This window comes from Tasmannia lanceolata, unplaced genomic scaffold (assembly GCF_043159265.1).
Source record: "Tasmannia lanceolata isolate RefF3 unplaced genomic scaffold, GAP_Taslan_0.1 ptg000037l, whole genome shotgun sequence".
NCBI lineage: Eukaryota > Viridiplantae > Streptophyta > Magnoliopsida > Canellales > Winteraceae > Tasmannia > Tasmannia lanceolata.
The window spans coordinates 53,165,346-53,226,293 of NW_027518714.1; the positions used below are offsets into that span (position 1 = coordinate 53,165,346).

At 41.3% G+C, this 60,948-nt stretch overlaps 2 protein-coding genes and 1 non-coding gene across 3 annotated transcripts; all 3 read left to right on the forward strand.

Moving 5' to 3' along the window:
* Positions 1-8,918: 8,918 nt before the first annotated feature.
* LOC143862794 (small nucleolar RNA U3) lies at positions 8,919-9,130 on the forward strand. The gene has a single exon (XR_013240502.1). It is a non-coding gene; the product is annotated as a small nucleolar RNA U3 (small nucleolar RNA).
* Positions 9,131-13,542: 4,412 nt separating this feature from the next.
* LOC143861574 (protein FAR1-RELATED SEQUENCE 5-like) lies at positions 13,543-15,287 on the forward strand. Its single transcript, XM_077372477.1, has 3 exons — positions 13,543-14,406; positions 14,507-14,992; positions 15,273-15,287. The coding sequence occupies exons 1-3, from the start codon at positions 13,543-13,545 to the stop codon at positions 15,285-15,287; spliced, it is 1,365 nt and encodes a 454-aa protein (XP_077228592.1).
* A 19,809-nt stretch (positions 15,288-35,096) lies between these two features.
* Positions 35,097-58,891, forward strand: LOC143862480 (Thioredoxin superfamily protein). Its single transcript, XM_077373530.1, has 4 exons — positions 35,097-35,475; positions 35,903-36,046; positions 46,857-47,065; positions 58,546-58,891. Exons 1-4 carry the CDS (start codon positions 35,228-35,230, stop codon positions 58,704-58,706), a joined length of 762 nt encoding a protein of 253 aa, XP_077229645.1. The 5' UTR covers positions 35,097-35,227; the 3' UTR covers positions 58,707-58,891.
* Positions 58,892-60,948: the final 2,057 nt, after the last annotated feature.

Genomic DNA, 60,948 nt, shown 5'->3' on the forward strand with positions numbered 1-60,948 from the left:
GTGAACTCTCCTTCTCCCTGTGTAGATACATTTTCAGTATCTCTAAGGGGCGGGCCCCACGAAGTGGGTTGAGCACAGTTAGTACTGCCGCAAAACAAAACTGGGAGGGTGGGAAAACCCAGAATTGGACAATATTTACACAGTGGGGTCGGGCCGTGACAACCTACACTAGACTTCACACTCGGGCACCATATAAATCTTATATATATAAATCTTATATATATATATATATATATATATATATATATATATATATATATATATATAGAGAGAGAGAGAGAGAGAGAGAGAGAGAGAGAGGGAGACCATATATCCGTCACCTTAGGGTTTGTTTAGTTGCCATACTTACTGTGGAAAGGTAACATCAAGGGGTGATTTTTTCCGTCAAAATGCATTGACTGTGTGTTTTGTTGTCATCTGCAATTTTTTTTTTAAGTTTATTACATGGATTCTTTGTTGGTTTCATATTGGCTTATGTGGCTAGAATTTTCCGCTGAATAAAATCCTTTATTGGTTTCATATTGGCTTATGTGGCTACAATTTTTATGTGGCTACAATTTTCCGCTGAATAAAATCCTTTATTGAGCAAGGGATTAATGCTCTCTCTCTCTCTCCCCCAATATGGATGAAGGAAGAAGGATGTGTTAGTCATTTTCATTTTGTTTTTTTTTTTTTTTTACGATGGAGGTGTTAGTCATCAACAATTTTTTTGTTTTTTCAGAAGGTTGCGTTACTCATTAAGAAGTCCATTCTCTCTTCTTTTCTTTTTTTTGCTTCATTTTCTGTTCTTTTCCATTTCCTTTTCCTTTTGCCATGTCATTTCCTCAAGTTTTTCTAGCAGAGGAACACAACTGAGAAAACTCGAGGAACGTAACTAAACACTTGCCTTGGGATGTGCTACAAGATCAACAGTTTCAATTGTTGGATATTTTCAAATTACCTTTCTTTTAAGATTTTCAGATTTTTTTAATTCAAAAGACACTTCTTTTTTTGTGAAAGAATGCTTTGATTTATTGAAAAGACAAGATTTTGTGAAATAGTATTTCATGTGAATTGATGCCTTCATATCTTCTATAAAATAAGGCTTGGTCCAACTTTAAACAATCCTTTTAGAATTGTCTATCGTCTTCTTTCTTTTCTCTTCACCATCCTAGTGTGGGCGTATTATATCGCTATTGGACTTAGGCCGGCATTAAATAGATGGTTGTGGCATTGTATCCTTGGTGTACGTTGGGGTTCCACGTGAGAGTAAAGATCCCACATTGGATAAGTGGAAGGATGTGGATGGGTTTATAAGTATTTGGGCATACCCTCCACTTAACGGCTAGCTTTTTTTGGCTAGCTTTTGAGGGAGTGTTCTACCCGGGTCCAAACAACTGGTATCAGAGCTGGGGCGTGGTGACCCCGGTGTGCCTCCGAGGACGGAAGAATTCCTCAGGAAAGAATCTCGGTAACCTCGGTATGCTTCCGAGGATAGAAAAATCCCTCGGGGAAGATCTTGTAGTTCCCACGTTCCTGCCGCGTGGAGGGGCAAGATTGTCCACGATGCTTCCACGTGGAGGGGGAGATTGTTGGGGGTTCCACGTGAAAGCCCACATCAGAAAAGTGGAAGGATGTGGATGGGCTTATAAGGATTTGGGCACCCTCCCCTTAATGACTAGCTTTTTTTTGGCTAGCTTTTGAGAGCGAGTTCTTCCCAGGTCCCAACACTTGGGACTTCATATTATTTTCATGTAACTGCCTGCATGAGTAAGGAATTAAGTCTTTAAGATAGTCTTAATTGACTTGTCATGGCTAATTTCTTTATCAAATCTTATGTTTTCATCCATTTTAAAATTCATTCTGTATTAATCTTGTGTTTACTGTTTTGATCATTTGCATTTCCATAATTTGATCATTCATCATACCATTCTGTCCCAACATTCATACACATACATGTCTCTGTGAGACCAAAAAATTGACCTATAATTTCATGCCGCTATTTTTTTTTTCTTCATGGACTAAAGTCTTGTGTTTGTATTTGAATTTCAGGTGGTCTGTTATTGCCACCCGATTACCTGGACGAACTGATAACGAAATAAAAAATTATTGGAATACAAGATTAAGAAAGCTATTAGTTCAGAAAGGAATCAACCCAATAACCCATCAACCATTAGCCATTCCTTTTTTATCAGATTATGTAAAGCAATGTGTTAAGTCCATAGAAAACATGATTATCGCGGGAATAATGACACATTCGTCGTCAACTACGCTTATTACAAACAACAACCAAACACTTAGCAGCTCTCCTCTTGATGTTTCTCTCCCTTCTTTCAATTCTCTACCTTTCCAACCATCTTTGCATGAAGGTCTTGCTCCTAGCATTTTTGACGGAAATTCTGATCCCTCCACCTTTAGAAACTGTTCTTGGGTGGATGAAAGTTCACACAGTAATCAAGATTTCATTGATAATTATGCATTGGATGAAGGTGCTTACTTAGCTAATAATCTCAGTGAGGAATCAAGGAATCAAAGTAGAAACCCTTTATTTGTCGAGGAGATTGACTCAATGGCATCAATTGCTTCTGGAGATTTGAATGAGGGTTCGAAGTACTGGAATTGATCAATCCTCATTATATAATGGGTAGCACCTAAAGCATGAAAGTTGGAGAACAACAAGTAGTATTAAATATTAATTTTCATCAACATGTTTGCTTTCATCTTTTTTCATGGTGGGACAGAGATGTATTATATATCATTGTTGATTGTAATTAGTGTACATATAAATAAAATTGAGATGTTGGTAATTTAAAATTTGTAGACATCAATCCCAACAGTCAATTTTTTGGTCCCATAAGGGGACAAGTATGTGTTTATAATCGAGACCTTTGATCTTGTAGACCATCATGACGCAACCCACATGATCCCAGCATCATGCTGTGAAACAACTAATTACTCTATAGTCAGTGTGATTTAATCATTTACACTTCAACGCTCCCTCTAGTGCGGCCCCTCTTTGGGGTTGGCCGTACATGTGGATTTTTTTTTCAAAAAAATATCAAGAGTTTGCTTGGTTTTGAACCCAGAACCTGCATGCAGTGCAGCACATATAGCATGAAACGGGGGCCATGGCCCCCCAAGGACATGCAAATTCTCTTTTATGGTGCATGACTGTACATGCATGGTTAGCTAGTTTAGTGGCCATGCCACCTCCATGAGTGTACATGCATGGTTAGCTAGTTTAGTGGCCATGCGCCCCCCCCACCCCCCCCCCCCCAAACAAACAAAAAAGTGTAAATTCCTGGCCCTGCCGCCGTGAGGCAGTAGCTATGATACCATGTCAAACGACCAATTACACCAATAGGCATCCCATTTATAGGATAAAAGAATACAAAACTCAATGGTTGTTTTTTTTTTTTTTGAAGAGACTCTAAAAGAAGGCTTGATAGGCGCTTTGATCGTATGATTGAGGTGGGGTAAAGGGAAATAGGTCAGGCTTATGGTCGCTCTTCAGATTTGATCACACACATGGGGGGATGGTTTGAGTAAAACCTTAGGGAAATGATAAATGCGCCCCTTAATTTTCATCACTTAGGACACCCAGCTGCATTGTACGTGGCAATCAGGTTCGTACATTCCTTCAAATGTGAACTACATCAGCCCCTTTGCAGTCATAGATACACTGTCGCTTGGTATCCCAAGTAATTGAAAGGGGCACATTTATCATTTCCCAAAACTTAGGAGAAGAGGAGGTTAAAATATATATAAAAAAAGGTGGGCCCTACATCAACTTGGCCCATTCCATATCTAGGCTCACCCTTATCTCTCCATCACATACTGAAGCTAATTTAAAATCTAGGAGTAGAGGACATAAAGTCCACCCTACTATATAACCTAATCTCCTTAATTAAGTTGCTCACTCATTTGGTGAACTTCATTCCAGTTTGGATTGTTGAAATCAGACACTGGAATCAGCATCCAATCATGATTCCATTCAATCCCAGCATTTGGTTAAAAAAAAAAAGAGAACAGAATCAAGGTGGCGGAATTAAATGGTGAAAATATTTCTATCACGCCCCCAAGAGGTGGTATTCTGATTCCATCTTCAATAGAGGAGAAGAAAGTAAATGGGTTGTCAAAGACCGAGAAGTGGGATTGAGGGTATGTGAGGATGAGAATTTATCTGGTTAGTGCCCATGAAGTTCATTATTATTTTTAGAAAGTACAGTGGGGCTCACTTTAAAGGATGATCGAAACGGTTCATTTGTTTGGCTATAACGAAAAAAGGCTTTGCCCTGTAGATCACCTCCATAGAATGATCCTGACCCTCCGATCTATAGAGGTATCTATAATGTGCAGTCCCTCTACATGGTGGATGGCTAAGATCATCCTATGGAGATGATCTATGGAGTGCAACTTATTTAAGTTTGTGGCCCAACAAAAGAACGGTTTAGATCATCATTTGAAGTTGGCCCCACTATACTATCTGAAAAATACTAGACTTCACACGCACTTAGACCTGGCAAAAGCGACCCATGCCCGCGGGTCGACCCGACCCACCCGCAAATTTGCGGGCACGGGTCTGAGTTTTAGTGGCCCGTCAAAACTAACCCGCGGGTGACCCAACCCGCAAAAACACGGGTCGGGTCGGGTCATCCCGCGGGCACCCGCAAGTCACTTGGCTTTTTTAAGGGTGGTGATTTTGTTAGGCTAATCTAGTTAGATGGCTTTTTTTTCTAATGCAAAGGATGGTGATTTTGTCATGCTAATTTATTTTTTAAGGGTTTGATGCCTAAATAGGTTATGGCTGGCACCATAGAATATAAATAGGTTGTGGCTAGCACCATAGGTTGATCCCATAGGTTGACCCCAACCCTCCGATTTGAATGTTAGAGGGTTGATCACTTGATCCTAACCTCTATAGATCGGAGGGTTAGGATCAACCTATTGAAATGATTTTTGGGGCACAACCTATTTAGGCTATGGGCCATCTAATGGACGGTTTGGATCATCCCACGGTGCCGGCCATACCGCCCTCATCAAAATCCAGTGATAACATTTTCCAAAATAAACAACTGTTTGAATTTGCGGGTGACCCGCGGGTTGACCTGGCCCACCCGCGGGCCACCTAAATTCTGACCCGTAAAAATGCGGGTCATCTCCTGACCCGACCCGTGTGACCCGCACCCGCATCACCCGTGGGTTGACCCGGCCCGACCCACCCGTTTGCCAGGTCTACACGCACTCCCCGTATAAAATCTCTGCGGGAAGAACATCCCCAAATTATTTCGTCGACTAAAAATTGTTGCAATAATAAATCCACCCCGTCTGTAGGATAATTCGCACCTCATTTACATGAATTACGCATCAGACTATAACGTTTTTTGAGACCAATTCACGTAACAGGGGTGCGAATTTATCATTACCGTAAAAACTTCTTTGTTTGGAACTCATGGGTTGGATCTCTTTGTGCTCTAAGGAGACAGGCAGTCTGTTCTATAGGCTCGTACTTCTGTATCCCTAAGTAAATAAAATATTTGCCCCTTTTTCTAACCTACCCCGTCCCTTCGAGTGTATTTATGTGTACTCTTTTACATTTAAAAGGGTGGAATGGGTAAGAAAAAGGAGCAAATATAAACCTTCTTGGCCCCACTTCTGCCACGTGATCAGGTCCGTTCATCCGGCAGGCGTCCACAAGCAGTCAAAAGCTAAACCGTTGATTCTCTAAACTTTATCATATGGCTGGGGAAGCCCGTTCAATGTGGGGACACAAAACATGACCAGGACCGTTGATCCCACCAACAACCACCGGCAAAGTCGATGGTTGATGGCCCCACTTTGATCGGATTACCTTAGCCACTTAATCCATCAAGTTACATTTGATTTTTCTCCGAGAAAAGTTTAAACCGTTGATTTTGCAAGCTTTTATGGATGAGAGTGGGTCCAATGATCACAATCTATGGCATGGTCCTAGTCCCATGCAAACCCTCTCGTTTGTTCTTTTTCCCGCAAGGAAGACTACTGATTCTAAGAGAAGGATCCATGTAAATGTAATTGAGCTAATTCTTCAAAAAATCTTGCAAAAAACGAGGAAAAGCCCTAATTCTTCAACAAAATTTTCAAAAAATGTGAAAAAACCTGACCTGACTCGAGATAGTTTGTCATGTAGGGTAATGGAAAATCCAACCGGGTTGCAACTTGGTCGTGATACCTGGGATGATGTGGTTTTTTAGTTATTTCCCGTCTAATGGTTCAGCCATTAGATGGTGTAAGTCTAGCGGCGCAACTTAGGGCTGGCAATTTCACCCGAAAAAGTGGGGATCCGCCCCGCTCCGCCTCGTTTGGGGCGGGGATTCCCCGATTTGAGAGGGGAAGGGTAAGGGGAAGGGGATTTTAAAAATTCCCCGGTGCGGGGAGGGGAAGGGGAAGGGGAAGGGGATGGAGTTGTCCCCGCCCCGCCCCGCCCCGTTAATCAATGCCATTTTTTTATATATTTTTAAGTGTTTTTTTTTTTAGGAAAACTACTAGAAACTCTGTGGATCGGCTACAAGATTCCTCCAAACATAGACTTAGCTTGTCTTTTCCTTTTAATTAGCTTCTGAAAGCATTTTGGGAACTATAATAACCTTTTGACAGATGTTGAAATAATAAAGACAAGCTGAGTGAGTGAGTGTATGCAATTATCAAAAAATCGTAGTGCCAACATCGGTAGCCAAAATAAATTGCATTTTATTATTAAAAGTATGGTATGGCCCACACCATACGATGATCCAAACCATCCATTAGATGGGGCACACCCTAAATAGGTTGTGCCCCAAAAATCATTTCCATAGGTTGATCCTAACTCTCCGATCTATAGAGGGATAGGATCATTCAGTACCTCTACAGATCGGAGGGTTAGGATCAACCTAAGGAAATGATTTTTTGGGCGAACCTATTTAGGGTGTGCACCATCTAATGGACGGTTTGGATCATCCTATGGTGCGGGCCATACCTTACTTTTAATAAAGTCAGGAGTGCGATCATCAGAATACAGTAGTGCTCATAACATTTCCCAAAATTAATGATCCAAAATAGGGTTTGGATGTTGGGTACTCTAAGTGGCAGGCTATGATACCACTTGATCTAAAATTGAAGTTGGATCGAATCCAATTAGCAATGTGCGGAAATCCCATCATCCAACAACAGCTATTGTCGGTCCAATGGGTCCATCCATCCATCGTCCAAACACAAATACCGAATATGGATCTGCCCTCTCTTATTAAATCTTCAAGTAAAAAAACACTGCAAACAAGTGAAATCTGGACGTTCGTTGCTGCCCAGCATTTCAATCAATATATAAAGAAGAGAAGACAAACTCCTTATACCAATCTCTTGCTAATTTAATTAACAGCTAGCCTATCGATTGTTAGTTTATAACATTTTTATATATTGAAATTGCATCAAGTTAATTAGGGACACCCAGCATTAGTGTATCAATGACAAAAGAGGGGGTGATGTTGGGGCAGGGCGGGGCGGGGTGGGGATTTTGTCCCCGAAGGATGTGGGGAGGGGAAGGGGATTAGATATTCCCCGCGAGGAGGGGAGGGGGATTCCCCACATTCCCCGTAGAGGGGAGGGGAAGGGGAGGGGGGAATTCCCCGCAGAGGGGAAGGGGTAGGGGACCCCAACATCCGGCCCCGACCCGCCCCGTTGCCAGCCCTAGCGCAACTTGGGTTGGCTCAACCTGAACCCGACGACTTCAACCTGATTTTGGCTTGAGTTGGGTTGGCATTTCGGGATCCACTTTTTGGGGAATATGAGTCGAAGCAATAACAAGAGTATTTCTAGTGGAACATTTTTCACAATCTCTGGAGAGATAGTTCACTAATAGACTGAGGGATAAGTAATTCGACTCATTCACATTCATATCATGAATGTTTGGAATCCATATTATGCAAGGGGAAAAAAGTTGGGTTGAGAAAAGACAACCCGAGCTGGTTTAATTTCGGGTTGGGCTAGGAATGAGGCTTTTGGAACCTGACCTGATCCAAACCTGACCTCTTTCCTTTGATTTTATCGTGATTTCGTAGGGGTTTTTTTTTTTTGGGTATTTCTTAGTTTGGCTCTAAGTTAATCCGAATCAACCCAACCCGATTTGGAAAAAAAAGGGTTAGACGGGTTAGGTTAGGGTTTACCAGCCTCGACCTGAGTCACAGGTTGGGTCAGGTTAGAGTTGAGGCAATGCTATCTCGGGTTGTGCTGGGGTTGGCCCCAACACGATCCGAGTTGCACCCTGTATACATAAAACATGTGCACATGGATCCCATTGTAAGCATTGACCAGTTATGAAAGATGAGAAATTATACGGTGCCCGACGGTCAAGTCCCTTGTAGGCTTACATAAATCAACGACTTAGATTCTCTCTTGGGAGGCTCACTTCAAAGGATGATCTAAACAGTCCTTTTGTTAGGCCACAACCAAAAAAGGCATGCCCAGTAGATCATCTCAATAGGATGATCATAACCCTCCGATCTATAGAGGTATCTATAATGTGCAGTTCCTTTACATGGTGGATGGCTTAGATCATCATCCTATGAGATGATCTATTGAGTGCAGCCTATTTAAGTTTGTGGCCCAACAAAAGAACGGTTTAGATCATCCTGTGAAGTGGCCCCGCTGTACTTTCTGAAAAATATTAGAACATCCCCAAATTATTTCGCCTATTAAAAATTTCTCTGTTTGGAACTCATCTTATTACTTTTCCAGCCTTTGCCCATGTCATGCTTACTGGAGATTTTTTACATGGTGTGTGCTAGGCAATTTCACAAAGGTCATCTGGGGAACTCTCATTAGAAATTGATTGTCATGAATATTTCCAGTGTTACCTTTTTGTCCCACATCGGAAAGGAAGAAATTTCTCATTTGCTATATAACAATGAGGGGAGGCTATTTTAAGCACGACCTTACTTGAACAGGATCTGTTCTATAGGATCGTACTTCTGTTTCCTTAAGCTCTAAGGAGACAGGCATCTAAATCTGGTTGATGAATCATGACCATGTGACCAGAGCGTGATTAACGGCTTGGATCTCCCTGTGAGTTCTTCAGCTATGGAGGATCGTTCTCATCCGGTTTACCGGTTGGGGCGGTCGCATGGTTGTCTGACAGATTAAACCCTTTTTTTTCATTTTAGTTGAATTTTGCCCCCTTTTCTTCCAGTGTATTTATTACTACTCGTTTACACTTGAAGGTGTGGAATGGGGAAGAAAAGGGGGAAAATATAACATTTAGGCAGATCAGTTTGGTTGCCGGAATTTTTTTGACTCTTGGGACTTTTGTGGAATTTCCGAAGGAAACCCGTGTTTGGTTGATGGGCTCAAAATAATTCCAGTAACCAAAATAACCCCGCACGAAATCCAACCTTGGAAAAAAAAAATACTCCCAGGAAGCAAAATAATCTCGGGAACCAAAAATAAGCTTGCACAAGAAATTTTTTCTTCCCAACAGTTCAAGCAACCAAATAAAGCATTTTTTTCCCCACCATAGTCCGGTCAACCAAACACGAGATTTTTATTTTACCGGGGTACTTCCAGGGAGTTTTTTTTCCCACCAATCTCCTAGGAAATATTTTGTTCCACAAAAATCCCAAGAACCAAAAACATTCTGACAACCAAACGTAGCGGTCCTTTCCAATGTATTTATGAATTATGAGTACTCTTTTACACTTGAAGGTGTGGAATGGGGAAGAAAAGGGGGCAAATATAACAAAATATAAAGGAAAAATTGCCAATGGGGGACATCAAATACGAGAATTGCCTCCACTTCTGAAAGGAAAACTACACACTTGAAAATTTTCCTTAGACAAAAAACCTCTACTCAAAAGATAATTGACTTTTTACCGGGTTTTTAGCCGGTTCCTGCACTCTACTCTTTCCTGCCTTCTCAAATCTCCTCTTCACCCACCTTCACTACCCGTCTCTTGGTACTTGAGGAACAAAAATCATCATGAAAAAAAATTATTCATGGGATCCAAACATGGCCTAAATTGTCAGGTAAATCTTGAAAATGAAAAATGAGAACCCCATTTCCAGATATAAAGAAAAAGAAATTGACAAACAAAAAGCAGTGGAATATAATAATAATAATTGTATATAGGGTGATGATAAATTTGCACCCCTGTAAAGGAGTGCGAGTTATCCAACACCAGGTGCGAATTTATCATCACCTTATATATATATATGAGAAAACGTTTTCTCATATGAGAAAAAGGTTCCTACACATATGTGTAGATAAGTTATCTACACACTAGCTTAAAATACAGTGGGGGCCACATTTTTTGAGTGATCCAAACCATTCATTTTTAAGGCCCTCACATAGATAGGGTGTCCACGAAAAATCAGATCCATAGGATCATCCTAACCATTCGAACTGTTGAGGCAAAAAATGGACTAATTTGTGAAGGTTTAAAGACATCCATTTTACCTCCACAAATCGTAGGGTTGGGATGATCCTATGAATCTGATTTTTTGTAGACACCCTATCTATGTGAGGACCTTTAACATGGATGGCTTGGATCACCCAAACAATGTGGGCCCCCACTGTATTTTAAGCTAGTGTGTAGAGAACTCTCTACACATATGTGTAGGAACCGTTTTCTCATATATATATATATATATATATATATATAAGGGGTGCGAGTTATCCAACACCAGGTGCGAATTTATCATATATATATATATATATATATATATATATGAGGAAACTGTTGGTGAGCTTAAGCTCACCAAACTTTTGGTGAGCTAGCTTGCCCAATCCCATGGGTCCCACATTTTGGGGAGTGATCGAAACCATTCATTTTAAAGGCCTTATCATAGATAGGGGGTGTACCAAAAATCAGCTCCATAGGATCATCCTAACCCCTCCATTTGTGGAGGACAAAAATGGACAGACACAAATCTGCCCATTTTTGTCCTCCACAAATGAAGGGGTTAGGATGATCCTATGGAGCTGATTTTTGGTACACCCCCTATCTATCATAAGGCCTTTAAAATGAATGGTTTGGATCACCCTAACAAAGTGGGCCCCCATGTGATTGGGCAAGCTAGCTCACCAAAAGTTTGGTGAGCTTAAGCTCACCAACAGTTTCCTCTATATATATATATATATATATATATATATATATATATATATATATATATATATGAGGAAAAGGATTAGACGGTTGAGCGTACGCAGAAAAGGTGAGGTAGAGTGTGAAAATTTTGATTGGGCCCACGCAATAGTCGCGCGTTTGAAGCAAAAAAAAAAAACAAAAACCCACCTTCGTTCGTCGACATAAGCTTTTCTACAAAGAAGAAGAAAAACCCAAACTCGTACGTAGGTGAGGTGCGATTTTGCCGCCTCCTTCTCCGGGCCGCCGCCGCCTCCTTCTCCAGGCGCCACCTCACAGGTATGGGTTTTTCCTTTTTTTTTTTGAAGAAGAAGAAAAACCCAAAACATGTACGTAGGTGAGGTGCGATTTTGCCGCCTCCTTCTCCGGGCCGCCGCCGCCTCCTTCTCCATGCGCCACCTCCTTCTACGAAGGGCGCCACGTTCGTACACCTCACAGGTATGTTTTTCCTTCTTTCTTTTTTTTAGATTATACCTAATCTAGGGTTTTTGTTTTTCTTCCACAGATTGCAAAGGGTTTATTTTTTTTCTAGGGTTTCGTTTGATGCCATATAGGGTTTATTTTTTCGCTTATTTGTGGATGTATTTCTATCTAAGGATTAGTGCGATTTTGCCGCCGCCGCCTCCTTCTCCGGGCGCCACCTCCTTCTACGAAGGGCGCCACGTTTGTACACCTCACAGGTATGTTTTTCCTTCTTTTTTTTTATTATACCTAATCTTTAGGCTTTTTTTTTTCTTAGGGTGTCGTTTGATGCCATCGAGGGTTTTTTTTTTCGCTTATTTGTGGATGTATTTCCATCTTTTTTTGAGTTTTTATGAAAACCTGATTTTCATAAAATCAGGTTTGAAATGAAGAAAATTTTCATAAAATCATATTAGAAATTTGTATCTCCATCTTTTCTTTATGTGGAATGAAAATTTTCATAAAATCGGTGTGATGTTATAGTTTTATTTAGGATAAAATCAGTATAATGGGTTTTTCCCTCTATGAGTGGTTTCTGTGTGCCACTTTCCATGACGATCGTATAAAAAAAAAAACTTCCTGATCTACCATCATACTAATCCAATGGTCAGATCTTCATGCATCTGATATAATATATTCTACCACTGTGGAATGAAGAAATCTGTATTTTGTTTTGTTGAAAGTGGTTCATTTCAACATCCGTATTTAGGATGAAATTAGTGTGATGTTATTTTGTTGATTTGGCAGTAGGATGAAATCATTTCAAAATCTGTTGTTGTGAGGTTTATTTTGTTGATTTTGTTTCTTTTCAAAGTCTGTACTTCGAATTTGTAACATCCTATTTATCATTTTTTCAAACTGTTATGGGTTTTTCAATGATTTTTAAAAGATTCTTGTATGGATATATGGATTTAGGGTTCTTCCATTTGATTCTTTAAATATAGATTTATGGTTTTTCATGTTGTTCTTGAATGATATATTTCTCAAATTTTCATGTTTTTAGGTACCTAAAATGGATCCAATTTCTTCGCAACCAAGTGGGGTACCTATTGAGCGAGGTGATGGCAGACCATGTGGTTTGGTTGACGATGCTTTGTCGCAAGTATGCGGCCTAGCTATTGAAGAAGTTGATGCTCATGGTTTACTTATGGTTGATGGTGGTGTAAATCTGGATGAAGATCATCTTGAATGGGCAGAGACAGATGTGAATGACATAGATGAGGTTGGCAGTGGTACATTTAGTACACCCAAAAAGGTTGATGGTGAGAAGGGTGTTGTGAATACGCCTTTTGTGGGACAGGCGTTTGATAGATGGGAATCTGCCTATCATTTTTACAATGCTTATGGACTGGCCACTGGCTTTGGGATACGGAAGTCCAGTACATCCTCTTCGATGAAGACAAATGAGGTCATATCAAGGGCGTTTGTATGTGACAGAGAGGGGCTGAAAAGGGAAAGGGATAAGGGCAAGATAGATAATGGCAAGGAAATAAGGGAGCGTCGCATTGTGCGACTAAATTGTAAAGCTAGGATGATCATCAAACATAGAGATGAGAAGTGGATAGTGAAAACTTTTGAAGACATCCATTCTCATGAGCTGACCTCCCCACTGAAAACCAAAATGCTTCGTTCCCATAACCGATTTCATAAGAGTGAAGGTACTAAGGCTTTGATAGATTGTCTCAATGAGACACAAATGCCTAAATCTAAGATCGCAAAGGCCATTAATTCGACCCACGATGGAGTAACAGGTGGGCTCTCAACAAATCAAGTTATTGCCCATTTGAGAGCAAAAAGGAAGAACAATTTGGGGCAAGAAGGAGTCTTAGTGGCCAACCATCTGCAAAAGAAACGATCGGAAGACCCAAACTTCTTTTTCTCGATGGAGTTAGAGACAGATGTGACCTTCCGATCCATGTTCTAGGCTGACGCTAGGGCGAGGGATGCGTACATGACATTCAATGATGTCATTGTTTTCTATGTTACCTATAAAACAAATAGACTCTCTCTGCCATTTGCACCGTTTACAGGATTGAACCACCACAAACAGTCAACCCTTTTCGGATCTACACTGCTAGCCGACGAGACGGATGAGACATTTTGTTGGGTATTTGAGCAGTGGTTGACGTGCATGCATGGTAGAGCTCCGGGTGTAATAATTACTGATATGAACTTGGCCATGAAAAATGCAATTAAAAGAGTTTTTCCAAATACACACCATAGGTTTTGCGAGTGGCACATATGGAAGCATCTAGTTGAGAAAGTTGTAGAAATGCGGGATACCGATAGTGATTTTTACCGTGATTATAATTGGTGTTTTCATTCGAAAAAAATAGAGGAGTGTGAGGACAAATGGCAAGATTTGGTGGTCAAATATGAAATTTGTGGGAATGAATGGTTGTCTAGGATGTGGGAACAACGAGAGCATTGGATGCGGGCATATTGGAGAACCACTTTCACTGCAGGCATGAAATCAAGTCAGCGCAGCGAAAGCATGAATTCCTTCTTCGACGGATATGTGAACAACAACACCGGGTTACATGAGTTCTTGAATGCTTATGAAAGGGCACTTGTTCAACGCCGTAAAACCGAAGCCGAAGAAGATTTCAAGTCAAAATATTTGATTCCTAAGATGCAAACGAATAGCCCATTGGAAGAAGAGTCCGATAAATTCTATACGAGTATTATCTTTAACAAATTTCAGGATGAGTTGAAGGGTAGTAACAACTGTTGGTATGATCAGTTAAGCAGTGAAGGTACAGTGGAAGAGTATTCTGTAGGTCTTAGAAGTGATCAGAAGAGTAGATGGTGCAGGGTACAATATGACAATTCTGACGGAGTGACCGCGAGATGTGAGTGTGCTATGTTTCGAAGGGATATTATGTCAACATATCCTTCGTATTTTTTACCTTAAGCAATTGAGAATGGTCCCTGAGCATTACATGTTAAGGAGGTGGTCTATTGAGGCTAGATATCGAGAAGGGGGTGTATTACCTACAAGCACACAAGAGAGTAATGGCATGAATCCCTTTAAGAGGTGGTGCCTAATCTCAACATGGCAACGACTTCTAGATGGACCAGGTAAGAGGGAGGATGTAATGAAAAGGATGGAAGATTTTTGCAGTGCACTTTGGGCTGAAGAAGAAGTAAGGAAGAAAGATGAGTTAGTGGAAAGTGAGTTAGCAGTCATTGGTAGCCAAGTCCAGTCTAACATTTGTGTCAGTCAAATGCCTGAAATTACTATTCGAGACCCCCCAGTTGCGAAGACGAAGGGCCGACCGAAGAATGCTACACGTTTGAAATCTAACATAGAGACCTCTGCAACCCAACCAAAGAAGAGAACGTGCAAATCCTGTGGGGAACAAGGACATTTTGCGTTGACTTGTAAAAAGAACTCCAAGGTCTGTACATATTGCTTTTTTAAGTTATAAGTTTCTTAAACTAGTCATTAATAATAATTTGTTCTTGTGTTTGGTAATAGAAACAAAAAAGAAAGCGGCCAGGGAAAGAAGATGGAGAGGAGGATGAGGAGGAGGAGGGGGAGGAGTAGACGCCGAGTAAGTTAGTATGTGTTTCTTTTATTTCGAGTTCTTATGTGTTTTTTCCCCTCACATTATTCATGATAACTTTACATAAAAGCTAAAACACTGTTTGATGACATTATTCTTGGTTTCTTTTCAGGATTGGAGTAAATAAATATTCAGGTCTTTTCAGTGATGTTGGGCTGCCAGAAGTGTTCATAGATTTTTGTGACAAAATACTTTTATCTCTACTCCAAACATGTGTATTGAAACAGGTTCACTATGTATGTACTTCTATGTTATTCTAGAAAAGGGGTGCAGAAATCATCTCCCTTAATTCATTTAAACAGGTGTATTGAAAAATTTTAAGTTCCTTAGGCCTTAACAGGGGTGCAGAAATCATCTCCCTTAATTCATTTAAAAGGGGTGCAGAAATCACCAGCTATATTAAGTTCCTTAGGCCTTAACAGCCCCCTCCACCTTATTATTTTCATTTAAGTATGATAGTATTAGGCTTCTTAACTATGCTTCAAATAGCTACTTGGTTTGAGTTGTTGGCATTGAGTAACTTGGGTGATATGGATTTGATGAATGGTTTATCAAGAATTTTGGCACAAATATTTTAGTTCAATTTTTGTCCAAGAAATTTGGGAAATGACATATTCTCCAATTGCTATATTCATTACAGCTCTAGGCTTCCATTATTGATTCGTTTGGTTTAGAATAATTTCCATTAACAAACCGAGTGTTCAAATTTGTAAATGAACCCCTTTCACTTGAGCATTATGTGTTGGATGGAAAGGACTATTTTGAGACTAATTAATTCTGAACATCTAGTTACTGTATGACCTGAATTTTTCTATGTCTACTGATAATATTGAATTTTTGCTGTGACAGCTCTTTTGTATTCATTCCACATGGGCTCACTTTTCAGCATATTTTGTCTTCATTGATGAGGTGGCTGCTCTCACATGCAACAGGCCATCCGCGAAATGCCTTCTGAGAGGGACGCTAGCAAGTCCCTAAAAAAAACACTACTTGTAATCTTCGAACTTCTCAAAATCAATGAGGGGAAACAATAGATATGATAAGGGAATAGAATCATGCTTGATTATTACAGTGATATTAAAAAATAAGCAGATGAAAATCACTTGAACTATTGGGACTTTTCACATGCTTCCATAATTCATTTCGCTTCACCGATAGGGATATTTTCGCCATCCCTATGTTACGATGGACGTCCCTCAGTATTAATTCTTCTCGTCAGTTTAGTTATTATGCAATGTTGGATGATAGTAATGCTATTTTATATTCACTTGTATCACAAAAATTTATTGAGTTGATTTTTTTATCAATGAGAAAAAGTGCTCCACCCTTCTTGAAATTCTGACATGGTAACAAAGTAGGCGAGCCTTGTGAAAGTGGAAAGTCTTGACCGTCAGCAGAAGTCCGGAAACACACCACAGCTTATTCATTTAGCAAACTTGGTTCACATAAAAAAATTAATAATGCCTTTTGCAGAAGAATATATAATCACTTTTGATTCTATCCCCGCATTTATACCTAAATTGACACACCCGTCGTAAGGTAAAATGGCAAAGATTTATGAATGTATTCATCAATGGATTAAAAAAAATTGAAAAGGCTATCCCCACGAATTTATTTAGAAATTCTGTAGGGAAAAGAACCTTCCCCCTACCGATTTTTTGGAAATTTCATAGGGAAAAACACCTTTTACCTACTGATTTTTTGAAATCCGTAGCGAACAACACCTTATACCTACTTTAAATCCCAATTCAGAAAGCTACATCAAGAAAGTTCGGACAAAAGCAGCCTTCAATGCCCATGAACTTTTTTTTTGTGGAGAAAATGCCCACGAACTATATGTGGCACATAAAAGAGTTGTCATAGCATGTGGATTCTATTCACCCTCTTTTTCTTACTTGGCATAGCCCTCTCTAAAAGAGTAGTCATAAATACAGTAGAGGAGGCTCTCCAAATAAAAAAAGAGGCAAATATGTACTTCTCTCTCTGCATTCTTGAATAATTGGCCCCCACTTTATTTGTCCCACCAATTTCATCTGTTCTCTTCGGAATTTCCTATTTGCAGACCAAATCACAATCATCTACATTCAACAAAGAACGGCATAAACAAATCACAAGCATCAAGAGATGAGGACATGACCATATGATATAAAAGAGCTTATAAAACCATCTATCTAATAGGGTTCAATATGTCTACAACACTCAAAATATACAAGTCTCTTCAAATTTCTTTAATTTCCACCAACCACATTACTTACTGAACAAGAAAACTAAGAACAAAACACCTATGACTCCTAAAACTTTAACCATGCTAATCTCATTCTTTAGCATGGTGTTTTCCTTCTCCAATGATATGATGCGATCTTGAAACATCCTATTATCCTTCTCCAACTCCCTCATGCGGACTTCAAACATCATATTCTCCTTCTCCAATGCTATGATGCGGTCTTTAAACATCATATTCTCCGTCTCCAACGCTATGATGCGTTCTTCAAACATCATATTCTCCTCCCTCCCCAATATGGTCCTGTCCAAATCACCCCGAAGGAAATACCCGCACTTGCCTCCCTGTATTTTATTTAAAATGTTAGAAATTCGACAAGTTACAAAGAATAGGACTACACAACAATTATTTATTGTTTACTTACTTTCAGTCCCGCACAACTGTAGTAAGGGCGTCCTTGGTTATCGTTTTTGTTACTTTGGGTAATTCTACAAACTACAGGCACCTGACAGGAACAGTTCTGGAAGTTTGATCCAACGCTACCAGATGAGTGAGTTGAGGAAGCCATTACTTACTTTCTCTGAGCTGCAAAAGAAAAAATACACAATACATTCATAAGCAATGTAAAACCTAACATCAGGTTTAGGTAATAAACCTACAGAAAATCAGTAGTAGAAAACCCCAAATTAGTGAACAAAAATGGAGTAAAACCTTGATTATGATGGTCTCTTGTGAAAAGAAAATCCTAAATCCCAGTCTTTAATCCACGCAAAATCAATACCAACAACCCTAAATCAATGAACAAAAAGAGTAAGAAAAGTTAGATTTTTAGGATCTCTCGTGTAAATAAAACCCTCTTGTTACTGATTTAGGTTTTTTTTTTTAATTTCTTCATTCCACAACAAATCAGTAGGCATTAAAACCAAATATCACAGAAACCGTAGAGGGCATTAAACCCAAATCAGTAAGGTTTTTTTTTTTCTTCATTCCACATAAACCGTAGAGGGAAAAACCCAAAACATTGATTTCATCCTAAATACATAATGAAGAACAAGGATTTTTTAACTCCAAACACTGATTTCATCCTAAATATAGACTTTGAAAAGAAATAAAATAAACAAAATAAACCTGAAAACAACACATCAAAGAAACCCTAGAAACAAAAGAAACAAAAGCAACCAAAAAAAGACAAAGATACATCCACAAATAAGCGAAAAAATAAACCCTATATGACATCAAACGAAACCCTAGAAAAAAAATAAACCCTTTACAATATGTGGAAGAAAAACAAAAACCCTAGATTAGGTATAATCCAAAAAAAAGGAAAAACATACCTATGAGGTGTACGAACGTGGCGCCCGGAGAAGGAGGTGGCAAAATTGCACCTCACCTATGTACGGGTTTTGGTTCTTCAAAAAAAAAAAAGGAAAAACCCATACCTGTGAGGTGGCGCCCTTCGTAGAAGGAGGCGGCGCCCGGAGAAGGAGGCGGCAAAATCGCACCTCACCTACGTACGGGTTTTGGGTTTTTCTTCTTCTCTGTAGAAAAGCTTCTGTCGACGAACGAATGTGGGTTTTTTTTTTTTTTTTGCTTCAAACGCGCGACCATTGCGTGGGCCCAATCAAAATTTTCACACTCTACCGCACCTTTTCTGCGTACGCTTGTAGACACCCCATTTTGTTTTGTTTTAATCAACAAAGAAATTAGTGTGTTAAATCCATGTGAGAACCCCCTCTATCATTGATTTATATGTTTTAGGTCATTAATATCTTGATCTGACATTACGGATCATCAATCGGGACAAAATAAGCTAGGGTCACTTCATAGCCCGGACCCTGATTCCATTCCGAGACCCGATTTCCGTAAATCGTTAGATCAATGGCAGATCTTGACCTGGGTCTAACCATCCAAAACCACCTAACCTCTCCTCTCATCCTAACCATCCAAACCTCACCTAACCTCACCTAACCTCTCCTCTCATCCTAACCATTCAAACCTCACCTAACCTCATCTAACCTCACCTAACCTTACCTAACCTCACCTAACCTCACCTAACCTCCTATCCCATTCTCCTATAAATACCCTCTCATCCCACCATCCAAGAGAAGAAGAAAAAGAACCCCTCTCTTAGAAAATTCATCCCTCTCCCTCATCTCTTCAAGGGTTCGGCCATCCTTGCCGGATCGGTTGATTTTATACGTTGGGTGATATATATCAAAAGCAGTCATTATCAAGCAAGGAATCATCTTCAAGGAATTAACATCAAAGAAAAATCAAACACAAAGTGGGTTTCCAAAGAGGTAGGCATTTATTTCAATTCTATGTAGGGTCTGTTTTCATGCATATCTTTTACTTTAAAAGAAAAACCATGTTAGGAAGCATGTAGGGTCCGTTTTCCCCCTGGTTAGCCTCTGGTTAGACCCTGGTTGCACCCAGGTTCGCTGCTGGTTGCACCCAGGTTCGATGCTGGTTGCACCCTGGTTCCCTACTGATTCGCACCCTGGTTCCCCTGCTGGTTGCACCCTGGTTCCCTACTGGTTGCACCCTGGTTCCCTGCTGGTTGCACCCTGGTTCCCTACTGGTTCGCACCCTGGTTCGATATTGGTTCGCACCCTGGTTCCCTGCTGGTTCGCACTCTGGTTAGACCCTGGTTGCACCCAGGTTCGCTGCTGGTTGCACCCAGGTTCCCTGCTGGTTGCACCCTGGTTCCCCTGCTGGTTCGCACCCTGGTTCCCTGCTGGTTCGCACCCTGGTTCCCTGCTGGTTCGCACCCTGGTGCACCCTGGTCCGCACCCTGGTTTGTACCCTGCTTCCTCCTAGTTAGACCATGGCTAGTCTCGGGTTTGCTCCTAACTTAGACCCGACTCACTTGACCCTAACCATTAACCCAATCCAACCAAGTCATATCCCAACACAATCCGAGTCGCATGTCTGAATCCATTTGGCCGAATCTCATAAGCCCGCCCACTTTGAATTCCGAAAATTCAAACCCTTGATGATTCCAATATGCTCAATTCTTTGATGCAAATTCCCAATTCCAAAATCCCATTGCTATATCAATGTTTTTGAATCTCAAGTCCAATGCTCAAATACAAACCCGATTCCTGATCCAAATACCAAACCTGTTTTCCAAAATCCAAGCAACCTCCCCAGTGGAACTACGTGTGGCTTGATCCCCATCACGGGGTACGTAGGCAATTTGGCACTCCCAAGTTCAGTCGCACCTTTCTCTATCTTTCCCATTCCCTCACACTATTCATCATCTCGATTCATCTCGTGTCTCTCGGAACCATTGGATTATGGTTTCCGTCGTAAGGACCCTTAGAGCCCAATTTAGGAACACCGGTGTCGTGTCGTGTCCTAAGTTTTAGGGAGTCTTAGGTTTTAGGGAGTCCTAGAGTTAGGAGTCCAGCCTCATCACGGACGTTTGCTATGTATAGCAACCGTGCCATAGGTCTAGTTACACTAGTCACCCAATCTTTCCCTAGGACAAGCCTAGTAAACTAGGATGTAGGCAAACCTGCATTAGTCTAAGGGACCATTTGCATTTAGATGAGAATCATATAGCATCTTAGATGAAATCCTAAGATAATAAAATCCTCAACTTGAATTAAATAACTTCTCCTAAAACTGTTGAAACAGTCAATCCCGTCTAGGTCGGTGTCCTAGTTGAGTTAGGCATAAGTAGCTTAGCTTAGGTGCACCGAACTACGTCGACTCTGATCCCAGTGAGGCTTGGGTACGTAGGCAGCTTGGATGTCTGATGGCATACCACCCGCGAGTCGGCATCACAACAAATTGTGGTGTTTTGTATATTAATTTTTTTGTAAATGCTTAATCAAATCATTTAGGGCTTTCCATGAAATTAGAATTCTAGGAGAACTTTCACTTAGATTGAATCCAAACAAATTAATAAATCAAGATACACATTTAGGATTCACATTGAAATTAGATCATAGGATGCATGTCACTTAGTTCGCACATTAACATAGAGTTGAATGAGCCATTTAAAATAAATTTAAAAGAGTTAGCTTTTGGAATCGAAGACCGATTATCGGGCAGGAATGGTGCATGTGGTGGATAACTCCCCATACCTTCCATTCTCGTAACCAGGTAGCGAGTCTAGATTTCTGGTTAATTATGGGTCCTAGATCCCACATCTAGGTGGCGACTCTGTCAGTCTCTTTCGTGTGGAATTCGGATTGCCTTAGTGATCCCAAGTTCACAGGAAAGACGAATTCAAATCAATAATTAAAATGCACACGCCAATCGCGTGGGTACGAGAGACCAAGAGAGAGCGCGGCGGCTCGCGCCCCGCCCCTCTTGCAGGATCTGTGTCCCACACTAATCAACAAAGAAATTAGTGTGTTAAATCCATGTGAGAACCCCCTCTATCATTGATTTATATGTTTTAGGTCATTAATATCTTGATCTGACATTACGGATCATCAATCGGGACAAAATAAGCTAGGGTCACTTCATAGCCCGGACCCTGATTCCATTCTGAGACCCGATTTCCGTAAATCGTTAGATCAATGGCAGATCTTGACCTGGGTCTAACCATCCAAAACCACCTAACCTCTCCTCTCATCCTAACCATCCAAACCTCACCTAACCTCACCTAACCTCTCCTCTCATCCTAACCATTCAAACCTCACCTAACCTCATCTAACCTCACCTAACCTTACCTAACCTCACCTAACCTCACCTAACCTCCTATCCCATTCTCCTATAAATACCCTCTCATCCCACCATCCAAGAGAAGAAGAAAAAGAACCCCTCTCTTAGAAAATTCATCCCTCTCCCTCATCTCTTCAAGGGTTCGGCCATCCTTGCCGGATCGGTTGATTTTATACGTTGGGTGATATATATCAAAAGCAGTCATTATCAAGCAAGGAATCATCTTCAAGGAATTAACATCAAAGAAAAATCAAACACAAAGTGGGTTTCCAAAGAGGTAGGCATTTATTTCAATTCTATGTAGGGTCTGTTTTCATGCATATCTTTTACTTTAAAAGAAAAACCATGTTAGGAAGCATGTAGGGTCCGTTTTCCCCCTGGTTAGCCTCTGGTTAGACCCTGGTTGCACCCAGGTTCGCTGCTGGTTGCACCCAGGTTCGATGCTGGTTGCACCCTGGTTCCCTACTGATTCGCACCCTGGTTCCCCTGCTGGTTGCACCCTGGTTCCCTACTGGTTGCACCCTGGTTCCCTGCTGGTTGCACCCTGGTTCCCTACTGGTTCGCACCCTGGTTCGATATTGGTTCGCACCCTGGTTCCCTGCTGGTTCGCACTCTGGTTAGACCCTGGTTGCACCCAAGTTCGCTGCTGGTTGCACCCAGGTTCCCTCCTGGTTGCACCCTGGTTCCCCTGCTGGTTCGCACCCTGGTTCCCTGCTGGTTCGCACCCAGGTTCGCTGCTGGTTGCACCCAGGTTCCCTGCTGGTTGCACCCTGGTTCCCCTGCTGGTTCGCACCCTGGTTCCCTGCTGGTTCGCACCCTGGTGCACCCTGGTCCGCACCCTGGTTTGTACCCTGCTTCCTCCTAGTTAGACCATGGCTAGTCTCGGGTTTGCTCCTAACTTAGACCTGACTCACTTGACCCTAACCATTAACCCAATCCAACCAAGTCATATCCCAACACAATCCGAGTCGCATGTCTGAATCCATTTGGCCAAATCTCATAAGCCCGCCCACTTTGAATTCCGAAAATTCAAACCCTTGATGATTCCTATATGCTCAATTCTTTGATGCAAATTCCCAATTCCAAAATCCCATTGCTAGATCAATGTTTCTGAATCTCAAGTCCAATGCTCAAATGCAAACCCGATTCCAGATACAAATACCAATTCTGTCTTCCAAAATCCAAGCAACCTCGCCAGTGGAACTACGTGTGGCTTGATCCCCATCACGGGGTACGTAGGCAATTTGGCACTCCCAAGTTCAGTCGCACCTTTCTCTATCTTTCCCATTCCCTCACACTATTCATCATCTCGATTCATCTCGTGTCTCTCGGAACCATTGGATTATGGTTTCCGTCGTAAGAACCCTTAGAGCCCAATTTAGGAACAATGGTGTCGTGTCGTGTTGTGTCCTAAGTTTTAGGGAGTCCTAGAGTTAGGAGTCCAGCCTCATCACGGACGCTTGCTATGTATAGCAACCGTGCCATAGGTCAAGTTACACTAGTCATCCAGTTTTTCCCTAGGACAAGCCTAGTAAACTAGGATGTAGGCTAACCTGCATTAGTCTAAGGGACAACTTGCATTTAGATAGGATCATATAGCATCTTCGATGAAATCCTAAGATAATAAAATCCTCAACTTGAATTAAATAACTTCTCTTAAAACTGTTGAAACAGTCAATCCCGTCTAGATCGGTGTCCTAGTTGAGTTAGGCATATGTAGCTTAGCTTAGGTGCACCGAACTACGTCGACTCTGATCCCAGTGAGGCTTGGGTACGTAGGCAGCTTGGATGTCTGATGGCATACCACCCGCGAGTCGGCACCACAAACAAATTGTGGTGTTTTGTATATTAATTTTCTTGTAAATGCTTAATCAAATCACTTAGGACTTTCCATGAAATTAGAATTTTAGGAGAACTTTCACTTAGATTGAATCCAGACAAATTAATAAATCAAGATACACATTTAGGATTCACATTGAAATTAGATCATAGGATGCATGTCACTTAGTTCGCACATTAACATAGAGTTGAATGAGCCATTTAAAATAAATTTAAAAGAGTTAGCTTTTGGAATCGAAGACCGATTATCGGGCAAGAATGGTGCATGTGGTGGATAACTCCCCATACCTTCCATTCTCGTAACCAGGTAGCGAGTCTAGATTTCTGGTTAATTACGGGTCCTAGATCCCACATCTAGGTGGCGACTCTGTCAGTCTCTTTCGTGTGGAATTCGGATTGCCTTAGTGATCCCAAGTTCACAGGAAAGATTAATTCAAATCAACATTAAAATGCACACGCCAATCGCGTGGGAACGAGAGACCAAGAGAGAGAGCGCGGCGGCTCGCGCCCCACCCTCCCTCGCGGGATCGGGTACCACAGTTTGGCGACTCTGCTGGGGACCACCTAACTTCATTAAAATTTCAAAAGATAATTCATTTGAATTTAATTTAACTGGCTCATAAAAACTCTATACTTGTTAGATTAGTTTGTCTTGTTTTAGTTTCTCATCACATTTTACTTGAACTTAATCTAACAAAACCTGAAGGCATCATAGATTGCGCAAACATATTGCACACACCTACATCACTTGCATCTAAACCCTTGCATCTCACGTACACACACATCCTATTTTAGGAACCCGGAGTGTTATCTAGCATGGTTGACTGGGATTTCATCACCTGGTGCCTCTGTGCTAGAGAAGCATTCCACCCTTAGCCTAGTACCTGTATGGTACGTAAACGGATCTCTTGTTCACGTACTGATACGCCGGACACTGGTACAGTATATCGAACACGGATTCGCGCTAAGGGAACTCTTGGCCTTACCCCTAGATTAACCCACACATGCATGTAGTATACGAACACATGTGCATCACGTGTGTGAGCCTAGTTTAGGATATCCTACCTATTTGTGTCTAGATTAGGCCGTGGTCCATCTTCCAATGGTCACGATCGGTCCTTAGATACACGAACAAAGTCATGAGTCGAGATTCTCTCTCCACTCCGATAGATTAGGATTAGGGTTGATGCCTTCAGGTAACACTGATAAAATGTGAAAAAAAAAAATTCCCTTTGGGTTAGGATATAAATCCCATCATTTCCAAAGATCTCATAGGATTAGTCATTCATGATCTATCCGTTGAAAGCAATCTTATGCTATCTCATCTAATCTCTTGATCGTGCGTCTTTCATTCTTCTGTCATACAATTCGATCGTATCTTCATGCCATCCCCTAACTGGCAGGAGCAGAATCTCACAATCTTTTGATTATGCAATCTCATGATCTGATCATGCCTGGTCCAGATAATCCAATCTTGCTTGTACCCCTGGTCTCTTCCTCCTCTAGGGGCTACCTTTTCAAGATTATTTTGCTAAGTCCTTCAGAGTTCACTCTCAGAATCCTTGAGCTAGGGGCATTTCCCTATGCGAATCAGTCATCATTGTCCAAAATTGAAAGTATCAGCCATGATGATGTTCAGAACGAACCAGCCTTCGCCGAGCCTTCAACGCCAAACAGTTGCAGCAGTTAAAGTTTTAGTCACTTACTATTTTATGTTGAGTCAGTCATCATGGTCAGTATAATTGTTGAGTCCGGTCTTACAGTTAAAGGTCAATGCCTAGTCCAGGCAAGTTATCTTCTGTTTCCCTTTCTTATTTAGAGTTGTGAATCCTGAGCATGTTCAGGATAGGTCATCTGATGTAATAGCTTTTCTTTAAATAAAATTTCAGTCAGTTCCAAAAAGTTCACTTGTGTCTGTTTCTTAAGTGTGCTTCTGATCTTAAAATAAGACTCCCTCCTCAAATGAGGACAAAATTGACGAAACTCCACTTGAGTCACAGCAATTACTTGAACGAGAGGAGGAGCGCCAATCCCAACCTTTCAAAGATGAAATTGAAATGATAAACACTGGCACTGAAACTTTGATTCAGTGAATGCCGATTGAAAATACATTACCCTCTAAAGAGTGTGAAGAATTGATAAAATTATTTCAAGAATAAGAAGATTGTCTAGAAAAGCTACAACCGATACCAGGGGCAAGACATAGATGGAAAGCTCAAAGAAAATGAAGAAAGTGAGAAGATATATGCTATACAAGGGGCATAGAGTGGAAACAACTTTCATATTTCTAATCAATGACCTTGGTTCTCAAATTCATAACATAAAGCCAACAAATTCAAGATGAAAAGTTCAAGAGCAAACAATGAAAAGTGATCATCAGATATCGAGAGTACGAATCCATAGATGGAGGATGTCAAAGAACAAGTTTCGCTCTATGAAAGTCAAAAGCACGTATTAGAATCTTGAAAGAAGAAGATCCATTATCTCTTACCTGGAAATGCCGTCAAACTCCGCGAAAAAAAAAAAAAACAAAAGAGAAAAATAATAATAAATAAATAATCAGTACCAGAGGGACTCTAGTAACCTGGATCGATTCCCAATTTGAACATCAGAAGGCCTCCTTTGGCCGAATAAATCCCAAAATCAGAACCCAACGTCAAAAGAATACCGATTGCAAACCCTTCGAGCCTGAGTAAAATTTTCTTGAAAACCCATCAAACTCGGGGCATTCGCCCCCGAACTACGCGAGACCTGATCCCTACACTGGGGTACGTAGGCAGCTCGGTTAAACCGAATTCGGTCGATTCAAAAAAAAGAAAAGAAAAAGAAAAATCAATCGTTCCAAAAAAAAAAAAAAGAGGGACAAGTTCCAAAAGAAGAGAAGTTAATTATTCCAGAAAGAAAAGAAAAAAGAAAAATCAATTAACCTTCAAACAATTTATCTTCAAACTAGGGGCATTCGCCTTGACCTACACACGACCTGATTCCTACCTTGGGATATGTAGGCAACCTGTTCACAGGTTCGGTCGAAATCTTTGTTGAGCCTTAAGCCATTCTTTGAAAAACCCTATCCTACCTATAAAGTCCTTCCGGTGTTCAGAACTAATGAGCTAGATCCCGAGACACAATAAAAAAAAATGATGAATAAGAAAAAGAACGGAGTTTGAAGATCTGCTAGACTGAAAACCTGAAAGGGCGGTCTAGGCAAAATTTAAGATCATTCCCCTGCTAAGTTGAAAACCCAAAAGGGAGGCTTAGGCAAAAGCTAAGGGGATAGCCTGCTGGATCGAAAACCTAGAAAGGTGGTTCAGGCAAAAGTTAAGGCTAGCGCGGTCCGCCAAGTTAAAAACCCTGAAGAGATGACTTGGTCACGGTAAGAGAATCAGTATAAGAAGGCAACAGCCGGTATCAAGACTGAAGATCAACTGAAGTTCAAGCAAATTCAAGTGATATCCTCAAAACTGGGGGCATTGAAGCTAAGCAATCTTAGGGGTCGTAATTAAATTCTTGAGGCATTACTGTTTCGAGGAAGAAGTCCAGTGTTTACGATTTCAAAAAAAAAAAAAAAAAAAAATTCCTTGAAATGATAGATTTACCAAATAAAACGTTAACTAAGTCAGAAGCATCACTGTGTTTGCCAGTATAGTCAGTCAATCTTTGTTATTCTAAGTTCACTCCTTCAGGGCTGCTCAATCCTTTGAGTAGTGCCTTTCATCTAAGTTTTCTCTTTAGAAAGAGTCAATCGTCGTTCCTATGTCCAAATGATGTAACTGTCTTGGTGAAAGAGGCCCGGCCTAGGCAGCTCCCTGCAATTATACCTGAAAGGGTTCGAGAATCTAGTCAAACAGCTACATTTCAAAGAAGATCAACTCAGAAGAGTTCAGAAGTAGAAACATCAGAAAGCCCAGCTTCCGTAAAAAGATCATACCCCAGGAAGGCACCTTAAGCTTGGAAGAGCCCCAGATGCAATGGTGGTTGAGCCAATTTCTCAGAAAGACGAACCATTAAAATTCGGAATCTCCTTCCAGTTTGTTAAATACTATCCTGGTCAAGAAATGTTTATCTAAACACCTGTCAAGAGGCAAATCCCACTTTTCCATGATTATATCCGAGAGAGCCATTGTTCTAAATTACCAATCTCAAATGTCTTGTTCAAGGTTTCAGTTATCAAAATCCCCAGAAGACAAGACCAACAGTCTCATTGAGAAAAATCTTGTTGAAGTTTCATAAAAGTGTTCCTAATCCATCCTTGTTACTAATGGTTCTTCGTTCATAAGGTTGGTCGTCTCATCATTCGTCAAAGTCTTGGTTTCCACTGTCTTTACTGGGCGCGATCTATAATGTCCCCGATTTCATTGAGTTCAAAAAAAAAAAAAAAAAAAATCCAAAATTCATCAAATCCAATTCTACGTCAAATTCAAATTCATGAAAACCTCTAAATTCTTCGAGCCCGTTTGTGAACGGTGCCTCTTTTCTCGAGGCCATTTGTGAATGGTCTCGTCTTTTCCTTGAGCCCGTTTGCTGACGGTACCTCATTTCCCAAAAATAAAAATTCATCAAATCCAATCCCTGATTCAAACAAATCCAATCTTACGTCAAATTCAAGTTCATGAAAAATCTCATGTCCTCTTTGAGCCCTTTTGTGAAAGGTGCCTCATTTCTCGAGTCCATTTGTGAATGGTCTCGTCTTCTCCCTGAACCCGTTTGTGAACAGGTTTCTCATTCTCTGAGTCCATTTGTGAATGGTCTCATGTCCTCTTTGAGCCCGTTTGTGAACGGTGCCTCTTTTCTCGAGGCCATTTGTGAATGGTCTCATCTTCTCCTTGAGCCCGTTTGCGGACGGTACCTCATTTTCCAAAAATAAAAAAAATTTATCAAATCCAAATCCTTAATTAAAAAAAAATCCAATTCTACGTCGAATTCAAATTCATGAAAACCTCTAAATTCTTTGAGCCCGTTTGTGAACGGTGCCTCTTTTCTCGAGGCCATTTGTGAATGGTCTCGTCTTTTCCTTGAGCCCGTTTGCGGACGGTACCTCATTTCTCAAAAATAAAAAAAAATAAAAAATTCATCAAATCCAATCCCCGATTCAAACAAATCCAATCTTACGTCAAATTCAAGTTCATGAAAAATCTCATGTCCTCTTTGAGCCCTTTTGTGAAAGGTGCATCATTTCTCGAGTCCATTTGTGAATGGTCTCGTCTTCTCCTTGAACCCGTTTGTGAACAGGTTTCTCATTCTCTGAGTCCATTTGTGAATGGTCTCATGTCCTCTTTGAGCCCGTTTGTGAACGGTGCCTCTTTTCTCGAGGCCATTTGTGAATGGTCTCATCTTCTCCTTGAGCCCGTTTGCGGACGGTACCTCATTTTCCAAAAATAAAAAAAATTATCAAATCCAAATCCTTAATTTAAATAAAAAATAAAAAATCCAATCATACGTCAAATTCAAGTTCATAAAAAATCTCTAAATTCTTCGAGCCCGTTTGTGAACGGGGGCCGCCTCATTTCTCGAGTCCATTTGTGAATGGTCTCGTCTTCTTCTTGAACCCGTTTGTGAACGGTGTCTCATTTTTTGAGTCCATTTGTGAATGGTCTCATGTCCTCCTTGAGCCCGTTTGTGAATGGTGCCTCATTTCTCTAGTCCATTGGTGAATGGTCTCGTCTTCTCCTTGAACCCGTTTGTGAACGGTGTCTCATTTTCTGAGTCCATTTGTGAATGGTCTCATGTCCTCTTTGAGCCCTCTTGTGAAAGGTGCCTCATTTCTCGAGTCCATTTGTGAATGGTCTCGTCTTCTCCTTGAACCCGTTTGTGAACGGTGCCTCATTTCTCGAATCCATTTGTGAATGGTCTCGTCTTCTCCTTGAGCCCGTTTGTGAACGGTGCCTCATTTCTCGAGTCCATTTGTGAATGGTCTCGTCTTCTCCTTGAGCCCGTTTGTGAATGGTGCCCCATTTCTCGAGTCCATTTGTGAATGGTCTTGTCTTATCCTTGAGTCCGTTTGTGAATGGTGCCTCTTTTCTCGAATCCATTTGTGAATGGTATCGTCCTCCTTGAGCCCGTTTGTGAACGGTGCCTCATTTCTCGAGTCCATTTGTGAATGGTCTTGTCTTCTCCTTGAGCCCGTTTGTGAACGGTGCCTCATTTCTCGAGTCCATTTGTGAATGGTCTTGTCTTCTCCTTGAGCCCGTTTGTGAACGGTGCCTCATTTCTCGAGTCCATCTGTGAATGGTTCTCTTATCCTCCTTGAGACCGTTTGTGAACGATACCTCATTGTCCGAATCCATTTGTGAATGGCCTCCTATCCTCTTTGAGCCCGTTTCTGAACGGTATCTCATTTTCTGAATCCATTTGTGAATGGTCTCATCTTCTCTCGTTGCCCGTTTGTGAGCGGCACCGCAGCGGGATTTTTTTTTTTTGCATTCCAAATTCCAGGATTTCATCTAGGGTATTGCATTATGTGAAGGTTGCATTATGTTAAGGTACATTGTGTCTAGAGAGTTCTTTGTCGATTAAAGCTACGCAAAATGGTTTTGTCATTTTTTGCTTTGGTATTCAATGACTACGTCATCTCTACCAAAGAGGGGCATCTGTAGACACCCCATTTTGTTTTGTTTTAATCAACAAAGAAATTAGTGTGTTAAATCCATGTGAGAACCCCCTCTATCATTGATTTATATGTTTTAGGTCATTAATATCTTGATCTGACATTACGGATCATCAATCGGGACAAAATAAGCTAGGGTCACTTCATAGCCCGGACCCTGATTCCATTCCGAGACCCGATTTCCGTAAATCGTTAGATCAATGGCAGATCTTGACCTGGGTCTAACCATCCAAAACCACCTAACCTCTCCTCTCATCCTAACCATCCAAACCTCACCTAACCTCACCTAACCTCTCCTCTCATCCTAACCATTCAAACCTCACCTAACCTCATCTAACCTCACCTAACCTTACCTAACCTCACCTAACCTCACCTAACCTCCTATCCCATTCTCCTATAAATACTCTCTCATCCCACCATCCAAGAGAAGAAGAAAAAGAACCCCTCTCTTAGAAAATTCATCCCTCTCCCTCATCTCTTCAAGGGTTCGGCCATCCTTGCCGGATCGGTTGATTTTATACGTTGGGTGATATATATCAAAAGCAGTCATTATCAAGCAAGGAATCATCTTCAAGGAATTAACATCAAAGAAAAATCAAACACAAAGTGGGTTTCCAAAGAGGTAGGCATTTATTTCAATTCTATGTAGGGTCTGTTTTCATGCATATCTTTTACTTTAAAAGAAAAACCATGTTAGGAAGCATGTAGGGTCCGTTTTCCCCCTGGTTAGCCTCTGGTTAGACCCTGGTTGCACCCAGGTTCGCTGCTGGTTGCACCCAGGTTCGATGCTGGTTGCACCCTGGTTCCCTACTGATTCGCACCCTGGTTCCCCTGCTGGTTGCACCCTGGTTCCCTACTGGTTGCACCCTGGTTCCCTGCTGGTTGCACCCTGGTTCCCTACTGGTTCGCACCCTGGTTCGATATTGGTTCGCACCCTGGTTCCCTGCTGGTTCGCACTCTGGTTAGACCCTGGTTGCACCCAAGTTCGCTGCTGGTTGCACCCAGGTTCCCTCCTGGTTGCACCCTGGTTCCCCTGCTGGTTCGCACCCTGGTTCCCTGCTGGTTCGCACCCAGGTTCGCTGCTGGTTGCACCCAGGTTCCCTGCTGGTTGCACCCTGGTTCCCCTGCTGGTTCGCACCCTGGTTCCCTGCTGGTTCGCACCCTGGTGCACCCTGGTCCGCACCCTGGTTTGTACCCTGCTTCCTCCTAGTTAGACCATGGCTAGTCTCGGGTTTGCTCCTAACTTAGACCTGACTCACTTGACCCTAACCATTAACCCAATCCAACCAAGTCATATCCCAACACAATCCGAGTCGCATGTCTGAATCCATTTGGCCAAATCTCATAAGCCCGCCCACTTTGAATTCCGAAAATTCAAACCCTTGATGATTCCTATATGCTCAATTCTTTGATGCAAATTCCCAATTCCAAAATCCCATTGCTAGATCAATGTTTCTGAATCTCAAGTCCAATGCTCAAATGCAAACCCGATTCCAGATACAAATACCAATTCTGTCTTCCAAAATCCAAGCAACCTCGCCAGTGGAACTACGTGTGGCTTGATCCCCATCACGGGGTACGTAGGCAATTTGGCACTCCCAAGTTCAGTCGCACCTTTCTCTATCTTTCCCATTCCCTCACACTATTCATCATCTCGATTCATCTCGTGTCTCTCGGAACCATTGGATTATGGTTTCCGTCGTAAGAACCCTTAGAGCCCAATTTAGGAACAATGGTGTCGTGTCGTGTTGTGTCCTAAGTTTTAGGGAGTCCTAGAGTTAGGAGTCCAGCCTCATCACGGACGCTTGCTATGTATAGCAACCGTGCCATAGGTCAAGTTACACTAGTCATCCAGTTTTTCCCTAGGACAAGCCTAGTAAACTAGGATGTAGGCTAACCTGCATTAGTCTAAGGGACAACTTGCATTTAGATAGGATCATATAGCATCTTCGATGAAATCCTAAGATAATAAAATCCTCAACTTGAATTAAATAACTTCTCTTAAAACTGTTGAAACAGTCAATCCCGTCTAGATCGGTGTCCTAGTTGAGTTAGGCATATGTAGCTTAGCTTAGGTGCACCGAACTACGTCGACTCTGATCCCAGTGAGGCTTGGGTACGTAGGCAGCTTGGATGTCTGATGGCATACCACCCGCGAGTCGGCACCACAAACAAATTGTGGTGTTTTGTATATTAATTTTCTTGTAAATGCTTAATCAAATCACTTAGGACTTTCCATGAAATTAGAATTTTAGGAGAACTTTCACTTAGATTGAATCCAGACAAATTAATAAATCAAGATACACATTTAGGATTCACATTGAAATTAGATCATAGGATGCATGTCACTTAGTTCGCACATTAACATAGAGTTGAATGAGCCATTTAAAATAAATTTAAAAGAGTTAGCTTTTGGAATCGAAGACCGATTATCGGGCAAGAATGGTGCATGTGGTGGATAACTCCCCATACCTTCCATTCTCGTAACCAGGTAGCGAGTCTAGATTTCTGGTTAATTACGGGTCCTAGATCCCACATCTAGGTGGCGACTCTGTCAGTCTCTTTCGTGTGGAATTCGGATTGCCTTAGTGATCCCAAGTTCACAGGAAAGATTAATTCAAATCAACATTAAAATGCACACGCCAATCGCGTGGGAACGAGAGACCAAGAGAGAGAGCGCGGCGGCTCGCGCCCCACCCTCCCTCGCGGGATCGGGTACCACAACGCTCGACCGTCTAATCCTTTTCCTCTCTCTCTCTCTCTCTCTATATATATATATATATATATATATATATTTGACAAATTTTGTGTTATTCATTTATTTCATCTGCGGTGGCTGTTCTAACATTCAAAAGCCGGCGGCGAAGTGGCTTTTCGCGAAATTGCCTAGCAAATCTCTTTTTTTCAATCCTAACTTTTCCTGCTCAAAAAAGGAAAGGACTGTTAAGTGTTAATACTAGGGCTACAACAGGGTCGGGTTTTTCAAAACCCTAGCGCAATCCTAGATCCCATTATCTCAGCCCTGACCCGCCTGACCTTGAGTCAGGGCCGAAAAAGCTCAACCCATTGCCCGTCCTACAGGGCTCAACGCGGCCCTGGCCCGCCCTGATTGGGCAGGGCCGGGCCGAGCTAGCCCTGATTGACCCTAGTGCAAATACCTGTTAAGAGTGCCAAAAATAAAGCAACCACATATCATATAGAACAAAATGATCAATAAACAGAGAAAGGGAACAAAATAAGACAATATGAATTCAACAACATGACGGGCAGCAGAGACAATTAATAATAATAATAATCTAAAGAAACATCAATCCAAGATAATAGAAAACATTAGCAAAAGAAACATGCACAGATGGTTCAATTCTATAATAGAAAGCTTAGGGTCGGGCTTACCTGAGGTATTAACCTTGAACCCGACCCGACCCGACCCCGAGTCAGGGCCTAAAAAATGAACCCTAACCCACCCTCAGGGTTGGAAAATCCAGCCCACACCCTGTTCGGGCTCAGGGCGGGTCAGGGCTGACAAGGCCAAACTTGCATCCCTAGTACTCAATACAGTGGAAATGTTGTGAGAGGGGTGGAAATATCATTTCCAATACCCATATAAGCCCTCCTAAGCCTACGGCTTTATTTTATAGCAGCCTCATATCAGAAAGCTATTCCTTTACGCAAATGATAAATTCGCACTCCCATAGGATAATTCCAACCATTTTCATGTGAAGAAAAAGTAGGGGTGTCAACAGATCCACTTCGGGTCGGATCCACCTATGTCATAGTCACAATCCATTCAAATTCCTTATCGGTCGGTTCGGAGTAGGATTGTTCTTCGGATCCTACTTTCCACGTCATGATCACGATCCATTTTAATTCGGACCGTCCATCAGAGTGCCCTATTATGTCCCACTATGCTAAGTAAACAATTAATTTTTAAAAAAAGAGATAGAATGGCAGTCCACCATTGGTGTGTCTCTATGCATTTTCTTCAACTAAATTAAAAATTTCTATGTTTAATCTATGTGTATAATAATGCTTGTAAACAATAAAACTAATCAAAATTACATACACAAATATAATGTATAACTATTAACAAAGAATATGATGCATAAAGAACAAAACCCCTCTCTCTTTTCCTTCGTGAAAGTATGAAATGAAACGACTGAAATTGGTGAAATCGCATTCACATCCGATTCATTAAGCAATAAGAGAGGTTTTGACCAATATACCCTTCATAGAAGGGTTAGCATTAACAAAATTTGGAGGGTATTTTTGTACACCATTTCGGATCGTGACTATCCAATGGGCATTTGTTGCGTGCCCATGCACAATCCAAAATTTTTCGGATCCCAGATTTGATGATCCGAAATATGCCAATCCGAAATATGCCCATGGATCCTATTCATATGTTTAGATCCCGTTCATTAACGTTCGGATTCGGACGATCCATCGACACCCCTAAGAAAAAGCGTTACTGCCGCATCAATTCACGTTCAGGGGTGCGAATTATCCAACAGGGAGTGCAAATTTATCATCACCCTAAGACACCCTTCCTTTATCAAAGAGAAACTCAACAAAAACTTCAAACCTTCAGGGGTGGGAATTATCCTATAGGGGGTGCGAATTTATCATCACCCTTCCTTTATCAGAGAGAAACTCCAACAAAAAGTTCAAACCAGAAACGATAACCCTTTTCTTTTAGTTTTCTGAAGATCAGAGATTCTCAAAAATGGCGGATTATCATTTCGTATACAAAGACGTAGAAGGGACATCGACTCAATGGGACGACATTCAGAGAAAATTAGGGAATTTGCCTCCAAAACCCGCCGCTTTTAAACCCCCACCTTTCACTCCTTCACAAGACGAAGATTCGAAATCCAAAGACAAAGCTTGGATCGATGAGAGAACCGAAGAGGAACTTGAAGATCTTGAAGACGATCCTGATCTAGATGACGATCGATTTCTCGAAGAGTACAGGTAGATTTAATCAACTGCTTGTTTCCCATTTTTCAATTCGATGAAGATTAGGGTTGTTCTTTGGATTTTGTCATAAATTAGGGTTTTTTCTCACTTCAATTCGATGAAAATTAGGGTTTTTCTTTGGATTTTGTCATAAATTAGGGTTTTTTTTCCTCACTTCAGTTCGATGGAAATTAGGGTTTTTCTTTGGATTTTGTCAGAAATTAAGGTTTTTTCTCACTTCAATTCGATGAAAATTAGGGTTTTTCTTTGGATTTTGTCATAAATTAGGGTTTTTTCTCTCTCACTTCAATTCGATGGAAATTAGGTTTTTCTTTGGATTTTGTCATAAATTAGGGTTTTTTTTTTCTCACTTCAATTCGATGACAATTAGTGTTTTTCTTTGGACTTTGTCATAAATTAGGGTTTTTTTTTTTTTTTGAAGGAAGAGGAGGTTGACGGAGATGAGAGAAACGGCTAGGGTTCCGAGGTTTGGATCGGTGGTTCCGATCACAGGAGCGGATTTTGTTAGGGAGGTTTCACAGGCGCCACCTGAAATTTGGGTCGTTGTGTTTCTCTACAAAGAAGGGTAATCAATTTTCATGAGATTTCTGAGTTTTTTCTCTTTAATTTTCTTTTCTCTTTGAAGTTTAATTATTATTATTATTTTGAATGGTAACTGAATATATTATAAAGGGAGAGACCGAAAAAGTCCCCCCGCACACCCCACTAAACAAGTATTACACAAAAGAGAAAAGAAAAAAGAAAAACAATACTATAAGAAATTAAGGGGGCAGAAAGTCGTAAAGCTGCAGAGCCTGCTTTGACAGCACCTGCTTTAGCCAACTTGTCCGCGACTTCATTAGCTGATCTCCTTACATTTTCGAACGCCATAGAGCACCCAACCGTCATATCCTTTATTTCATCGAAAAAACGAAGAAATCTCCAAGGAGGAACCCCCAAACCCTTAAGTCACTTAATGACATTTAACGAGTCTCCTTCCACGATAGTGCTCGCCATCCTCTCACTCCCTAGAAGCAAAATGCCTTGATATGCGGCTCTAACTTCAGCTTCGTTAGAATCTGCTACGCCGATAGGCTTGGAATAAGCCTGCAAAACTTCCCCATTGGAATTCCTCAAAACATCCACGATCCCTGCTAGACCGGGGTTGCCCAAGCTTGATCAATCAAAGTTCAACTTGGAAAAGCCAACAGGTGGATTGACCTTCTTCTGTGAAATTACAGGATCAGAGACTTGACTGTTGCAAACCACTTTCCACCCCGCCCACAAGTCGAAAGCCGAGACAAATTTGAAAATTGACAGCGCCCTCGCCCAGGAAATCAATAACGCGACTACCTTGATATATAGATAGTAAGAAGAATTTGCACGCCCAACGAAAATCCTATTATTTCTTTCCATCCATAGAACCCACATCGTGGCCAATAAAGAAATCGACCACGAAACTTTCCCTTTTTTCCTCCATGGAATAAAAGACCACCCTTCAAAAAGATCATTCACATTAGAAGGAAACACCCACGCAATACCGAACCTCGACAGAACCCCTCCCCAAACCTCTCGAGCTACTTTGCAATGAATAAATAAATGATCCACTAACTCCCCTGCTTCAATACACAAAGCGCAATGATCGACAATAATCATATTCCTAGCCCTAAAAAAGTCCACCGTTTGTATACGACCTTGAATCGCCATCCACCGAAAGAAGCAAATTCTTGGGGGGACCTTAATCTTCCACAATTTTGCAACAGAAAGATTATCCTCGAACGGATTCAGGCCCTTGTAGAAAGATTTTACCGAAAAAAATCCGAAGAATCCCAAACCCATAACCTATTATCCACCCCTGAAGAGCTAATGTAATTGCCTTCCAAGATCTGAAGTAACGAGACCATCGAGTGCAATTCCCTGTCAGAAAAGTTTCTGCGGAATAGAGGCTTTCATATCACTTAATTGTCTCGAAACTCGAAACAATCTTTAACTAAAGCTTGCTTGTCTGCGGCCACAACATATAGATCAGGGAATAAATCTTTTAAAGGAATGACAGAACACCATACCATATTCCAAAAAGAAATTATATCCTCCGAATAAACTCTATATCTTACTCCGCGATCGAAACTTGAACTCAAACGCAGAATATCCCTCCACAAAGTCACCCCCGATTTATTGAAACGATTTAGAGATCTCCAATTTCCCACATCTGCACTATATTTACCACAAATAACTTTCGCCCACAACTGTGACTGTTCGTCGCCAAACCTCCACAACCATTTCCCCAAGAGAGAAACATTTACTTGTTTGATCTTTCTGATCCCCAGACCCCCACCTTTTACAGGCTTGCAAACATCTTCCTAAGAGACCAAAGAGAGACTACTCTTTTCCTTCGATCCTCCCCATAAAAACCTCCTCTGGATCAATTCGATACGCTTTGCAACGCTAATAGGGCACATGAATAAAGATAATTGGTAAATAGGAATATTAGACAAAATAGCCTTAATCAATGTCAATCTGCCCTCTTTTGATACCAAATTCCATTTCCAGGTATCTAGTCTCCTTTCAATTCTTTCCACAATGGGAGCCCAAGAACCTATTTTAGGTCTTCCACCTCCCAAAGGGAGCCCAAGATAAGAAAAAGGAAAACTATCCAAAAGGCACCCCATAAGATTTGCCAGGTTTCGTTGCTTCATCCTCTCCCACATTCACTGCATATAACCTAGACTTTGAAAATTTTGATTTTTGACCAGTAACGATTTCATAGCATCTCAACACCGCCTTAAGATTCAAAATTTGTGATATCTGGGGGGTACTAAATAATAGAGTATCATCCGCAAATTGCAGATGCGACACCTCAACTCCTTTCTGGCCACATTGTATCCCCTTAACTTGCTCCACGGATTTGCCTTTCTCCATTAAAAGACTCAAAGATTGAGCAACAATAACGAACAGGAAAGGAGATACAGATCCCCTTGCCGCAAACCTTGAGACGATCTAAAAAATCCTTTTGGAGAACCATTTATAAGAATGGAAAACCAAGCCGACGATAAGCAACTTTTTATCCACCCCCGCCACCTGTTCCCAAACCCCATTTTCCCAAGGAAATGATCCAAACAATGCCATTCCACTCTATCATAAGCTTTTTCCACGTCAAGTTTGCACACAACTCCTGCAGTACCAGTCTTTACCATCCAATCCACCGTTTCATTGGCCACCAAAGAGCAATCCAAAATCTGCCGCTGGCTCACAAAAGCACACTGATTTAACGAAATAATAAGAGGAAGAACCAATTTCATCCTGTCTGCCAATATCTTTGACAGGACTTTATAAAGGCAACCAACCAGACTGATAGGTCTAAAATCTGAGATCTTCACCGCTCCTTTAATTTTTGGCAACAGAGCTATGAACGACGCACCGGTGCCTCTATCTAACACCATACCTTCAAAAAATTCCTTGAAAAATTTAAGGATGTCCCCTTTCACAAACTCCCAGCAAGATTGAAAGAAAGCCAGACAAAAACCATCCGGCCCCGGAGCTTTATCGCAGTCCATCGAAAAAACCCCATTCTCCACCTCCTCTTTCGAGAACGGCCTTTCCAATGCTACCCTACTGTTCTCATCTAGCACCTTAAAATGCACATCATCTAATACCGGTCTCACTAAGTCTTCCGATGAATATAAAGTTCTATAGAAATTCAGAATTTCCTTGGTGATAACTTCCATATTGTATGATAATGCACCGTCGACCTCTAGAGCCTCTATACAATTGTTTCTCCTTCTCGCACTAGCTATGCTATGAAAGTAAGCAGTATTTTTATCCCCCTCCTTCTACCACACAGCTCTTGATTTCTGCCTCCACGATATTTCATCCTGCAATAAAAGACATCTATGTTCTTCCTTGTATCGACCCAACTCATTCAGCTCTTCCTCTAAAGCAGTCCCCTCCTCATCCGCCAAAGAGATAGCTCGAATTCTGTCAAGTAACCACAACTTTCTTTCAGATCTTACCCCGAGTCTATTAGAATTCCATTATTTGATTTTCTTCTTTATAGCTCTGAGCTTTTCCCTTATTACAAAATCCACCGCCCCTTCCACCTTGTGCGATACCCACCAAACCCCCATCAACTTCTCCATCTTTGGAATTTCAAGCCAAGCCAAGTCAAACCTAAAAGGAGAAGGACCCCAAGAATCTAATCTCGGATCAAGCAATAGCGGTCAATGATCCGAGAGTCGAGACTGAATGAATAAGAGCCTTTTGATATAAGTCCGGAAAGATGGATAACCACTTTGAGCAAAACAAAAACCGATCAATCCGACTCTTCCTGGTGTTTCTAGACCAAGTAAATTTAGCCCCCGACAAAGGAATATCAATCAATTCATGACTAGCAATAAAATCAGAAAATTCACCCATATTCTGATTGGATCTTCTACATCCCAGCCTCTCTTCAACCCATCTAATTTCGTTAAAATCCCCCCCCCCCCCCCAAGCACCACGGATGTCCCCACTTATTTCTGACTACGGCTAGTTCTTCCCATAAATAAACCTTTTCATTCCTCACTGTTGGACCATATATACCTGTGAAAGTTATCAAGATAGGTTCCCCCACCTTCCTCAAGACGATTGAAACTGAAAACCTACCTATCCATGAGTCTTGCACTTCCCACCTTGATTGATCCCACATAACTAGAATGCCCCCTGCAGCTCCAATGGCATCCAAGGATAGGAATTCCCAATTCGCATTCGCTCCTAAACTCTTAACTAAAGACCTATTAACCAACCCCATCTTTGTTTCTTAAATACAAACTACCTCAGGTTTATTATGTTTTACAACTTCTTTAACTTGAGCCTTTTTTTCCAAAGACCCTAACCCATTCACATTCCAAGAAATTATCTTCATGGACCAACCGATTTGAGAGCTAGATGACCCCTGTGACTTCCTCTTTTATTACTTTTCCTATTTGAAGATTTGAAGTTTCTACCATTAGACCCATCATAATTAACATCGGATTTGAGTTTGGCTAATTCTCGCAGCATCTTCTTGATCCCTCCAAACTGGAAGGGTCGGAAAAAATTCTCTGATCTAATTCTCTTCCCTCCGCAACCCTGAACATATTTATTAACTGATCCTCTGGTCCTGAATAAGTCAAGCCCAACGCCCTGCTAGTAGAAATAATGTGGTTTACAAACACCTCCAAAATCTCAGATTTAGGATCAACCCAGGAAATGGGTTTAGGATTTTCCTCTTGAGCAATAACCATAGCCAGATTATTGCACCTGTTATCAGACCAAGATGAGTATTCGTTGCCCCTATTATCCTTCCCACCGATACCATCCCACCTATACATCTGCGCTAATCTGTCTAATGATACATTGGATGCAGGGAGAACATCATTCACCTCCTCATTTTGCAAAAGAAGCTAGCCTTGACTCCCGCCTGTTAAAACCACATCACCCAAAAGACCCTCCTCATAGTTACATACTTCCAGAGAAGCTTCTGCAAAATCGTCCAGCAGATTAGTGATGAGATTAGATTCACCCAATAACCCTTCTACCCCTTGGTCCCCCAGACTTGTTGTTTGAAGGATCAGATAACACTTGGCTCGCACGGACAAACTGACCATGAGAGAAGAAGAAAAATTCCCAGAGGCTTTCAACCTGATTTGGGAACCTTCCGCACAACAAAGTCCACTTGGATAAGATATAGGAAGCCCATTAACCGAATTGTCCAAAAAGTCCACCAGATCACGTGGGCTATAGATCCACAGATCCGAGGGATAGGAGAAGAAACAACTTGCGACAAAGGTCCCATCTGCAAATACTGAACATCTGACGGTTGAGAACCCACTAATCTTTTCAGAGGGGAATGAGACTCCACCAATGTCGAGAAACCTACTACTGACGACCGCCTAACTGGAGACAAATGAAAACACGCCACGTTGTCCCTCTGCATGGTAATCATCCCATCGTTCAAATCGCCGTAAGCTACCCCCTTATAGCTCATGCTACCACCACGTGAAGAGGACACGTCGCAGGGTAGACTAGAAGAAGAAGAGGCGTACGAAAGCTTTTCTCCCCCTTGATTGCTATTCTGCGCACCCCTCTTCCCCGGCACGACTCCGCCATTAAACTCGTTCGAACCAGACCAAAGTTGAAAAAATAGTTCCGCCGTCTCCTCCGATTCACGAACTTCAGGAAACCAAGGCCGAGTAAAACATCTTGATACCACCACTTAGAATACTGTTTCATCTATACACACTGGAAGTTTCATTACATCGGGAGCAGAATTGGACACCATTAATAAGATCATAGCCGTCTCATACCCATTACCCTTTTCGCAAGACCCATCTGTCGCTAGCACTCTCCCGATTCTGCAACCTATCTTTCTGAAATTAACCACAGACCATGCATGAGGAGGCAAACCTTTAATCGACCACCAAGAAGATAAGAAGTTCCCTGAAAATCTATCCTTCCACTCAGATACCATTTCGAATGGACTAGCTTCTGCAGTTGCCTATTGAACCTTATACGAGTCCAGCAAGAGAATCTGTGAAGAGGCAACAACAAACTCCTGAGGTGCCACCTGCGAAACCTTTAAACTTCCTGTGTTTCCTGACATCTTTTCCTACCACATTTGCATCTCCTCTGCATCAAGAGTTATTCCACCTTTAGTTTTCCCCCATAGAGTGCTTTTAATACTGAACTGAGGAACTAATGCTATGGATTCCGCCCAGATTTCTTCCTGACAAAAAACTGTATCCTCATTAAATCCTGGCTCAGCATCATAGCCTTCTAACCCCTCCTCATTACGAGCTACGTCAGTGAATACCCCTGTTTCTTTTTCCACTTCCCCAATTACAGCTACCTTGAGCAAAGGTTCTTTCAACTTCTCCTTGGATGAGATAACTAAGGAGTTTTTAAAAAAATTGGAGGGAACATTCATGTCAAAACCCAACCAAACTTTCCCACACCTGTAACATTCCACCCTTCTTCTAAAGTTGATAAACTTACACTTAGAACATTTCCAACCCCCTAAATTACTTTCTTCCTTCTTTTTGCCACCCTGAACAATCTCTCATCTCTTCTACTACGTTTTACTTTCCAAACCTCCTGTAATCTTTTTCTCCCTGAATGGTACTCTATAGACAGAGAACCCAGGTTGTTATTCCGGATACGGGGCTGAAAAGCATTCCTATTCGTATTCCTCTCATGCCCATTTGAGTTCATGTTCTTCACAAATTCCTCCATCAATAGAAGCTGCAAGCCAAAACAGATTGAAGGCGTTCGTGATCTTTATTCCACCAACCGCCAGCAATTTCCGATTTGACAGTCTCACAATGTGCAGACAGAACTTCTCACCACACACCACCAGATATGAGATGGAAACAGAAGAAGATACCGTGATGGAAACCGAATCAGAGACAGATAGTGAATATGATGAACCAGAAGTGTATACAGTGGAGGATTCTGACACAGAACCAGAGAGTTCTACCACAGAAACAGAAGAAGAAGAGGAAGAAGAAGATGAAGATGAAGAAGAAGAAGAAGAAGAAGAAGAAGAAGAAGAAGCAAACGGAGAAACAGAGACAACAGAAATATGGGTGGATATTCCGAGAACAACAGAGAGACCCCTCCCCAATACGACAGGGACGCGCCGGAGAAGACGATCCTCACCAGACACACACAACCCATAGGCTTTTCTATCAACCTATCAATCCCCACCTGCTCCCCAAAGAATTAGCCCAAACCGTCGCAGTAGAAGTCCAAGCCCCATGTTCTACTTAGATTCAACGTCGGACGAGCCCCTCTCACCGGACTAAACCATATCGCCGGAGCAAAGCATATCCCTGCTTAGAAGTCGTCATTGTCCAGGTAACCAATATAATCATATCGCTAGTTGCATGTATGGCCTTCCTTCTTCAGGCCTTCCTCTCCCTCATTTTAGAAAGTAAAGTCAAACCACCGTAGTTGGAGCGGGGCCGCTTTCCCGGCGGAGGCGACATGGCACGTGCTCGTCCGCCTGTGTAAGCGTAGAGAGTAAAGGACATTGTCGAGTGTAGTGGAGAGGAAATGAGAGCTCTTTGAAGTTTAATTATATGTGGTGTATTTTTTTTGAAGTGATTTAATCTTAAACCAAGTTCAAATTGTTTGGAGAATGCTCATATTGACCGATAAAGAGCACTCTTTGATCTGGAAATTTAGTCTATTGAAAGTCCATCATTTGCATGCTATTTGGAATTGCTAAAAGGTATTTAGATTTGAGAAATTCAATGGCCTTTGAATTTTTATCCTATGTCATATAAACTTCTCATAGACACAATTCTGTGTTCAACCTGCGACTAATTGTGTTTCGCTGATCTTTGTTCCATGTTGGAATTGTGACAAGTCTTCATGTCATATTGTCCTCGGTTTGAACAGTGGTGAATCAGTGAGTAACCTGTGCATCTAATGTAGCTCCGAGGTTGTGAAGTATTAATCATTGTATCTTACACTGGTGAGAATTTGACATTAGTCGAGCTTCCAATTACCCCTAGTATATTGGAAAAATTGAAAAGTATTCGCTTACATGTGACTGTCTTGGACTATGGTTATAATTTGAGACAAATTTTGAGCCCAACCGAGACTTAATCTAAGGTCTGAGATTCGGTTTTTTAAAATTGTTTTGTGGCTCAGCTTCTGCGTTACACACTAAATTGAAGTATGCACTTAGTATCTTTGTCATGGTTTTAAATTTCGGCCGAAACGTTTCGTTTCGGCCGAAATATTTCGGTTTCGGTTTCGGTGGAAAACGAAACGAAATTCACATTGAGTCGGAAAAGTACCAAACTTCGCCGAAACGTTTCGGAAATTTCGGCTGAAACGTTTCGTTTCGGTGAAATTTCGGTGAAGTACAAAATTTCGCCTGAAATTTCGGAAATTTTGGTGAAACGTTTCGGAAATTTCACCGAAATTTTGGTGAAATTTTTACAAGATTTCGTCCGAAATTTCGTACCGAAACCAAAACGTTTTGGTTTCACTGATGACCGAAACCGAAACCGAGATTAAAAACCTTGATCTTGGTGAGGCTCCTTAATCAGTGTAACCAAACTCTTAAGCTCTTTCAAGCTGCCTTTCGACAGGAGTTAAATTTGGGCATGTTTTAGGGGGGTTTAGTCGTACGGGATTTTAATGTGGGGACTTTAATATGCGGACTTTGACAAAATGTCCATGACTCTTTAGGGACTTGGACTTGAATGTGCGGACACTTGGGACTTCAACATGGACTGTTATGCATTTATAATAGAACTGACCGATTAGATTTCCACTATTCAAAAGACAACTAATATTGGACAACTCGGCAACCATTGAAACTGAGAGTAAAGTCAAACTTGTCATAGAAATTTTGGAAACAAGTTGGCAGCAAATTTTAGAGATTTTTCAAGAGGCCTTATGTGCTAATCTCTGAAATTTATCAAGTAACCAAAACACAAACAGGCCCAGGGAGTTATGGCAGTATGTTAAGAGCGAAAAACACATCCCAATCCAATTCCACCATAGCTATGGTTTTGACAATTATTCAAACATATTGCGTTCTCGGATTTAAATTTTAGCCTCTGCAATTGAAATCTAAATCCTTAGGACTCAATTCCCCAAACTAGTCAAGCTGAACCAAGTATTTAAATAGCCAACTGGATAGTATAGCTTGGATTAGCCTTCTACTTAAAATCCTTAGGACTCAATTCACAAGACTTTGAGCGAACATCTAAGATGCACTCCATTTCCATTAATGAAAAGGCCTGAAACACCAACCTGAACTAAAGCAGTCGTTTCTATGCACAGAACACCTAATTTAGGTCCTTCAATTGCTAGAAATGGTGAGAAAAATGACTTCGAGAGTACTAAGCAGATGGGAATCCAATTCAACCAGAGCATAGAAGTGGACTTTGCATAGGATTCTTTAAAGAAAAAGACAAGATGAATGAGAAAAGGCAATTTTGGAAGAGCATTGCTCAGAAAACCCTACCCCGTCGTGGAAAACCGGAAAACAGGAGAAGGATGGGCTGGAACGGAGGTTTTGGGTTTCAGAGAGAGAGAGAGAGAGAGAGAGAGAGAGGAAAGGGGTTTGGTTGGGGTTTTATATACAAATACAGAAAATGGGGTTTCGAGTTTAGAGGTAAGGGAAGAGAAATGGATGGTGCTGGGTTTCAGAGAAGGAAAGAGAAAAGGGTTTGGGGTTTCAGAAATGAAAGTTCGTCTTCTCTAGTGAGGCCATGAACGAAACCAATCTGATTGGTCTTTGATGAATGAAAAGGTAAAAAATGAGAGATGGAGGAGGAAAAATGACAGGGATGGGGATGGAAAAAAATGAACGAGAGAGAGAGAGAGAGGAGCATACCTCATAATCTCTTTCTATGGTTTTTTTTTCCGTGATACACGATGAGAAGGCATGGACTTCAAGTTTTCACCTCGGTAGGCTGAACATTGAATGAGGTTTTTTTTCTTATAAGCGGGGTACTTCAAGTTCGCGCGCCCGGGGAAAGGTCGTGACATCACGAAATTTCCACTAAAGGTGCATTTCATAGTTCCCCAAAAAAAGCGCCTACAACTAACGCCGGATTTCAAGAATCCGCCAAATACCCCCTAAATCCGCCCCCACTAACCCCCCCTTAGAGAACTTGGAAAGTTCTCCGTGATTGCCTCATACTCTTAGAGAGTGCTTTCCCATTTCCCCTGCATCACCACCTCGGTCATTGGGCTTATGCCCCCTTTTTAATAAAGTTTCAACCATTCAAAGAAAACAGCTTATATCCTTTGATTCAATGAAATTCCATTACCATAGAAAGGAAAGAAAGTCCCAATAAATTGCTTGATTTGTTTAAAAATGAAATGACTTATGATTTCATGGTTTTAGAGATTCTTTTTCCGTAGGATTTATTGCTTTAAAGTGAGTATATATTATATTGAATTGCTAATAACCAACTAAACTGGCTTGTTTCCAATGTCAATGGTTTGTATAGTTTTCTACCCTATAAAAATGTCGTGAAGTTTGCATGGATAGAATGTCCTCAGTGTAGCCAACTCCTTCTCTCTGTCTCTCTTTAATATTTTAATATTTTACATTTTCTAAAAGTATATAATGCCGAAAAGCATCTTGTAGTTAACAATGCGGTTTTACAGTTTGAGCCTTCTATGATTTCAACAATCTGTATCCATTTCCAAAGCGCTGCATATATACATTAGCATGCATACAAACATACAGGATGTATATGTATGCATATAGATTGAGCCATGTGCCTCCAAAAAGGTTGCTGTGTTGAGATTGCATATCCCCAAGCTTTCCTAAACGAAAAATATATGTATGTGTGTTTATGTATCATGGATTCTCAATGGATGATTGACATGCAATTTGGTGGCAGAATACCAGAGTGCGGAGTACTTTCACAATGTCTTGAAGAACTGGCTACTAGATATCCTGGGACCAAGTTTGTTAAAATAATTTCAACAGACTGCATTCCCAACTACCCAGATCGTAATCTTCCGACTTTGTTGGTGTACAATAACAGCGCTGTCAAAGGAACTTATGTGGGATTGCATCATTTTGGTTCTCGGAGATGTACACCTGAAGGTATTTTATTTATCTGGCAAAACCTGTATACTCCAAAAATCAGTTTATCTTAGTTTTAATAGTATATTTAATTATGCTTACCTTATTTTGATCTGGCTTGTGATCACATAATTCTTTGTTAAGGACTAAGGATGTTCCTCCTAACACATCTAGTTTGCATGATTGTAATATTCAATATATCTTCTCTTTTCTTAATTTCTATATTTTAGATGCTATGAAATTGCTTAATATGTTATATTCATGTGCTTATGTAGAACTTGTATAGCCAGTTGATGCAAAGATTACTTCCATAATTTCTACTTAGTTTTGTAATGCTCATTTTATTTGTTTTAAATGAGTTAATATTGATGTTAGGCTATGAGTGTCGTGATGTAGGGTTCCAGATCCGTAGAGGGAGGGAGAGAGGAAGAGAGGAGGTTATTTTCAATTCCCTTCCGTGGAATGTTTTTCGACTTGTGAGAGTTGCATTCAAAGTGAAGTTACAAAGAACAATGAGTCTCCCTTCCCTCAGGAATGCCTAAGCTTCTTGCTTCCCTTTTCTTGCATCTTTCATGTCAAAACTAATAATTAATTAACTTTATCAGCATATACCATTCAAAAAATTAACTTTATCTGTATAAAAGTTTAGTTATTAGGGATATAGTCTAATTATTGAGTACAATCCAAACCATAACACAAGTACTTAATGCTGGATTCTTTCCTCTCTTCTTTGCTTCATCTTTCACTCTCTCTTTCTCTGTCTTATTCAACAGATTATGATATAAACCATAACACAAGTACTTAATGCACTAACATTCCCCCTCAAACTGAATTATGTCTCTGAATATGAATTGTCCGATAAATGCAGATGATGCTTACCTGCAAGGCCTTCAGTAAAGATATCTGCTACTTGGTCTTTGCTAAATAGGAGGTTTTTTTTTTTTTGGTTTGGAATGGCGATTACTAAATAGAAGTTATCTCACCACTTTTGCTCTTTCTCCAACAAAAATGGAAATTAGTCTCTCCGTGTTCTGTTCTGGCGTGAAACACTGGATTTTGGTAAGTTGATTACACTTTGATTATCACAATATAGCTTTGAATGTACCTGTGAAAACATTTACAACTCTTGAAGCAATTGCCTTAACCAGATCACCTCTACAGTCACTAAAGCCATGGCTCTGGTTCCACGTCAAAATCATCGTAATCTGATGTATAAGAGCGAGATAGGGTTTGAAGTTTGAACTGTATTCAACAAATTGATTAAAACCCCAGCCACTGATTTATATGCTGACAGCATGAAGTGCCAAAGTTGAATAAGTACATGATTGCCTCTGATAATGAATGAAGTGTACTGACCATACTCCTATTCATTTGATGATTTACTTTTTCCCATCACTGCTGCTAGCCTTCTTATTACATAAAGTTATTGTTGCAACAAGCTTGCAATTAGAGATATGGAATCCTCTAAGAAGATCCATAGCATACCTTTTTTTTTGGCGTGGGATGGGATGTGGGGGATGCGCGGGGGGTGGGGGAGGGGGGGGGGGGCGCACATTGGCATTATAACTCCTAGAACTAGCAATTTCCCAAAAAAAAAAAACTCCTAGAACTAATAATATCATCTCTACATAAACTAGTGTGTGAACTATACAGAAATCGTGACTTATTTATTATTGGATGTAAGATTCTTTGGAAGGTTAGAGGTGGAATTCAATTCAAATGCTTCAATTGAAGACGACCCTACGCATCTCATCGCTCCACCGGAAATTCCCTCTGCCCCTACCGTACTCCAGCTTGGTAGTTTGCACCGCTGTCCATGGTTGAGCCCTGGGATTTGATGGCGGACTTGAAAAGCCACCTACAGACTCTTTACGCCCAATCATTCCGGATAACGCTTGCATCCTCTGTCTTACCGCGGCTGCTGGCACAAAGTTAACCGATGCTTGTTCACCAGATACCGTCATTGCTTCTTCTCCGGGAAAAGAAGTTCACGACCCGTGGGTTTTCTTCCTCCAAGCGGCATTGCTCTGTCAGGCTTTTTCAGAATAGAGAAAATTAGCAAGTTTTATTGGGCATTCTACCGATCATGTCATGAGCCCATATATGAAGTGGACATAGACCTTATAAAAAAATTAAGGTAATTTACAGACGTTCAATTGATCCCTCTTAACTCTTGCACTCCTCTATTTGTTCCTGTAGATACAAGAGATAAACTCCCAAGATTTATTTGAACAATAAGATGAGTTGGCATGTTCTACGTGAACCTTGAATAGTTTATTGGATACATTGATAGGTGGCCATTCTGGCGCACCAAGTGAAATCGGTGGTTTCTTGGTCATAAGGAGATCGAGAAGGATCTAACCGTTGGTTCTTCAGCAAAGTTTGGGTTATTTTGGAAAAGCCCTAGGTAATGACAATATCAAAATTTGAGGTGGACTGAATTATATGTACTCAAATTTGGATGACTTTATCAAATCTGCAAAAAATCACCAAAACATAGAACTGGGGTTTATCATAAATCAAAATCTAACTGTTTATTCAAGATGCGACTTGATTATATTGGGCCGTTTATATAAATGGAAAAACTAAAGTTTCATCTTGATCAAATCATTGGATCAACGATCGAGATCAATTGATTGGTGTTTTGTATAAGAACATAGCAGACCAATCCAAGAAGTACCAAAGAAAAGATACTAAGCAAGGAAGGTTGGAGATTGGAAGAAAAAAAGTAGAAGATGAAGATCAAAATTGAGGAAAGAGAACTTATGGAAGATAGTTGGTGTTAGGGCATCCCGCTTCTAACAATCCAAGTGCATTCCACCCGATGATCAAGATATCTCACTTATGATCTAGTTGCAGAATCAGTCAATCCACATATGATAAAAAAAGCTTCACTTTCATTATCATTTACCATAGCATTTTTTTGATAGAATAATTCATCAAATCATGAATGGCCTATGTCCTACATATATATGGAACTCCCATCGACTTCTAGAGGCTTTCCTATAGCTTGCTTCAGGGGTCTCCACTTAATTAGGAAACAAAAACCTCATGGTTACTTTTGGGTTGCCTCGCACTCTAGAGGCCTAAGTAGGACTCTTACTTGAAATAGAAGCTAACTAAAGATACTTTATTAAAAATAGAAATAAACCCAAATAGAAACCTAGCTAGATTTCTAGAATTATACCTAAGCTTTTAACTTGATTCCCAATAGATTCTAACTTTGACTCTTACCAAAATAAAAGTCACCTGAACATAAAACTCAGACTTGCGGCAACTCAAGTGGGTCCCTTCTCTAAGCTATGAAACACCAAAGTATAGGGAAATTGCACCTTTTTGCAATTTTAAATACCCCCTCCATCCACACCACCACCACCACACACACCCACACCCAAAAAAAAAAAAAAAAAACTTTGTGACGTTGGTTCATGGTCTAGAGGTGGGGCACATGCTTCATGTGTTCCCATTTGAAGACTGTCTGCTTTGGCTCCTGTCCTTTTGTTGTGGATGTGATAAAATGAGACGATGTCATAAAACAAGACGGTTCCCACATTTTCTCCTCGAGTCTTTTCCTACATTTAGTTCTCAGTCTAGCAACTATACTTCGAAGGATCTCGAGATTTTTGTGTTATTGCCTTTTCTTCTCTTGAATGGGTCCTGCTACACTTTGATGTAGTTTCTTTCAGCCTTTGTATTACCTTTTGCTATCTGAACATGGCAATGGATCTGCAAAGGTGGTTTAATGAAGGATTGTGACATTCCGTACAAAATAGGGCCTCTTGATATTAGGCGTAGGTTCTATCCGAAAAACAGAGGCCTATCTATGCATCAAGCTTTTGTCACATGTTAACTAGGGTCTCAGCATTTAGAGGAATTTCTATAATTATCAGATTATTATGTATAACCAAGTCATGCACAAAACACCATCTATAATGATAACAACATATGTATGATGAGGCACGTTAGCATCATCCAATTCACGTGTCTTTACGGCTCATATCCAGTTTATCACGTGAAAAAAGGAAGAAGAAAAAAAGGCGATTTTGGAGCTCCCTCCCTAGGTCGATGGAAACCCTAGGGAGGGATGCGATTTCTTCCCCGTCTCACTCCCTGGTCTCTCGCTGGTCTCTCTCTCCTTCATCTCTCTCTCTCTCCCTCACTCCTTTCCTAATCTCTCTCTCTCTCTCCCCCATCTCCTTTTCTTTCATTTTTTTGATCTTTTTCTGATCTCTCTCTTTCTGCTTTTTCTGATCCCCCCTCTTTCCATCTCTCTGGTCTCTCTTTCTCTTAGATCTATCTGTCTTACTTTCTGACCTCTCCCTCTCTCTCCCTTGATGGGCAAGGGAGGTGTTAGTGGCCGGATGATGCCCGGAGTTGGGCAGATCTCGCAGGGGATGCAGCAATGGTGACTGGAGGTGCGGAATGGCCGGATCTGGGTCCGAGTGGGCCGGATTTAATGGGAAAGGATCGGATCTGGGTAGGTTGGATGGAGAAAGTGGGCTGATGAGTTGTCGGAAGTGGTGGACGTGGCAAGAGTATGAAAAAGGGTGGCCGGATTCAGGGGGAAAAAGGAGGGGGTTGTAGTGGTGTTAATGAGCCGAGCTGAGCTTGGCCCAGCTCGGCTCGGGTCATTAAGCTCAATACCTGAGCTCGGGCTCGGCTCGGCTCGGCTCGGCCAGGCTCGCAAGCCTTACCGAGCTCGTGAAGAAAAACCAGCCTTCTCCTCTTTCTTCTTTTGGATGGGGCGGATGGCGTGAATCATCGGAATAGGGGTCACTGCAAACTGGAATCACATGAAGAAAAACCAGATTTGTGTTGGAGGAGGTCAGAACTTGCAGAGACAGAGGTGCTAGTTTGGAGAGAACTCGCCGGATCCAGCGAGGACGGCCAGAGAAGATGGAGATGGCCGGATTCTGGCAAGATCATTGGAATCTATGGAGGTGGAGCTGGATCTAATGAAAGGGGAGTAGATCTAGGGTTCGTATTGAAGGTAGTTGATGGGAGAGATGGAGGTGGTTGTTGGATACGTAGGATTGCTTGCCGGTGGCGGATTTGCCGGAGAAGATGAGCGGGGCAAAACCCCCTACGAAGTCCCTCTCCCTCTCTGTTGCTCTCTCCTTTTCAACGAAGATGAAGGCCCCCTTGAAACCCTAATTGGATTTCTCATTTCTGCTTAAAAAGGGAAGTGATATATTTCGCCCCTTTTTCTTCTCATGGACAGCCCCCTTGTATTGTATTTGACTACTCTTTTTACACCACAGCCTCCACAGGGGGTGGTCTGAGGTGAAAAGGAGCTTAAAAAATACATATATTTACTTCCCCGTCTACTCCATGGACAGCCCCCTTTGATGAATTTATGACTACTCTTTTAGATACCAGGCATGGTCTTAGTAAAAAAATAAAAATTCTCCTTGTTATATTTTCTTAAAAAGAAAAGAAAAATGATATTGGTGCTGCTATGTTTTGATAATAGCACCCTTTCATCTTAACGAGCCTTAACGAGCCGAGCCTGGCCGAGCTCGGGCTCGACTCGTTAAGCTTAACGAGTCGGCTCGGCCGTTAAGGATTCGACCTGAGCCCATACTGAGCCGAGCTCGAGCAAGCCTCCAAGCCCGAGCCCAAACTGACACCCTTAGGAGGTTGGATGTGGAGGTGGTGGTGGTGGAGAAAAAAGTATGATGGAAAATGCGGACGGCGGTATTGAGACGACCGGTTATTCCAAACCCTCCTCTCCCTCGTGAAACGCGAAAGGCACGTGGATGTCGGAAATGGTGCAGCGGATGACTGGCAATGGGCTTTGGGAAGCCGTAGGTCACCGGATCTGAGGGCCATGTTGAGTGGCGGAGGCGATGGGTAGCCGGAAATAGCATTGGGGTTGCCGTCTGGAATTTGGGGGGTAAAGATGGGGTTTGATCGAGGTGCACGGTTGGGATTAGAAGGGCCGGGGTGTTAGGTTAGATTAGGTGTTTTGGGTTGCAGCTAATTAGCTGGAGTGGTGGAAGGCGGTGGCTGGAAAGGTAGTGGTTGAGGAAGGAGGTGAGACTAGGGTTAGGTGGAAGGTAGGGCAGGGTTAGGGTTTGGTGGAAGTGAAGAGGAAGAATGTTAGGGTCTCTAGGGTTAGGTGGAAGGAAGGGTAGGGTTTTAGGTTTTGGTGAAGGTGAAGGTGAAGAAGTTAGGGTGAAAAATGGTGGTCTTTAGGGTTAGACTAGGGTTTTTGGCTTGGTGGTTTAATTGGGATCCCCCGGGACGGGCGGTGGCGCAAGGTGGAGGCCGCCGAAAATCGGATTTGATGGATTGGCTATCGTGCACTGTTAGGGGCGCACAACAGCTTCAGGCCTTTCAGAGGGATTTTTGAAAATTGAATTAGCCGGCTAGAAAGTGGTGAGCAGTCTGTGTGACGTGGCAGGTCACAACTATGACTTGATGGGGCCCACAAATATGACTCTTTTTGTTGGATTCGATTTAATTGAGACCATTGGGCAATGTAAAGGAAATGAAGGGGGAATGGTGAAGGCACTCTCAGCTGCGTTAGTAGATGAAGAATTCAAAAGGGAAGTGAAATAGTTATTCGGCAGGGTGGCAACGCATGGAAGTGTAGACCTAACTGTACCGATTGCACGATATATGCAAGATATCCATCGGCCAAAGTAATCGAAGAACGGATAGATGTTTTTTCAACGTCTAGCTAGGGTAGTTTCTATTTTGGTTTATTTATATTTTTAATGAAGTGAAGAGTCCTAGCTAATTTCCTATATCTGTTTTTGTTTACATCAGAATCCTAAGATAGATGGACAACTAAAGGGGATCGTGGTTTTCTTGTTTCCTAATTGGGAGGAGACTCCCTAGTCCTAGTCCCTACTTAGCTTTGGAAGCTCCTATAATCGTTGGACTTGTATATATTTGTAGGCCTGCGGCCCTCTTTTGATGAAGAATGTTATGATTAGAAAAAATATTGCTTGCACAAAATTACTTTTGATGAGTGATTCTCCATGAATCTTGGTGTGATGTCTCGATCAACCTTATGTGTGATGCCTTAGTAAGAATCCTTGCGGGCCAAGTCTCTTCCAAGTTTTCAGTTTGTCTCGGCACGCGATTTATGGCAGGGGTGGCGTGAGGTTTGTTTTAGCACTGAGTGGAACTCGTCGTTTGTTCAGGTTTGGGAGCCTTCAGAGAGTTGTTTCTTAAAGCTTAATTTCGACGGTTCAAGTTTGGGAAACCCGGGTCCGACGGGGATTGGGGGTGTTTTAAGAGATGCGGATGGCTTAGTGAGGTGGGCTTTCTCGGTCCCTATTGGTCTGGTGGATTCCAATGAGGTGGAAGTGTGTGCAATACATCAGGGGATTAAACTTCTTATGGGTCAAGATTTAGACAATGTGGTGGTGGAAGGTGACTCACTCAATGTGATTAGGTGGTTGTCCAGATCCCATCTTCCCCCTAGGGGACTCACCGACTTTTTTTAATGATATTATCAACATCGTTAAGGTTGCCCCATTGTGATCTGGTGGTCACGGGTTCGAGCCACGGAAACAGCCTCTATGCAAAGCAGGGGTAAGGCTGGATACATCTAGCCCGCCCCAGACCCTGCAATGGCGGGAGCCTCGTGCACTGGACCGCTCTTTTTTTATCGACATCGTTATCTCATTGAGTATTTCTTTCCGCCACATGAGGAGATCGGCTAATGGGGTGACGCATAGGTATGCTAGGGATGGGGTTCGTAGGGAGGCTTTCATGCAGTTTGATTATCTCCCGCCCTGATTTGTCTTTTGTATTCTCTATTTTTTTATTTATTTTTTCTGTTTCTTGTATATCCATTGTCTATGTTTTGTACTTTTGACCATCTTGGTGGTTTTTAATGAAGCGTTCAACCATTCAAAAAAAATAAAAATAAAAATACATAAGACATCCATCATATAATCACAAAAGAAATAAAGCCTGTTGTTGTTGGCTCACATCAACATCGTTGGGGCCCTCTTTCGAAATGTAGACTTCTCTTTGATTTCCCATGCTACAATCTTTGAGCCGCCTCCATTCTCTGCTATCTTAACAGAATGTATTGCTGCTCAGTTACTGGAAAGTTATGATTCTTCCACTGGTCAATGCTAGCTGCACACTGGCGGTTCTAAGTATTGTAATCGCAAAAAGTTTCAAATCCCTAAATCCTCCTGATCTTTTTGTCTTATTGTCAACACCAAGGTTGTCAGGTTTATAGGTCTTAAAATTCTATTCCAGCAATATTTTTCAGGCTGATTACTGGCCTCTAATGTTCCAAAAGTGACAGTTTCAGGGATGTAACAAAATTAGTTAAAGAGGCATCTTTTTTTTTTTCTTTTTTCTTTTTTAAAAGGCCCTCACATACAAGAATGTCCTTCTAATGCCTCCCATCGCAGTGGCATCTACAATTTCATTTGCATTGCAAGGGATGTGGCAAAAGAAGAGGGAAATAGATAGAACTATAAAGATTTAAAATCTTGTCAATGATTCCTGCAAATCTCCACAGGCTCAGAGAGTTATTCTTTGCAGATGAGATGACATTGGAAGAGTTGCCCTCCAACATAATGCTGCCACCTAGATGCAGACTAAAAATGTGCAACCCAGGCAGTAATACATGTGCTTTTGCCTCGTTCCTGTAGTTCCTTCTGATCTGGGTCGCATAGATAGAACACCCCTCATCCCCACTGATACCTGCTGGACTATATAATTCATGCAACTGTGAATGGGGCTAATAACTACAGAACGCATCCTTTTCTCCCAGATGGTTGCAGTTCCAGCCCAACGAGAGTGCTGATGAGGACTGTAGGAAGACCCAAGGGATGTCAAAAAGGTGAAGAATCCAGTTCCATACTTCCCTCACAAACAAAATGAAGGAAAATATGGTTCTCTCCATAACCCTCTAATGGCGATTTCTTTTTTGATACTGACTGTAAATTTCTTTCATTTTTCTTCCTTGTTGGAAGTGAGTATGCTGCCTAGACCCGGAAGGACAAAGCTTAAACAAAGAACCTGATCTCAAACGAAACCGCGATGGGGGTGTGAGTTAACTAATGAAATACCATTCATCAAATCAATCCCTTGTAAGCCCATTCCTGGCTAACCTCTCCGATGTCCCAGTGCCATATCTCAGCAATAAGCAGCCTAAACCAGTATTTGAGTCCCCCTCACCGGAAGGAGGAACCTCACTTAAGGCAATAGGCCCAACTACTCATTATGCATGTCCTTGCCAGCTAACTCCAGTAAATGAACACCCATCTCTTTCACTCCCATTTAAGTTTTAGTATTCTACCCATATTGTTCTTCTTTCTGAATCTCTTACTCATTATTTGAAAAAAGCCTTAACCCACCCTTGTACTTCCCCTCAAATTTCAATCTTCTTTTCTTTTCCTTTCCTTTCAATCTTCTTTTCAAGATTAGAGATCTACTATTTGCTTCCAACCCTTTTTCTTCAGGACAGGGGTAGCTCCTTCCTTTGGATGGCTTCCTTATCATAATATATACCCAAACTGGTATTCAATGGGTGCCCCGTCTCCATGGAAACAACAACCCCAAGAAGAAGAAAACCCTAAAAATCAAAGCCCAAATCAGAGAATTTTCTTTTTCACTCAACTCCCACCATGACCAAGGGTAAATCCTCTCTCCTGTTACTTAAATCTAAAGGAGAACAGCTCGCTAAAGAGAGTGTTGTAGTGGTTGAGTCCAACATCGATGTCGAGACCGTCTATGATGGCTATCTCACTACAATCATGGTTGAAGTTGTCGGCCTGGTAGCCGCCAGATCCACTATCACTCACCTATCTGAAACTAAAGACGAGATCTAGCTCCTCTGGGAAATTCCTAACTTCTGAAACCCTTAATCCTAGCTACTCGTCCTTCTGTCCAAGGCATCGATTTCTGTGGTTGCATCATCGATCCATAGGAAATCCCTTGTGGCATTTTTTTTTTCAAATCCTTTGGTTGCGTCTGAGAGAGCGGAGGTTTGTAACAGCTGATGATGGGGTTTTGGGTGAGAAGGGATGATTTGATGCAGGGTGTTTTGCATTTGTATGTGTAGGGACAAATGTGAAGGGTTGTTGGGATTTTGATGGTTCTAGGTCCCCTAACCATTCGCTTGTCAAATCCCGTTAACTTCTGTAAATTTTGAATATTTGGGACAAATTCCACATCAGTAGGATATAGAGAGACCCTGGGCACAAAACCATGAGTCCTTCAAAATATCACATGCATGAGACGGAAACAAAGAGTTACAAAAATACCCTAGCTGTGAAAGTATATAAAAGAAAATAGAGAATATGGAAATGACTAACATGCACCATAAACTCTACTACTCTCTGCATGTAGTTTGAGGCTTTGAGCTTTTTATCTTGGTTTCTGCACAGGCTGTTATTATCTCTGATCACATTTGCGCTTCTATCAGTCATCTGGTTCTAATATTGCTCTTGACCATTTTGCTGAATACTAGGAAAGAGTGGTCAACAGAAGTCATAGGCATAAAGGTGGTGTGGTGGGAATTGTAATAGATTTTGACAGCTGGTAACAAAGTGATTTGCCCCATTATCAAAACATTGTCGTGAAAATAACATCCTCCCTATAACATTCTAAAAAAAAAAGATAACATCCTCCATAAAACAAAATGCACTAAATGTTTCTACGTACAATTAATTTTGCAGTATACATAAACAAATGTGATTCCTCTACAAAATTCTTGTGCATAGACCAGTGCTGCAGTTGAATATATAATTTAAGGAAATGATATCAGCCCAACCATGTTTTGATATTTCCACTAACACATCTTGTCTTTTAGCATTTAAAGAGCTGTCAAAAGGTTATTACGGTTCCCAAAAAGCTCTCACAAGCCAATTTAAAAGGAAAAGACAAGCTGTATCGATACAATTATTAAAGCATGGTTGTGCTGGTATCATTTCCCATAATTTATTATTTTGAATCTAGATTTTTTTAATTGACTCGAACAATTTCTTTTCCCTCTCTTTTCAACTGTACGCTGCTGTTTGTTCAGTAATTTCTGCACATATTGTTGTGCTTTTGCTGAGAATTATTTAGGCCCTGTTTGTTTGAGATTATGACAACTGATGGTAAGCCCCCAAAGGCCCAAACCGATAATTGGAAACCGATAATTGGACTCAAATTAGTGTCATAATCTCAAACGAACAGGGCCTTGTAAAGGACCTGGAATCATTCCAAATTAGTTCTCCGACCATCTTTTGGCCTTTTCAAATGAGAATTCATTACTTTGGATACAACAGTTTTCAATCTTGGGAAGGGTTCAAACTTCAAAATACACATGCAGATGCATGGAGTTATAATTTAATTCCTTGATCAATGTAGCTCTGTTATCCTTCCTTGGAGATTTCAAGTCATGGGCAGAACCCTGGTCCAACTGCTCTGCATGTTTTTTTTTTTTATCATGATTAATCATCTTTTAGGAAGATTCAGCGTTGAATATCTTATTTCTATCTTGATTTAATTTTGCTTATTTTCCTCTTTTTCAGCTGTTGCATTGGCTCTTTGCCAATCAGATCCTGTGCTTGATGATGGCCAGAAAGGAAGTGATTCGTCAAGGAAGACTGTCTTGGAGGGAGTGCGCAAGAGGTTTATAGAGAAGCTTGTGACCCAACACGAAGATGACGAAGACGACTATTCTAGCGACTAGAATTCCTCCTCATCCTGTTCTTGAAAGCAAGCAATTGCTATGATTAGCTCTGTGAGTTTTGGCTAGAGGTGTTATAAATTCTGTTTCTGGCTTTGGTAATGTTTCCTCAGTTATCTCAATCTTGAGAAGGAATGACATTTTGCTACTTTTTTATTATATGAAAATGCCCAAAATATTAGCGACTAGATATATGCAATTTTAGATGTGGGAGAAGAAAAAATCGATAGCCGGGCCCCATCTTCACTGTACAAGAGGCACATGTAAAGCAATTGGAACCATTCATCTGCCAGGGCCCACTCTGGAATCATTCCATCTGATTGTTAATTTTTCCTGTTGAATGTGAAATGTTGAACCTTTTCCGTTAAATTGTTCATCGTCACTGCCGGCAGAACGATTATGATATTCCAGTAATCGCTCTCTCCTCTGCAGAACAGCAGACCCATGAGGGAAGTTCACTGAAATGATGAAAATAATTTTTCATAGCTTGATTTGAAGGATTATGGTGCTTCTGTGATTTTTTTTTTCAAGCAGGATTGACAAACAATTAAGCATGTGATATTCAATTTGCCAATCTGAGATTGGAGAACATGAGCCTGAGATTTCATGGCACATCCCCTGTTAGACTGAAACTAAAACTGGTTTTGGGGACTATACAATCTCTCCAATGTCAGTGTTGACTAGACCTGGCAAACGGGTGGGTTGGGTCGGGTCGACCTGCGGGTCATGCGGGTGCGGGTCAAAATGACCCGCATTCCTACGGGTCAGCAACCTGGTGACCCGTACCCAGTGCGGGTAGGTCGGGTCGACCCGCGGGTTACCCGCATGTTTTTCCAAAACAAAACTTTTATTGGGTGGTGATAAATTCACCCCATTCTATGTATGAATTTACCCCCTAATTTTCAAAATGGAGGGTACAGCCTACACCATAGGAAGATCCAAACCGTCCATTTGGTGGGCCACAACGTAAATAGATTGTGCCCCAAAAATCATTGCCATAGGACGATCTCAACCGTTCGATCTATATAAGTTTCCATATTGTCAGTCCCTCTTTAGATCGGAGGGTTAGAATCATCCTATGCTAATGATTTTTTGGGCACAACCTATTTACATTATGGCCCATCAAATGCACGGTTTGGATCATCCTATGGTGTGGGCTGTACCTTCCAATCATCCATAAAAATAGGGAGTGTATTCATGCATAGTAAATTAGTAATGCTCATGAGCTGCTAGAAGTTGGGAGTCCTCAAAAAGTGAGATGCTATTCGAAAGCTCAAAAAGTGAGATGCTCTTGGCCCTTGATCTCATTTTCTATTTTAAAATAAAAAATGTTTAAAAAATCCAAAAATTAGTGGTTGCCAGCTGGTTGACCCGACCCGACCCATGTTTTTGCGGGTTGGGTCACCCACGGATCGGTTTTGGCAGGTCACTAAAACCCCGACCCGTGCCCACAAATTTGCGGGCGGGTTGGGTTGACCCGCGGGCACGGGTCGCGTTTGCCCGGTCTAGTGTTGACAGGCTAGTTTTTATACCGGCACTCCTCTATTGTACAATTTTCTCTTTGGCTGTTACAATAGGTAGTCAGAGTAGTTTAAAAGCGTTCCAATATTTAAAGAGATGGATGAACGCTTGGAAAAGGTATGGAATCTGCATGATTTGGCACCATAGACAGAGAGAATTAAACCAAAAGCATATCTCCCTTTGACGAGACAGATAATGATATCCCATTGGAGCTTAAACTTGCATACATTGAAGCATTACAATCTCTCATAGAGAATACAACAGATTTGAAGCTTGTTCAGATGGTACTGATCCCTCTTGGATAGAATCCCGCTCTTAACCTTGCCAATGGATTCTACCTCATGAAACGTTAAAGCTCTGTGTAGACCAGAAATTATGGTGTTAATGAAAATAAATCCTTCAACTGAAAGCTCTTATGGTTCAAATGCAATAGATGAATGGAATTTTAGCTCTTCAAATACTGAAAGCACAGAGACGGCTTGGTCAGTCTTGTGAGGTTTCAAAGTTAATAGATGTTTCAATGGGCGAATTCAATCAGCTTACTACCATTTCTGCATCTATGAAATTAAATCGAAATGATATCACCACTACCGTATTTTGATGATCACACTCCTCACTTTTATTAAAAAGTACAGTATGGCCCACAGGATGGGATGATCCAAACCGTCCATTAGATGGGCCATAGCCTAAATAGGTTGTGCCCCAAAAATCATTTCCATAGTTG

Excerpts from the sequence above, each read along its gene's own strand:
- LOC143861574 (XM_077372477.1), top strand. The coding sequence starts at position 13,543 with ATGACATTCAATGATGTCATTGTTTTCTATGTTACCTATAAAACAAAT. Across the intron at positions 14,407-14,506 it reads AGAAGAGTAGATGGTGCAGG|CAATTGAGAATGGTCCCTGA; the intron begins GTACAATATGAC and ends TTTTACCTTAAG.
- LOC143862480 (XM_077373530.1), top strand. The coding sequence starts at position 35,228 with ATGGCGGATTATCATTTCGTATACAAAGACGTAGAAGGGACATCGACT. Across the intron at positions 35,476-35,902 it reads CGATTTCTCGAAGAGTACAG|GAAGAGGAGGTTGACGGAGA; the intron begins GTAGATTTAATC and ends TTTTTTTTGAAG. Across the intron at positions 47,066-58,545 it reads TCGGAGATGTACACCTGAAG|CTGTTGCATTGGCTCTTTGC; the intron begins GTATTTTATTTA and ends CCTCTTTTTCAG.